Source organism: Lytechinus variegatus, chromosome 12 (genome assembly GCF_018143015.1).
Source record: "Lytechinus variegatus isolate NC3 chromosome 12, Lvar_3.0, whole genome shotgun sequence".
NCBI lineage: Eukaryota > Metazoa > Echinodermata > Echinoidea > Temnopleuroida > Toxopneustidae > Lytechinus > Lytechinus variegatus.
The window spans coordinates 3,808,380-3,880,468 of record NC_054751.1 but is presented as its reverse complement, the minus strand read 5'-3'; the positions used below and the strand labels follow the sequence as shown (position 1 = coordinate 3,880,468).

Here is a 72,089-nt window from a genome sequence, read left to right as displayed (position 1 = left end):
ACTAAATGGAATACACAAAAATAATAGGTACTGAATAAATCGAATTTTGCGACCGCTCAGTGCTGGTAGAAAATGTCAATATTCATACCATAAAGCTGTAACTTTTACAGATCACTTTTTTAAAAATCAGTTTGTAAATCATACAAAATAATGAAAGTTCGATTTCTGAGGTGAAATGTATAATGTATATTAACCTCTAAACATGATATTTAAGCTCCATATTAAAAAAAAATCACCTAACAGGCAATACGAGCGCGAAGCAAGAGCGAAAATTTTATTTAGTGACATGAAAGATTATTTTTATTTCCAATTTTTCCCTCATCTTATTTTATTTACTCTGGAAAATTTGACAAGCAAAAAAACGAAGGTTTTCACCCAAAATGTAATGTCATTTAGTCCAAAATACATGTATTATCTCGAATGTGAATGATGTATTTTTCTCCATCATAAAAGACCAAAAATAGTAGGGGGGATATTTGATATTGTGTCCCTCGAACCTACTATTTTTGGTAGGGGGGACACGCCCCCTGTCCCCCCTGGGATTTCCGCCCATGATGTGAACAGATGCTTTGTGCGATAATTGCGGATACCATAATGTCAGCCCGATTTGGTCAGTAATTTTAGACAACTTGCGCATTTATGCGCAACGAAGAGTATATTGTTGAAATGATGTCGATCTTTGGCTTCTACTTGTTCTATATGATAAATAGTAAGAAAAAAATTGTCATAAAAAGATCAGAAATAATAAGATGCAGAATCCAGGATATCGTTATTCCGTATCATTCCGAGATGCCGTGGTCGAGTGGTCTAAGGCGACTGCTAATAGATAATGAAAGTCCGGGGTTCGATCACCGGCCACGACACTCAATGCCCGAGAGCAACGCACTAAAAGGCCAAGTCCACCCCAAGAAAAACTTGATTTGAATAAAAAGAGAAAAATTCAACAAGCACAAAACTGAAAATTTCATCAAAATCGGATGTAAAATAAGAAAGTTATGGCATTTTAAAGTTTCGCTTAGTTTCAACAAAATAGTTATATGAACGAGCCAGTTACATCCAAATGAGAAAGTCGATGATGTCACTCACTCACTATTTCTTTTGTTTTTTATTGTTTGAATTATACAATATTACAATTTCTACGAATTTGACAATTAGGACCTCCTTGCCTGAAGCACAAAATGTTAAAATAATGGAATTCCACGTGTTTAGGGAGGAATGAAACTTAATTTTACATGACAATGACGAGAAAATCAAAATATTTCATATTTCATATAATAAAATACAAAAGAAATAGTGAGTGAGTGATGTCATCAACTCTCTCATTTGGATGTAACTGGCTCGTTCATATAACTATTTTGTTGAAAATAAGCGAAACTTTGAAATGTCATAACTTTCTTATTTTACATCCGATTTTGATGAAATTTTCAGCATTCTGCTTGTCTGATTTTTCTCTATTGATTCAAATCAACATTTTTCTGAGGTGGACTTGACAGTGCTGTTTTATCGTGTTTTCAAATAAATGGAAATGCTACATGCTTTCTTGATAACGAGCTGTGCACTTGTAAAATCGAAAAAGAAAATCTATTGTATGTTTGCTGTGCGAATGCGAGCTGCGTCTTTATCCACGTGAGACTCGATATCAACTCGCTCTAGAATTACGGTATCAGTGCGTTCAGCGTATAAAGCAGATTCGTCCACGTAAATTTGTTACAAAATGAAAATCTCAGTAAAATTTCACCTTGACCAATAGCGGGGACATAGGGTCGTTTCTGTTGCTGTAAATGTTGTTTAGTTACTGGCTATTTAACATTCTTCTATAGAATCCACTCTTTTAAAAGTGTGTTGACGAGAGAGAGGAGTCAAATGAGATAATCTAGTCAAAGATTGCTACATTGCAGTGATTCGTGTTCTAGGGAGAACAGTGACAGTGTATTTTTTCTTTTCTTTTCAGCGGTGAAACCAATCAGTTTCAACCCATATCCCAATATTTACAAGCCAGGGTGTATTTTTCTATACATGTACAGGGCCGTCACCAGCTTTTTTCTAGGGGGGGTGCTTTTTATGAAAAAAACCCCACAAAAACACAAAAAACAACGTATTAACTCAATTTCATGCAGTTATATAGCCCGCCGGCCAGATCTTTTTCAAAAGAGCCCTCAAGTATCCCTACCCCCCCTCCGGTTTTTTTTTTTGTTCTGAAGGGGGTGCGTTCGCACCCTCCGCACCCCCCCTGGCGACGACCCTGCATGTACATGAATACAGTTTTGCTAGTAGTATTTCTTTTTAAGTATCACAATCGTTTCGTTGGGTGTGAGTACAGGGTTATTGATTTGAAGGTGACTTGATTCTATTTTATGTATGGGGATCCCCGTGATTTAATTCTCTGATGAAATTCAAGATACCTTCGCAAAGGGCAAAGGCGCTGTATGGCGCGTTGCAATCAGTGTCTTGCAAGCCATGTGTATTAGGAAGATAGTAGAGACAGTCTTCGGTGCCACCTCCTCCAACGGAGCTTTTTGGGTATCCGAGGGCGCTTAGCCACAAATCTGAAACAAAAAGAATATCAACAATGAATTAAGTCGCAAACAGGAATAAGAATGTGGCTCTGTATATTCAATATGCAAGAACGAGACATATTATACAATTTGTATATACAATGTGTATGCTCAAGGACTCACTAAAGAGCCTAATGATACAAAAAGGTGGTACGAAGAATTGCTTTCTTTTGGCGTAAAGAAACAAAGTAAACGTAGACCTATACCTACATTACATTACTCGATGCTCAAACGAAGTTTTTGAAACTTATCTATGCTAACAAACTTTCTATTTTATTTTCAACAGGTTCCCCCCCCTGAGTCTTGGCTTCAGTTCTCAGTAATTTGATTCAATATGTTAAAGAAAAGGAAAATGCACGAAATTTTCTTACAGTCATACTTTAAGCAACTTACCGCTACTGAGGGAAAGTTGTGTACCATCTTCACACTCAAAGGTTCCCTCTACGTCCGCGTCCGTACAACCGACCCAGAAGTTAAAGTGACTTCCAAGTACAGCTCCCATCTTGCCGGACGCATAACCGTTACCAACGTTCTCCATCTCATCATAGCTGTTGAAAACCACAAGCTTAGCACCCATGTCTGCACAAATCACCTTTGCTTCGACGTATGTTGGCGAATTACTCCAGTCCGGGGCTATTAGTGTTAGATCTTGAAACTTGTAACATCCTGATACTATGCTGTCCCAACCATCAGGGCATGCCCCATCTGTTAAAAAAAGAACCATTATCATAAAGAATTACATAACATTGTATTGTATAACATTGTATACTGTATAGCCCCTATGGATAATTAACATTTTTTTTATTTAATAAGATATATTTCACAAATATCCGTAAAACCCATAATAGAGGAATAAAAGCGATATAGCTCTATAAAGCTGCTTGCTATTGTTGACCTAGTGTCATCTATAATATCCAAGAACCCCAAGACGATAAAACCTACTTTTTGGCTAAAAAAAAGGGCTATAAAAATTGGGTATAATTACCTTTTAACTCTACAAATAATGGTTTAAAAGTACTTATTATAGGAAAACAAATTGCCTGCCCCCTAATACATATGAATAGACACCAATACCAAAGAAAAAGACCACCAAATAAAGAAGTTGTGGCCAAAATTGTGATTTTGGGTAGTTTTGGCGGCCATTTTGGATTTTGACCGGGCACACTGATTTCTCGGACCCGAGACAAAAAATATTGTCATTTCATGTTGAGATACAGGAATAACAAGAAACTGTTTCCATATTGAAATTACGAAAAAAAAAGATTTTGACCCATTTATAGCCCACTCCTAATGTAATCCGAAGTATTGTCGTAGAGAACCTGCCACATGAAGTGACCTTTTTCATTTTATTTCATGCTACATGTGACACCAAAATAAAGAATATATGTTGTATAAAGTTAGATTTTATATAAACCTTTGTAAACAAATCAAAAGAGAACGACAGAACAAATTTCAAGAGATTTTCTATTAAATCTGAATTTAACCGCAGGCCTATATGCATCATCATGTCCTTTTGAGCGCATAGAGACGTTTTGCTCTACAAATGAAATGTGATTCTTCGTCAAACACACAAAGGTTCTAGAATAAGAAAATATTTCTCGCTTTTCTCAATATAATATCAAAAATATAACTCATTTTTTTAACATAGATTCACTTGCTCGTTTCGCTTAGTTAACAAAATGTTCCATGTTTTGCTCCTTCCCTTCAAAGTTATAGCACGATTATTTAATACGACATTGAATATAAAAAAATGTACATGTACATAGTTGGAAGCAGCATGCAAAAATTATTTTTTTCAAAAGTACAAATCAGCACGGAACCTTCGTTTCATCATCTTTTGATAAAAAAAGATTTTTGCGTATCTATGCAAGCCTTTTGTATAATAAATATCAAGGAACTTCTATTGGTCATGGTAATAATGATACCTCAAAGTGTAATAAGGTATATGTGTTCAATATAGGTATCGAGAGGAACACCCATTTGTAACATTCATAATGTTATATATAAGAAGAATTGTAAGAGCAATTACATTAATTTATTTTGTTATTTTCTTTTTTAGGATATTCATAGTATACAATGATTAGGAATATTCCAGAATGCCCACACCTATTTAGTGGCTGAGGAATTTTGTTATTTCTAAATAGAGTAAGGCAGACAATAGATTCCTCAGGCAGTGGAAAAGAACAATAGGATTGGAGGTAGTGAAAAGAACAATAGGATTAGTTATTTTGTTTGCTTGTTAATTTCACTGAGGTCACTCAAGAGTCTTCTAGAATTTGATTGCTCCAGAACAGTGTTGTAGTCAAGGCTCAAACCTCCAAGGCCAAGGCTTTAATACCCAAGGCCAAGGCTTCAATAACCAAGGCTGAGGCCAAGGCATGGAAACCCAAGGCCAAGGCCAAGGCATTTCAATTGTACAATATATGGAAAAAAATTAGACAACAATGCTTAGGCGGCATACATGACACACAGGACCAAATGTATAAAAGGTGTGAGCGAGCAAAATTTTTGACCCTTGTACATTTAAAACGAGAATAATTTCATGATAGATCATGTAGATTTAGACATAAAATTAAAATAAATATATAGTTACATTTGCACATTTAATTATTGTTCTAGGCGATTCACATTGCAATAATTATTATTACCAAGGTGATCTGATCGTGGCATGCCCATTCTGTCTTTCTCCTCTACCTGGGACAGGGGAGGCAGAATGTATTTTTTTTTGGGGGGGGGGGTCAAAGCCAAAAATGCACTTACAGTAGAAGTCAAAATGAAAATTTTGGTGCAGTTCAGCAAAAGCTTTTTTAAGTGATTTCTAATTGATAAGACAGATATTTTGATTTAGGCTTTAATTTCCCGCTATAGAAAGCATAGCGAGCAAGTGGTTTTGAAAAAAAAAATCAATTTTGAAGTTGTCAATTATGGTGCTAATCACTGTTAAAAGGGCATCCTTGCGAGATGTTGTAATAAGATGTAATAAGAAATGAAATTTGAATATTTCGAGCTGTTTTTGTCATAATGAAAAAGGTGTGCATCTTCCTAAACAAATTAACGCGAGCACAAAACACAAGTGGACGCATTTAGTGACTCATAAATAGGATACATAACTCACCAATCAAATAATGCGAGCGCAAAGCGCGAGCTCAAAAATTTGTAATATTCCGACCTAAAAACTAGACATTCTAAGCATTTTTTGGTGTAAATTGAATGCGAACCTTACATAACAATAATTTATGCAAGCACAATCCAAAATTTGTTGATTTTGAAACCTAAAATTTTGCTGTGTATGCCATGCTTGGCCCCTTAAAATGTTTGGCTCATCATGCCATTGATGCCATAGCCCATTTGGAAATGACGAAATTGAAGTTTGTGTTCAAGTTTACCGAATCTTTTCAGAATATCATTAAGACTTAAAACATTCTTGTTGGTCAAAGAAAATAATACAAGGAAAACCTAATGGAATAGAAATCAACCTTGTTATCATTCTTTAGAGTAAGCTATTTTTAAAGTATGAAAATTGTTGCCAAAATTGCAGTCAGATTTGTCAGAATTATTCCTGTCATAAAATCACTATAATCAGTGGCGTACCGTGGGTCACGGCATTGGGGGACACCAGCAAAAACTTGGAATTGCCTAGTGAGCGCGCAAAGTGCGCCCAGTTGCCAGGTATACTGACCTAATAGAGATATTTTTATAAGGACAGTGCCAATAAACGGACATGTATCTCATTAGTCAAATAATGCGAGCGCGAAGCGTGAGCTTAAAATTTTTGATATTCAAACCTAAAAAGGGACATTACAATCAATCTTTTGTAATCATGATACGTACCTGTCTCGCTAAATAATGCGAGCGCGAAGCGCGAACTGAATTTTTTTTAAATATTGACCCCAAACAGGAAGATTTTAAGGACTATATTTTAGGAATATTTTATCTATTAAGTTTATACACATTTCACCATAGTCATCTAATGGGAGTGCCAATAAGCGTTTGCTGATTTTGTTAGAATTGCATCTAAACATGCACATATAGCACTTGTAATCATGATTAACATACCCATCTCAGTAATCAAATCTTGCGAGCGCGAAGCGCGAGCTGAAAATTTAGGAAATTCAGACCTGAAGAGGGGCATTTTAAGGCTTGTTTGTAGGAATTCAACAAGACCTTATGTAGTTCACTAACCAAATGATGCGAGCGCGAAGCGCGAGCTGAAAATTTTTGATATTCAGATCAGAAAACAGAAAAAGGGGCATTTTAAGGACTCATTCTAGGAATTGATGGAGAGCAGACATCTTTCACCAATCCACTACTGCGAACGTAAGCACGGACAGGAAATGTTTTATATTAAGACCTTAAAATGAGACAATCACTTAAAGTATTCATGAAAAAGAAGCATACTTTTGTACATGTAAAAGAATAACTCGAAGTGCGAGGAAATATATTTGGTAGTTTGGTGTATATTGACTTGAAAACGGGAGGTTTTAGTATAACAGGATTATATATCTCGGTAAACAGACAATGGGAGCACCAGGAACAATGAAGACATATGCCCTGAGCAAATTATGTTTCATTTGTATGAAAAAAAATGTTTCTTATGTAATGCAACATAACATAATTATAACATTATAACGAACATTAATGTCTTCTTTCCCACTACGTTTCTCTTCCTTTCTCCCTCTTTTCCTCTTTTTTTTTTAGTCAGCCGATTCGGGGGGGGGGGCACGTGCCCCCATGCCCCCTGTAGTTACGCCACTGACTACAATCCTTATCATAATTATTATTATTATCATTATTGATATTGTCATCCTTATTTGTCATGATTACATCATATTACCAATAAATAATATTAATTTTCATCACTTCTCTTTGTTACATAATTATGTGATGATAATTGATGGCACTACTAAGTACACTTACTGCTTCTGCTGCTGCTGACTGGTAGTATTTAGTGTCATTAGATGTACAGAACAATTGAAATATTTATAATTACTTGTATAAAACAAATGAAAGTACAAAATACAAAATGCCTTGAAAAAGCCTTGAAAATGCCTTGAAATTTCAGGGCTCAAAATCCTCAAGGCCAAGGCCAAGGCCCTCTCAAGGCCAAGGCTTGAATGTTCTAGGCCAAGGCTTTGAAAAAATAGGCCTTAAGGCGCCTTAAGGCCAATGCCGAGCATCAAGGCACTACAACACTGCTCCAGAAAGAAGGAGAATGTTCTTGTAAAAAACAATACTAGAAACTTCCAGAATAGTGAATAATTTGTATATAAGCTGGTAGTTTCTTCAAGGAGATGGTCACATCATATCAGATCAGAACTCAGAGTTTCACGTCAGACTTTAATGTCAGAGCATAGATTATTTTCAACTGGAATACCATATTTATCTTCTGTGGAATTATTTGCACGCCATCAACGAATTGTTTGCAATTACTTTGAGAGAGGAATTCTCAGTTCTCATCGAGATCAACAACCTGTTTTAATGACCGCTTTTCAACCCAAGGATTGCTGAAATTGAATGTTAATCATCATCAACATCGTCTTCACGGACATTTCAACTCGTTACAGTGACTCTTTATTCATCGTGCTTCAACATCAACTTCATCATCGCCATCATTGTTAACTGTAATTCAAGGAATCTTCGGCAACCGACTTGGATTTTTATTTGGATTACAACCTTGGATTGTACATCTGACACTTCAAGAGATTGATGTAAGACCAATATATATTTATTTTCTGTTAGTTTATTATTGTTATATTTCCTGTAATAAATACAAAAAGGAAATCAAATTTAAAACCAAATTTTTATTTTTATTTGTTGGAGTATCATATAAAAATAATTGATATCTGTATATTTTATTTTCGTTTTACTTCATCTGATTGTTGTGTTTTTTATATATAATAATAATAATAAACAGTTCTTGCATAGCGCATATCACAATTATGAATAATGTCTCTATGCGCTTCCAAAGGACTTGGATATTATTACCCCAGCTGTAGCTTGGCTGCCGTAATAACTAAGATTACAGCGCACACGCATTTCAAGGAATAAACTCCTGCCAGGTACCCATTCACCTCACCTGGGTTGAGTGCAGCACAATGTTGATAAATTTCTTGCTGAAGGAAATTACGCCATGGCTGGGATTCGAACCCACGACCCTCTGTTTTAAAGTCCGGAGACTAATCCACTGGGCCACAACGCTCCACTTCTTACTCATCTTACACGAGCCCCTCCCCCTATCGATCTGGGGGCTCATGCCCCTCCGTGATCACCCCTCAAGTACGACACTGTATATTTGAATTGCATATCTTTATTATAGGGTTCCATGTATGGAAAATCAAAGTTAACAGCATAGGCCTGCGACCGGACATGTAAAGAAATGCAATTTTCTTATTACCCATCTTTGAAATAAAGGAAAATTCCTTTTTTAATAAAAACAACCATAACCCTAACCCTATGGGTACATAGGGTATGAACAGGTCAGCTGCGTCTGCAAGTATTATAGTTAACACTCTCCCGAAATTCGGGGGTCGCAGATCACTGGGGAAGTGCAGAGTGGAGGGAAACGTACAGTGGAAGGTGCGCAGAGAGTGGAGGGGAAAAATCTCGAAGGGCCAGCATAATGACTACGGAAGGTACAGAATAATGAATGAGGCGATGGTGGTATGGATAACACAAACAGCATACCTCCTCAACTTAGCATCGTGTTTATACGTGTATTGCCAGATTTGAGTTGGACAAACTAACCCCTAGGCATCTGAGAAATTTCCAAATTGGACAAATATCAGCAAAGACTAAAAAAATAATATTTTCACATTTAATTGCCATTAAAACGAACATTTGAAAGGTATAACGTCCTTGTTCTTTGCTTCAAAGAAACAATAAGCTATGTTTTCAGCCGGGGTGTACAAACATGACAAAGGGGCACACACGGTGTATTCTGAAAAAAAACCAAAAAGGGATAAGTTGTTCTATAGGTCAAGACATTTTATGATATTATTGTAATATCATATCACTAATGAAAAGCTTTCATACTTATATTTTGAACAAATAAAATCAAAACCAAATCAGCAAATTCCCCTCTGTCGCAAAAATAATTATTCGTCACCGAGTCTATCCAAAAATAACACAATTTTCCAGATTACGGGGTCGCCATATGACAACGCTGTCACAAAGGATCTTTACAACAATCCACTGCAAACAGGCTACTTAAAATACTGAGAACATCGTGATTACAATACATACCAGTCAAACAGAGTTGCCATAAAATTCCTGTCAATATGATATACTGGCCAATCATGTCTCTAACTAATATTGAAAGTGCAATATGCTTCGAACAGTAGAATACATCCTGTAAGTCTTAAATGATGACTGACTTCTATCAATATCCGAGGCCAAAACAGCAAATCCAAAAATCAAGTAAAAGAAACATCATCTCCCATAACATGCATACGAGATGTGCGATTATTGTTTTACCACTCCTTGTTTTTTTTTTAAAGGAAGCCCGAAATAGTGCTTTTTCCTCGATAGAAGAAAATATAATGCTGCATCTATTATTCGATATAATGGAGTTCCAAACGTAAAACGCGTCCTTATTGATACACAAAAATATGCATCTTGGATGAAGCATTTTATTCCAAACCAATTTAAACAGAATCCAATGAGATAAAAGAGCTCAACAAATTAATGCACTTTTTCAAATTTTGATGAAATGAAAGTGTCCTTTAGTGAGCGTAAATCATATATCTCATATATATACGCCCAATATTGCATTAGCACGTAAAATCAGTTATCTTTCATTGAATAACTCCTTAATCCCCTAGCTTATCCTAAATGAATTGGCCCTTCATTCATCAATCAGAGCTTGCCGTTTTCCAGCGGAGAAAATTGCCGAGAGAGAGGTTACGTAGCTGAGAGTATTTGTTCGTTTGTTTATTCGTCTGTTTTTAGACATCTCTCTATCATGTCTATCCATTTATGAATTATGCTATCACGTAACAGATATGCTACATCCTTACTATGACAGCTTACATTTTCATCACCTTGATAAAGTGAAGAACAATAAATTAATGATATAGTAATTAAAAGTAAGGAAAAGCTGGCACTTTGCATCTTATTCTATATCCTCAGAAAATAACAAGACTTGCGATTTTATGACAGATTTTTCATCAATCCTTTCAAGACATTCTTTCAAAGTGAAGAGAAATTGAACCGCTGGAACTCGACGATTCTACGCCCTTATTTGCATTAATCTGTATGGTTATCATGTTATTAAATTGAGATGAGTTGAAATGAAATAAACCAAACTTGAAACTTGAAATAAGTCTTACACTTTGCATCTTATTCTATATCCTCAGAAAATAACAAGACTTGCGATTTATGACAGATTTTTTCATCAATCCTTTCAAAACATTCTTTCAAAGTGAAGAAAAATTGAACCGCTGGAACTCGTAGATTCTACGCCCTTATTTGCATTAATCTGTATGGTTATCCTGTTATTAAATTGAGATGAGTTGAAATGAAATAAACCAAACTTGAAACTTGGAAATTGAAATAAGTCTTACAATTTGATGACAAGTTTTTCATCAGTCTTTCCATCTTCTTACTCATCCATTTGTAAAAGATATATATATAATATATATATATTCGCTCATTCCTTTATTTTTTATTCTTCTTCATTTTTTTTCTTCAGTCATTTATGCAATTGTTCATTATTCACGATGAGCAAGGTAATTTGGCCTTTTTGTATTTCGCCTATTAAATCCATAATAAACATGATAAAGGAACGATAACAGAATCACTATGAAACCTAATAAAACAAAAAGTAGATTAAAAATCAGTATACTTTACCTGTATATCTTGACAAACAAGTAATCAGCAAGAATGCGACAATACAGCCGTTGATTGGGAGGCACTGAATATGAATCATATTTATGGTTGTCTCCCTCACTTCTTTAGAAAATAACAAGTCAGTAATTTGAGCTTCTTTACTAAAGTACTTAACTCATGGACTCCACTGGGAACAAAGTGAATAAGTCACATAAGTTGTAAAGAAGCTTTGATTCGAAATTTGCTCCACCGTAGAGATGAAATGGTCCTTGCCAGTATTGGGACACTTTTTATATTCGGTTGGAGGTAGACACCTTTGTCGAATCGGATGGCAATTTTTTTTTTATTTAGAATGAAAATCCCCCTCTTTCTTATCCAATACCATCGGTAGAACCCGGGAAGGGAATCCGAAAGCAATTTAATTTGGCATTAATTTTGAATTGTTTTGTACTCCAGACAAGAGAATGAATACGGAGCAACGTACGCAGCAACCTTGGGCATTGTTATTTATTGTCTCTCAGAATGAAATGACACAAAAGGACTTTCATAACACCAACAATAAAAATATTGAATCAACAGATGCTGGATAAAAACGCAAATAATCTCCAATCAAATTGGATTTAGTACACCAGGAACATATCAAACAATTCAGGTTAATGTCTATGTATGAATGATATATGAGGGATTGATGACTTATCAACACATACTCTTGACAATACTTCAGACGGAATTGTTCGTTGGAGATCTTTGTTGCGGAGGTAATCGGGATTTTTTTTTTCAATCTATTTCGTTTTGATTGATGGCAGGTAATACCGTTACTTATATGCTACAGTCCATGTAGTTGATTAGAAAATGTCAGCTTGTAATGTATCATGAACCTATCCACGGAGGATTATTCATTGTTACTGTTGGTGCTGTGACAGTGGATAGGTCCATGTAATGTATTTGCCAGGAAGATTCACTTACCCATATTCAACAATATGACCCAGATTTCACTCTTTTTTTCTGATTGACGTATATATGCATATTTTCACCTTGGCCCATTTGAAATAGCGTCAATTTTACTTTCACGGTACCGAAATCTTAATTTCGTTTACATTTTATCTTTCTTTGCAAAATTTGATTTTTGTTGCTACCTTGGGAAGTATTTCCTGTTCTGTGGTTAGACTGTCCATCCATTAAAAAAAACCGGAGGGGAGGGGGATATAAACTATACTTTAGTAAAACCTTAATGCTACTTTCTTTGGTATTTATTTGATTTACATAATTGGAGATTTTCAATACACAAAATATATATAGTTATATTTATATAATTAATATTTTTGCTCATTGATTTCTATTCCTGATTAGTATGTTAAAATTGAAAAGAAATTAATAGAGCTAATAGGCCTTGCTATCAACAAAAAATGGCCTCAAATATCAAACTTAACATTAAAAGGTTAGGCCGTGAGGCAAAATCCCCGGGGGGGGGGGGGTTCTGCTCTAATTATGACATGATACCTATGTGCCACACCAAAGTCTTAAATAGGGGGCTATGGAACTAAAACTTGGTCTTAAAAATGGGGTCTCCGGAACGGCCCTTGAATCAATAATTGCTAAAAATGCATTGCTCTGGAACTGACCACATCAATGGATCAAGTGTTTAGGGTCTATAAAGTGACAATGATATGCATAAACAGTGCATCGAACTTCTATTTTCTATTGATCGATTTGTGAAACTTTTTTTTTCATTTGGGCAACATGATCCATTAAGTGTAAAAAGTGGTTTTATCGACATTATATTTGTGAAATGTACCACAAAATTAATTGAGTGCCCCAGATTGCCATACCTCACCTATTTAATTACGATAGAGGAAGGATATCTGTTGCTATTGTTGTAATATCATTCTCTGGAAAATTCTGTCGGGAGAAATGTCATGAACCTGAATAATGTTTGAAAATGAGAGACAGGATATTGTTTGGGAGTCAGGCGAGCTCAAAAGTGATTTAAATGGTTACATTTACTGCATTCAATTTGTGACACACAAGTCGTCATTCTGGTTTTGGCGTTCTAGAAACAAGAACACCAATTAATTTCAAAGAATGTTGGCACGAGATAGGAAGGTAGATGCAATCTGCTATGCAATCCTTGACTTTAATCAAGGGTCTGAATGTGCAGTCTACCGTGTGTCTCAAAAAAAAGTAACACTTGAAATGGTTGCCAAATTAAGCATATATTATTTCATGAAAAAATGTCAGTATGTATGGAAAGCTAAAGGACCAACCTTTCATATGACATGAAAAAAATCGTGCTTCGATGAACAGGGTTTACTTAAGTTAGAGGTATGAAAATGGGCCTGCGCAGAATTTTTCCTTCCAATTTTGGACAGGTATAGCATACAAAATAAATTTGATATGAGATATTCATGATCGATGGATTAAGAGTTAAAAGGATGTTTTGAATACCAGTCCTTTCTCTCTGTCATTTATCAATCCCCAAACACCACCCATGCCACACACACACACACACAAACACACACCAACTTCCACTCCCATCTTAATGTATCATTGATCTGGTAGATGTGAAAGACTTTTATCTTTACCGGTACCCTTACTCAATCGGTACTTTGAAAGCCGTGATATTCAGTCAAGAAGAAAAGATAGCCATGTGGACTATGAACTGATTACTTTTGTCAGATCTTTCATTTTAAGATGAACAAAGCAGTTGTAAATAAGAAAAAAATAAAAGAAACGTGAACATCTTAAAAAAAAATTAACTTATTTTTGTCATGTCTGCCCTAATGTGTGTGTGTGTGTGTGCACGCGCGCGCGCGTGGGTGTGTGGGTGTACGTGCGTGTGTGTGGCTTGTGTGCGTGTGATAATTGGTTTGAGCAATTGCTTGATGGAATTAATGTTTCAGTGATTTATCGATTGATTTCATTGATCAAAATGAGTGACTGGTTAATAATTTGATTATTAATGGAAAAAAATCATACACCAAACTTTCAGAAGAAAAGTGATAAAAAAAGGAAGGAGTAGGTGAGAGGATAGGAAGAATGTTGTATATGTGTGTGGGAGGGGGAGGACAGTTTTCATTGTTTCTCCTTTAAGTTATATATGATTTATGCTGGTATTAAGTTAGTGAAAAATGTCCAAATATGAAATGTAAAATATTATGTGTTTTGAAATGTTAATTTGAAATGTTATGTATTTTTGTTCATGGAATCAGAATAAAACAATATGAAAAAAAAAAAGTAATGTTAATTATGATTTGGAATATTTCAATTTAGCCAATTCCCATTCATCCTTAATCCCGTTCACATCTAAAAGATCAGTGATACAATAAGATGGGAGTGGAAATGTGTGTGCTTGTGTGTGTGTGTGGGGGGGGGGGTGGGCGGTGGTGTTTCGGGATTGATAAATAACAGAGAAAAAGGAATGGTATTCAAGGTATTCAAAATATCCTGTTGATCCATCGATCATGAATATCTCATATCGACCTTACTTTTTAAGCTACAAGTAACTTACCTGTCCAAAATTGGAAGAAAAAATCCTGCGCAGGCACATTTTCATAAGTGAACACTGTTCTTCGAAGCATGATTTTTTTCAAATTTTTCATATCATATGAAAGGCTGGTTCTTCAGCTTTCTATACATATCGACATTTCTTCATAAAATTACATATGCTCAATTTGGCAACCATTTCAAAAGTGTTACGTTTTTTTTAGACACACGGTATGGTGCCTTGTGTAGAATTGAAACAGCAAGTTTTAAATGTGCTCTAGTCTTTGTTTGCATGGAGACCCGCTTGTTGATCAAAGTTTCAATATATTATGTATGCAGACTACGATAAAGGGGTACATTATTTTGATATTCAAAGGATCGGGATTTGTGTTTCCTTTTCGGAATGCCAATCATGGTTTCAAAGAGGGTAGATTGTCCAACTGAGCACCAAAATTACATACAAGAAGAGAGAAAGTAGGAAAGGGAGAGAATGGAAGAATGAGAAAATAAATCTTGATTACCGTCTCTTCCTCATAAAGACCACCGTAACATTTCCAGGTACGCCATTAAAATAATCACGCTCGTTGAATCAGGCGAATCATCTCATGACGTAGATGGTTGTTGGATTTTTGTAGTAACATCTAGATGGCAGCATTCAACACACTCACCCTATGTTTATCGCAAGACTATAACTATATCTAGATCCAATTTTTAAACACTTATCAAGTACACGCCCATGCCTACTCTTATTCCGAAGACACAAGTCATGAATATTCATATTGGGGTCCGGAACTCTTGTGGAGAAAATAATTTCACGTCCCGCCACAAGCTTTAATTTTTTTTATTTTGGGGAATTACATTTACGCCTTCTTTTGTTCACAAATCTTTTATCATTTACAGTTTTTTTTATAAATGATTTCGCATGGATAATATTTAATATTGATATTTTGTGAAATTGGAAAAGAAAATAATTTTTTATCTAAATTGAATTGACACATGGAATTAAAATGATATGAGAAATTGGACTGGACTGGAGATGCGCCAGTTGTAGGACGTCTTCGGTTGATGGGTAAAATGCAAGAATATAATCATGATAATTATTCCACGAAGTCGGTCATTGCAAACTCTTTCTCTCTATATATATGTATTTTTTTCTCTCTCTCACCTACGCACCTTCATACACATTTACACACACCCATCCACCCTCTCACACAAATATATCACGTAATATCAATTTACAGAGCTCAATCAAAGCCATGAGCTAAAACGAGCGACGCCCTCTCTCGTTAGCGATATACATCCCGTCAAGAATAAAGGGAAGAATTATCTTGGCTCATAAATATTCGCTCATTCCTCTACAATAATGAAATTCCATAAAGAAAGAGAAAGAGAGAGAGAGAGAGCTGACGCTCATAACCTCAACGACTTTTCGATATAGGTAACTTTTACCAAGCATGTGTTTACATTTTTTATCAAATAATCAATTCAAGTGTGGTTTTTGGCGCATTTCGTTAATATTAGTATATTCCGTTTTGTTTCGTTTGATAATTACTTTCTGTTCATCTTTGCGTTTGCTCTACTGTATGTAGAGACAATATTCCAAGAATGTCTTTACTCAGCTCTACTTTCGATTTTTGCGGTATATTTTTTTCATGTCAAATGAGACAGACCGAAACAATTATCTGATCGAGAAAGAAAAACGTGTAACCATCTATAGATACACAATGGCATACCTGGGTCTCGTAACACAAAGGTTAGTGATTGATCGTACGCTTGATTTTCACGATTGAGTGTACACTGTAGTCAATGGAATCAATCATAGAAAAATGCTCTACGATCATTCCTAAGTTTTGTGTTACGGGCCCCTGACATTCTTCCTCAGAAGAAACACTCTGCCCACCCCCCATACCCCCTCCCCTCCCATCAGGTGCGCTCATATGAATGTATGAATATGGTTTTTCGTTTCAACAGCCAGTTTGTGAATCCATCACATTTATCCTCAGCCCATATTAAAGCCAGTTTGTCAGAGCATGCAGAAGAAGGAGAGACCCACTATTATAGGAAGGCGATATTAGAAGAGGAATGTAATCACGATGAGCGGGACGATGATGAACACGATGATGACAACCGCTATTAAAGATGCTCCGATGAAACACTCATTACAACCATTCTTCCCCGCATGGCGTAATAGAATCGAAATCGCAAAACCATCTTCAGGGGCCCGTTGCAGAAAGAGTTGCAATCAATCGCAACTCTAAAAATCATGCGCAACTTGATTTTCAACCAATCAACAGCGCGCATTTGGGACTTGCGATTGATTTTTTGACTTGCGTTTAAACACAACTCTAAAAATCATGCGCAACTTGATTTTCAACCAATCAACAGCGCGCATTTTTGACTTGCGATTGATTTTTTGACTTGCGTTTAAACGCAACTCTTTCTGCAACGGGCCCTAGATCTGATAAGCCTTTACGCGACACGGGGCGCATTATTAATTTTTAATGCGTTAACGCGTTCATCAATTATTCTATTAACATGAGGTTTATTTAGACACTGCTTTGATTATGCGACGAGTTTCTGGATTACATGATACACCGCAGAAGTGCGGTTGGCGGCAAAGCCCCAGTCAAGCTCATGTTATTGGCTGCAAAAGCTGCATTCGAGTGAAAATGCCAATTTCTTGTCAAGGAAAGTCAAGATTAATCAATGATAAATAATATGCGTAACAAATTGATTTTTGTGTTTTTGCAGTAGGAAATTTCTTTTGATCAAACCGCCTCCTTATTTTCAAATAAAGCATATATCTTCACATCTGAAGGATGATTATTGAAATACATGTAACACTTATTGAACGAGAATGCATATTTTTTCCTCTTATCCATGGATGCTTTTTAAACAAATAAGTTTGATATCATATAAGGCAGGTTTGAAAAGAAAAAAGTGTATTGAACTTAATTTTTATCGAATGAGCTAACAGTGCTTTCGAAAAAAAAGAATATGATAATAATGAACAACTTTGGAAGATGTTGCTGTCAAGCGAAGCAAGCGAGTTCAGACTGTGAGATATTTGTCATGTACAGTGTCACTTCGGTTGATATAGGATTAGTTAAAAATTATGCTAAAATATGATGCAATGATTTAAGTTTAATTTCACTTTTCATTATTTGAGATGGGGACGACGCCCATAAAAATATATAATTATACTAGTGAATAAGTCAAAACGTGATCATTTTCACTCTAGAAATGAGGTAGAAATTTGGAAAATTCGAGGATATCTGTTTAAGCAACCTTTTCTCCTAGACTACATGGACTAGGAGCTTCTTGATGTAGAAAAGAAAAATAGTAGGCCAGTTGCATGCTCTTGTTTAAACTATATACATTCCGTATTATATTACATTATTTTGTATTTCTTACGAAGTATTGAACACATTCTCTCCAGCCTACATGTACAGCACTATCCGAATCATTGTAAATTGGGTTACCTTCATTTCGTGTATAATAGATGAGTGGGGAACCGATTAGCTTTGGCATGTTAAGTGCGCAATATTGCTCGAAATTTTTTCCTCCTCCCCGGCTAGCATATCGCTAACATGCACGCCACAATTCAAAACTGTCACATTCAATTGTGATTCGTAGATGGATTCGACTGGAATGAGATAACCTTCAGATGTAATTTGATTAAATGACGATTGTTAAGCAGATGTAATTTGTTTTAGACACTTGATAGGCGTGTAATAGGTGGAATGAATATTCCTAATTGCATAGACTATTTTCCGCTCTTGTCTTTTATCTCTGATACTCGTTTTTAATCAGAAACAGTATAATGGAAAGCTTGAAGCTATGCCAGGCAAGGCGGTAATACCCATGTTTATTTTTTGTGATTCTCTTTTAAAAGAAAGCGTCATTTTCTTCTCCTCGAGTAGTGTGCTCATTCTTCACAATTTTACGTAGAGCGGGGCATGCACGTTTCTTGCAGTTTTTAAATATTAGAGCGTTTGGGAAACAAATTAGGAGAGAAAAACAAACGAACGGTAGACTCAACATTCCAAACGCTCAGTCCTTTAGCAGTTGAGTACCGAGCATGCGCAGATCGATAATTATCAGCGATAGCGGGGAATTTTAGCGAGTTAATATATGTTTTTTACTCAATGATCAATGAAGACTCCTACAAATAAAACAAATATTAATCATATGAAACATAATTATGATAAGGGAAATCTGGAGAAACGATTGAGAAACCGAATGGGCAAGTCAAAATAAATACGAGGGAAATAAGTAAAAATTGAACAAAACACGGCTAGGGGCGACAACAGAAAAAGGAGTGATAGAATATAGTAATGTATGGCAAATACATTTCGTTTTTTTTATCTTTGACAAAGCCACTTCTATCTAGCTATATATATATATATATATATATATATATATATATATATATATATATATATATATATATATATATATATATATATTATGGGGTTTTCAATGACCATCACACACAGGTACCATGTCAGTTTTCTTATATATTTTTCTTCTCCCTCTATTGGATTTATTTTATATATTATAATATATATAATGCATTTCTTTTTTTTAGTCTTTGTTAGTGTTATAGAGCATGACGGGTATGGAGATATGATCGGATGTTTTCATATATATTCATCAACAGGGGACCGTTTCATAAAGGACTTGCAACTGTTGTAACTTTGCCATAATGGCAACTACCATGGTAACAGGGCTCAGCAGCCAATCAAAATCAAGATTACCATGGTAGTTGCCATAATGGCAAAGTTACAACAGATGCAAGTCCTTTATGAAATGGACCCCAGAAGTCTAATGAGCCACAAATTAAATGGGGCCAGATATGACGCAATTTGCCATTCTCATTATCGGGCACATACGAATGTGCTTTTTAACTCATGGAATTCTTAAGATACATGTATGATCTTTACCATTATAATCTTGGATCTTTTATGTTCAACCTTAGTAAAGATGAACTACCAGACGTATTTCATTCTATGTTCACACGAAATATAAATGTACATCACTATACCCTACAAGATCTGCTGGACTTTTCCATTTACCTAGAACAAGGACATTATTAACAAACAAACTGTTCATATCTTCTGGTATCAAACTTTGGAATTCACTTCCGCAAACTTTACGAAATAAGCCAACTATTCATAGCTTCAATAGAGCACTTAAAAAAATCTAACCAATAACTATAACACTCACATCATTCATCATACTTAGGATATCTTATGGATCTTCTGTTCCCCCCCCCCCCACCTCCTGCCTTTATTTCGTTTCTTTTCCTGTATCCTTTCATTCGCTCTACCTGTGCAGATTTGTTTTTTTTTGTTTTTCTTTTACTCGTTTTTGTCCTTTGTTGTTGTTGTCTTTTTTTTATTTTTTGTCTGTTCTTGTGATATTTCGTCTGTCTTGTTTTGGTATAACTTTTTGTCATGTCTTGTTCTTGTACCGTTCTGTCACGTCCTGTTTTCGCAACGTTTTTGTCTTGTGTGTCCTTTTCACTTTTCTTCATATCTTGTAATATAATCCAGCCTTGTTTATCTTCTACTTGAAAGAATATGTAAAAAATATACATATTTAACAAGGATTTACATATAATTTTTACAAGAAAGATATGATAACTTGTATATTATATATATTTTGAACTTCAACAAGAACGATATGATTTGTATATTATATATAGATATATATTGTTTTTTGCATTAATATGTCTTATTTATTGAAGGAAACCTTCGATAAAAAGCTTTGCTTTCCAGAAGGTTCCTATTTCATTTCAAAATGTTATATTATATTTTGCTTTACTTTGTAACTTTGTTAAAATTTTGGAATGAATAAATTCGTTATCAATAAAAAAAAAATAAAAAAAAAATCAATTAAAAGACAACATTTCTAAGAAGCTGTCAGCGAGCGAAGCAAACGAGCAAAAATTCAACTTTCTTAGTACGAAAATCTAATTTTGTGATAGATTTTTGCATTATATTTAGAAAAAAGTATTTCTTTTCTTTACTATCCTTTCTGCTTTTTCTCCCACTTTCCTGGTCGATAAAAGGTAGGGGTTTTGGGGGATCCATGGTCCAAGGCTCGATCCCATCTATACGCCAGTGTCCCCAACGACTGCAACCCCAAAATGAATAATAAACATTCTAAATGTATAATGTGCCACGTCATTGATTCATTATGTATCGGCCTCAACAGGCGTCATCATTGCGTGCTATGTCATTTTTCTCATATAATAATGATTTCGAATCTGTAACTTAATGTTGAAAATAAAAACGAATAAGACAGTGTTGAAAACAGAAATAAAAAAATGTTTAAAAATGGAAACGAATAAACAAAAAAAGATGAAATAATGGTTGAATATAAATTTATTGTACGATAGATGATAAACACATTAGAATGTAATGTACTTGAAATATTTATCTCTGGAACCGGTTCTATATATATATATATATATATATATATATATATATATATATATATATAAAGCTGGGGGCCCGGGTTCGATTCCCGGCAGAGACATTTTTTCGGCATAACCAATTTTTCCAAAGGGTAGATAGCTCTGGGGAACTTGATTTAAGCTACGTCTACCATTGTTCTCTTCATCCATTTCTTTACAATATTTAAATAAAAGAGTTGCCAAAGCTGTTGTACATGTATAGCTTCACACACACACACACACACACATATATATATATATATATCAAACATTCTTAGTAACTTTTCTTTCATGGTGGGGGACTGCCATCGGTCACCAAAATGAGATAGGAGGTTATGTACTTTATAGACCTATAAAAAAAATTTTTAAATATAATTTGGATTTCATTTTTCCCATCCTAAATTCATCATATGTCACAAGAGTTGGATTAAATTCTTCATTAACCCTAGAGCAGTTTACTGAATTCTCCGTCGACCCAGAAATTTACGACTATCATCATTTTGACCATCTAAAACATAATGTATCTTCTCCAACCATAGTGACCAAAATGTTTCTAAATTAATATATTACTCAATACATTATTATCATTTTTCAGACCGTGTTTTCTACATAGAACTGAATTTCATATTTTCTTTCATAATTAGGTTGAGGAAATCTTAAGTTCTAGCAGTCCTGTCAGTCAGATAATTGGAAATCCGACGAAATTACGATATGCATTAGGCCCCCTAAGCCTACATAATTTTTTTTTATGATAGGCGTCCCAGCTCTACTACCATTGTGTATGGCCTATAAATGACATGGTGGGCCTAGGCTTCATGTAGCTTATCATCCAATAATTCAAATACAAGTAATTGTAACAAAATACTGTACCCAATAAATAATGCTCAACAGGCAATCGAAACGAAGTGATTTCAGGTCATGATTTCGATGAAATCATATGGGGCAAAGTTGATTGGATGGGGGCGTGGCTATAATGTTGTGGTCATATGACTCGAAGAGCGGTCACCTGATCGGCAATTTTAACACATGATCCATGCAGAGGCAGAGCGGCAGTTGTGCACTGATGCAGAAGCCAGAAGCCAGAAGTTTTGTGATAATTTAACCTTCATAATCATATCATAACGATCAATCGGTTTTCATCGTGTCCTGTTTTGATCGAATTCTTTTATTTGTATTCTCCGATCACCCGTCAAAATGAATCGACTTTTACCTAGCATGGTCGGCATCATAGTTCTTTTGCTGATTCAATTCGTGAATGGTAAGTCAAAATTTGTGTGAGTATGATGTCTTTGATGATTACTCGTTAGTAGGATGAGTGGTAGGCCCTACGCATTACTGCTTAAAGCCTTAACGCAGAGATGCCAAGTTAAAACAAAATTATGAGTGAGATTTTCATTACTCGGTGTCTCGGCCACTCATTCAATGAACAAGGTTATGAATATGATTAGACAGCTGGCAGCCGTCTGTTTCGAGGAGTTTTTTATCATTTTTTTTTATTTCTCGTACACAGACGGCTCGCTATCGTGCAGCCACCATTAGGGGACTTGCAATGCAAAATCCCCCCTGTGGGGGCTTTTCAATTTTTGTCTTTAATGAATAAAAATTTCGAAAATTATAGTGACCAGAGTGCAAATTTATATTCCCTCTTGAGATCTTGGCATCAATTCCCCAAAAACGGAGAAAAATGAAGTTAAAAGGAACAAAAACAGTGACTTACCTCGGCTGTCGCGCAAATTCACTTCCCCGTTTTATCCGATCTTAAGTACATAAACATATGGCCATTGAGTCCCCTGTACAGATCGCGCTAGAACTTCGGTCTCTGTATTTGGTGAGTGAAGCCAACGAAGTTCAGCTGAACAACCAGCATAACAGAGAGTGAAGCTTTTGGTCTAGGTTATGATATAACTTTGTTATCAGTTACATCTCCATGTGTGGCAATGTCAGGGTGGCAATGTTTGGCTTATTTTTCTCTTTTTATATGTGGGACAAATGCTTGATTTTCTTACACTGTCAGTTTTCATGACAGCTATTCATCACTCATTCAATGAACAACAGAGATGCCAAGTTCAAAGACCAGCTATGCGTGAGATTTTCTGTGAATCTGAGTGAGATCACAGACATTGTGTACAATGTATATGGGGATAGGCTGTGATAGTTGCGTGAGACCCCGAGGGGGGCACTCGACCAAAAAAGTGGTGGGGGTGTGCCGCGGGCGAGACAAAAACGGAGGCCTTGGGCGGGCTTATTGTAAAAAGGAGGGTCCTCGGAACGGGCTTCGGAACGACAAAAGTTTGTGAAAACGGGGGTCCTTGGAACGGATTGCCAGCGTGTGAGTGCGTATGCATCCCTATGGAACGGTCATGCGTGCATGATGCAGCTAGCGCGGCCTCCGCCGGGGAGCTCTGCGGCCGCTTTTCACCAAAATTGCAGCTCATTCAATGCGATCGGAGCGGCGTAACGAAAAATATGCGATGCTTTGGAGCGGATTTCTCTCTTCTCTTTTCTCGATAAGAAGAAAATGCTATGCCTTGGAGCGGCTTTCTTTGTTCTTTTCCTCAACAAGGCAAAAATGCTATGCCTTGGAACGGAAATTTGAGTGTGAAAATGGGGGTTCCCTCCGCGGCACATACCCACTATGCATTATATACTGAGTGCCCCCCCCCCCCGGGCGTGAGACAAAGATTTGAGGGGATGAACAAGAGTCCAAAATGCTTGAGTCTCACGCATAATGCGTGAGACTTGGTAGCTCTGGAACAAGGTTATAATATAACCTTGTTCTCAGTTATATCCCCATGTGTGGCGAAATAAGGGTGGCAATGTTTGGCTTATTTTCTCTTTTTCTTTGGGGCAAATGCTTGATTTTTTTTACACTGACAGTTTCCATTACACCTATTATTCATACAACTTGGCTCTTATTTAAATTTGATTGACTGGTGAATACAAAAAATATTCCCAAGTTACTAATAAAAATAAAATTGCAACTGTATGGTAGTAATTAGTAATTTTGGTCACAAAAGTGATATTTCAATGATTTTTCGAAGTGGGTGCTATGTACAGCATTGGCAAACCATAGTCCTACCTGTAGATTCCCCACAGGCAGGATGGTTGCAGTGACCGAGCGGGGGGAAGGTGTGGGAAGGGGGGAAACCCCCTTTCACGTAGCCAGGCCAGGAGGTTTCTAGAGAGTAAAAATCATTTACTAACGTAACCATAAGGTTACTCTCAACAAAACTAAGCCAGGTCTTCCTTTTTATTCATTTGTGTGTACCACCAAAAAACCTGAAACTTTTGCCCCAGAGATCTACTTTCTTTCTAAAGATCTAGCCCTAAATCATGTACATGGGATACAACTTCATTTCCGACATTTCTACGCTATGGATTTTATTTTCAAACAAGAATTCATAAAAAAATGAGAAAATATGAAAAGACGGAAGAGACTTGCTCGATGTTTACGCCGCCATCTTTGTTTTCTATTGTTCTTCACCCACGATAGCATCCATATCTTGTTGACAAAATACGAAGCGAGCTTGCAATTTCCCAAATTTTTCATCAGAGGGCGCGAGATTTATCTTCATATCAAAGACACTACAAGGGAAAAACTAGGCACAAAAACTATTATACAAGTAAATCGATGCAAAGCATTATGCAAAGTCAGCCTCGCCTTGGCACTCACACTAGTGCTTGGTTAGTATTAGTTTACTATGCCTTGCCTTGGCTATATATATTTTTTATATTTCCTTTAGATTTTAATGTTATTTTCCTTTTGAAATTATGCATTAAAATAAAGGCATAGGCATAATTGGAACCTAATCAGCTCAACACACATCGCTACTCAAGACAAATCTGGATCTAAACTCTTCCCTAAAACCAGTGTTTTTTTTTTTGGGGGGGGGGAGGGAGTTCTCACTTCTTCTTCATGGTACTGTAATCAAACTCCTCAATCGTGATTTAATTGCTGCAGGCGTGTGATGAATTTGAATTAATGATGTGCCCGCTGGATGAAAGTAGACATTGAAATTTGTTTAGCCTTGTCTTAAAACCATTGACCGATTTAGCTTCACGTAAGTCTACTGGTAGTAGATTCCATTCTGCCATAGTCCTTGGAAGGAAAGAGTAGGCCTACTTGAAGCACTCCTTTTTTTGTTGGTGGTCGGGAGAAAGACATTGCTGATGATTTCCGTGTCCTGACAGAATTTTTATGGGGAGTTGTTAAGTGTTGATCTACCTTGATTGAAGCACTGTGATTTACAGACTTGTATAAAAGTGTAAATCTTGAGAAGGCTTTTCTTTCTTCAAGAGATTTTTATTCAAGTGACTTCAGCATCTGGGAAACACTACTGGTTTTATTGTCGTCTTCACAGCTAAATCTAGCAGATCTTTATTGAACTGATTCTGATGTGCATTCCACAATAATGTTTTAGTATTGTGGTATAGGCATATAATGTATGAACAAGTTATTTTGATGATTTTTTAGATAAGACTAATGGGGTGTTGCAAGAAACTTGCGATCAATTGCTAGTCAATTTTCGGTCCCTAAATCAATCATGTCTTGCAATTGCAAATTAGTGATTGATTGCTAATCTGCTCCTTGAAAATAGAAGTTTAGTCTGATTTGCTACAGCTAATGTTGATCTATCAGTTGTAAAATTGCAACAGAATATTTGCAATTGATCGCAAATATTTTCTTGCAACACCCCCTAAGCCTTAGAAATTTTACTATCACTTTTTTGTAGCTGCCCCATCTAATAATTGCATCGGTGAATGCAAGCATGGTTACAAGGAACCTAAGCAGGACTGGGGGTACGTTGGTGTCCGACCCAATGCAAACATGTTCTGGTGGCTCTACTATTCTACCCAACAACCTTTCAACTCTGACATACCATTGGTTCTCTGGCTACAGGTGAGATGCTTTGGAAAGGCATTTATCGAAAGATCATCTTCCTCCTTATATAAACATAAACATTTCTTTTTTCAAGATTGCACAATAACATAATTTTGTACAAAGTATGATAATGAAAATAAGCTCCTAGTTCTATTATTATAGTTGTTATTATTGTTATTTTTATAGTCATTCTTTCATTTATTCATCCATCCATCCATTGATCCATCCACCCACCCACCCATCAATTAATCCACCCACCCATCCATCCACCCACCCACCCATCCATCCACCCACCCACCCACCCATCCATTGATCCATCCATCCATCCACCCACCCACCCAACCATCCATCCATCCGCCCACACACCCACCCATCCATCCATCCAGTCATCCATCCCCCATCCATCCATCCTCCCATCCATCAATAATTTTGATGATGACCTGTCTTTCTATCATCCTCTTAGGGAGGCCCTGGAGGATCGTCTACAGGATTTGGTAATTTCCAGGAGATAGGACCCCTTGATGTCAACCAGAACCCTCGAAACACTACATGGGTAAGCCTGGGCCCCATCTTACAAAGAGTTATGATTGATCCAATCTATTGTAACTCTATGGAAATTCATCAGTGTCATAATTTTTTCTACTGGAAATTTGCAAAACATTTTTTTATAAACAAAGGAGATCACACCAAATTGTCAAGAAATTAATGAATTCATGGATATACATTCAAATCCAGAAAATCTTTTTAACGAACATGCACTTTATATCTTGATGTTGCTGGCTTTCCATACTTGCAGTTGATCGGATCAATCGCAACTCTTTGTAAGACAGGGCCCTGGACATTCTTCCTGGAGCCTATTGAATAAAAGTTACTATTGTGGGTTACACAGGCCTTATTATAACTGACAGGCCAAAAATATTCATTTGAGACAACCCATTCTCAATTTTTACATTTTTATATTGCTGATTGACAAAAATGAATGAATATGATTGACAATCTAACACTGATTCTTGGGAGTGTAACTTCTGAATTTCCTTTTTCCAAATTTGGAATATATATCACCACTGGAACTTTTTTTTACTTGCGGAAGATGTAGGGCCATTTTACTGTCTCAAGTGATGAATTTGATCCTGTCAGGTGTAGTCTTCATAAATGATTTTTTTTTAAATGAGCAAGGTACCCTTTTCTGGTCAGATATGGAATGTCCTACCCACTAGTAGTAAACATTCAACCCTTGAATTTCATCCTTATTTTTTATGATTTTTTTTCCCACTTTAACACACAAGTCTATGAGAAAGGTTTTAGGCTTGTGATACCTGTGGTATCTAATTCTGAATAAGTGGAGCGTTGTGGCCCAGTGGATTAGTCTTCGGACTTTGAAACAGAGGGTCGTGGGTTCAAATCCCAGCCATAGCGTAATTTCCTTCAGCAAGAAACTGATCCACAATGTGCTGCACTCAACCCAGGTGAGGTAAATGGGTACCGGTAGGAAGTAATTCCTTAAAAAGCTGTGTGCGCTATGAACGCCTAGCTTAGCCGGGTAATACAGGAGCGCCTTGAGCACCTAACAAGGTGGATATGTGCGCAATATAAATACCCTATATTATTATTATTATTTTTGGCATCCAACTCTGATGACCTATCTACAAGCATTGGTACTACACTTGCCTTTCCTTAGTCCATGCATAAGTTACCAAGGCATGCATGACAGAAAAAAAAACCAGCACAATATAACTGTTCTGACCTGATAAGATTGCATCATGAAAGGGTATGGAAAGCGCAACTAGTTTTAGAACTGGGCTGAAGATAGTGGTTTGATAGTTTATGAGATCTTAATGTCAATTTAGCAAAAAGTAAAATTATTATTCTTTTTCTTACATTGATTGGATGAAAAAATCCCCGAAAATTATGTTTGTAATTATGATGTGAGGAGGAGTATGACAATAGTCAAATATGAATGATTGCCAATGAAATCAACAAAAAAGATTGAATAATTCCATCAACTTTTTTGTAAGCCCAACCTCCAATTTCTCCATTTTACCTCATTCTATGAACAACTCAAGCATGATTATTGTAGAGTATTGTACCTTTTCGCATGAAGTGCAACATTGCAGAGATAAACCATTTCAATTCAGGAAGAGTCCTGCATATTGGGGGTTGGAAGGACATACTTTATGTAATTGCACATCATTGAAAACTTTTTTGAACACCACAGCTACTACTACAATACTATTTTGGAAGAATGATTGAATGAGAAAAAAAATTATGAAACTTTTGTTTTTCTCTGCTATTGTCCTTCCCTTCAAGTTTCTGTCGCTAGTGTACTTTTTATTGACAATCCAGTTGGAACTGGTTACTGTTATATCATAGCCTCATATCTGTAAACTATAGATATTTCTACTATAGTATTCCAGAAAATAGATCAATAATTAATGAAAATTTTCATTTTTTTTCTGTGTTATCATCCTCAGGTTTCTGTCGCTAATGTACTTTTCATTGACAATCCGGTTGGAACCGGTTATAGTTATGTCACAGACTCCTCGGCTTATACAACAAACGTCAGCCAGATTGCTGATGATCTCGTCACCTGCATCACAGCTTTCTTCAACAAACTCCCTCAATTTCAGGTACCATAAGAATAAATATTTTAATGCAGCATAAATTCTATTTTCTACCTGTCCTATATAAATTCAAGGAATCCTAGTTTTGAATGCACCTGGGAAATTATGAAGGCCTGATATTTTCATAACAAAATTGTAGAGGCAAGGTAGTGGAAATTATTTTCTTAAGTATTATGTAAAAAAGAAGGGTTTCTAAAAATGCTGTTTTAAATTTGAATTATCTGGTTTTGAAATACGAAGATTCACAGGTTTGAATAAGTGGTCAATTCATGATTTTTTTTATGAAAGACCAAATATATGGAACTGTGCACAGAATTTTTCATACAATTATATCTGTTAGCTCCATGATTATATTAACAGTGAATGCATTTCACTGTTATTTCTTGGGAAGTTAATCCACTCAAAAGTCTAATGGTGTTCTTTCTCCCTATAGACAACCCCTTTCTATATATTTTCTGAGTCCTATGGTGGGAAGATGACAGCCGCCTTCAGTCAAAAGCTTCTTCAGGTAAGTAATTGCCTTTTATTCACATCTATTGAGTTCCTTGATTCTAATAGACTATGTACAGGGAACAGCTGGTTCCAGTATGTTTATAGGTTAACCTGCTGACTACTAAATTCTGTAATCCCACAGGCTTCGTCCAGGGATCTCTGGACTTAGGTAGGCAATGAGTTAATCGGCTCAATGACACTACACTGAACTTTCAGTTGTGCAATTAAAAAAAAATCCCTATTTTCATTGTTCGGAATACAAATATTCTGAAAATTGATTTGCCCCGATTGATCGTGGGCCCGACAGACACTGTGCAGCACCAGATCGACAAGGCTCTGTCCCGTAATGGTGAATACTCATGCAGGAGAAAGACTAGTCAAGGATCGGGGTGCCCAGGGACCTACGTCATTGTCATTTCATGCTACTAGTATTTTTTAATTTTCATATAAAGGAAAACAGGGTTGAAATATAAGTAACACTCGTTTATGAAGTTGAGAGGTTTGCATAGTGATATATCACAAAAATGTAAAAACTGGGTAATGACCGCCTGTCTCTTACAAAGTATTGTCAGAAGCTCACAGAATATGATTCATATCCTGTCAGGGAACAGAAAACAATGAACCAGATGTATGTGGAAGGTCTCACAGTTTCCTGTTTAATCATTCTTACAGACTTTGGTTTCTTATGTGGTTGTACTGTTACCTCTCATTGCCATTGATCTTATGTTGAAGTCACACCAACGAATCAGACTCCAAAAAGACATGGTGGTATGTCATTGGAATTGGGGGCTGCAGGATCGGGGGGGGAGGGCACTTAGAAAACCGCCCCAGGGAAATAATGTTACAGATTTAATCAGTCTGGCATTGGTATTGATGGTGTGACTTATTTTTATGTCCCCGCAGACAAAATCTGGAGGGGGCATCAAGCGTTGCCCCTGTCCGTCTGTCCCCCACTTGGTTTCTTTGCAATAACTCAATATGGACACCTGTTGCTGTGGTTATCCATGCTATTTTATTCATGAGTCCATTGTTTTATTTATGAGTCCACCCTTCAAACAGTGGACTCACTAATAAAATAGCGTATCTTACCATGGTAACAGGCATCAGTTTGGCGCAATGTGACAAAAGCGTGCATCAGCATTGCACATTTTTTATACAAGCACCCGATACGCGCTAAATTAAGCGTAATTATACAGAAAATCTGCATAAACCATGGACTAAACCATGGGTTTTCAAAACCACCTTTGTGAATTCGGGCCATTAAGTTCAATCATATTGAATGAATTTCTAATCACGTGAAGCGGGGGCCTTTGTCCTTTGGACATGTCAATTTTCTAGTTTAAATAGTACTTTAACTAAATTTATTGTGGAAAACTTGTTTGCTCACTTTTTATTCAAATCTTTCTGTAAATGGAGTAAGTTTGGAATTGGCTGGACGTACTTGTTACCTATGCTGACTTTACTTATACACATTTAAAAATCCGAAACTGGGATAATATGCTTAAAATCTCTATACAGAAACGACTCAAGCAAATAATAAATGCAATATCATTGCCTACCATGGGCACTTGTATAAAAAAAGTATATTAGTCCTATTTTCTAATTAGAATTTGTGTTAGAAGATTATAAACAAAACATGACAGGATCTGGAACTGGGGGCCGTTTCATAAAGCTGTTCGTAAGTTAAGAGCAACTTTAAGAACGACTGGTGATCCTTTCTTACCCGCTAAGCCATCGCCTATGGTGTATACCATTTACCAAAAAAAAAAGGATCACCAGTCCTTCTTAAAGTCGTTCTTAAAGTCGTTCTTATCTTACGAACAGCTTTATGAAACACCCACCTGGGGGGTGTTTCACAAAGATTTAAGTATGACTTAGAGTCGCACTTAAATGTCTTGTTGCACACAGTATAAAAGGCATGACTGCATTGGCCAGATCATGCCAAGAGGAAGCGCACTACTGCGTATTGATCAATAAGATCGCGCGTTGCTTATCATGTAAGCATCTACATTTAAGTGCGACCTAAGTCATACTTAAATCTTTGTGAAACACCCCCTGGATGTATACACTACTAGACCAATGGGTATAAATGCAGCAGGTGGGGTTTCATAAAGCTGTTCGTAAGATAAGAACGACTTTAAGAACGACTGGTGATCCTTTCTTTTGGTAAATGGTATACACCATAGGGCATAGGGAATGGTTTAGTGCGTAAGAAAGAATCACCAGTCGTTCTTAAAGTCACTCTTAACTTACAAACAGCTTTATGAAACGGCCCCCCGGTGAGAGAGTGTATAGTCTATTTGATCACGTACTGGGTAGTTGATAATAAGTTAGAATAAGACACAATTAACATTTGCTCCTGCGACAATTGCTCCGGGCTTAATTTCGTCTAAGATGTAGGGTTAGGGTTGCATTAAGTTTTTATGTAAGGTTTAGGGTAGGGTATAGTGTTAAATTCAGAGATAAAGTTAATCATTCAATCAGTTAGTGGAATTTATAGCAGAGAATTTTCGCCGGAGCAGATGTCTTGGAACAGTAGTAAGCATATAGGACCTAATTTATGTTGCAAATAATAAACAAAATAACATCTACATGCACAACACAAGGTTTGCTGCAAAATGATCAGGGAATAGATTTGCAACTTAAGTATTTTGGGGGTAAAATATTTGGATGATTGGCAATTAACTTCAACCTGAATTTTATATCACTCTGTAAAAAAAATATATTACCACTACAGTATACGGAGAAGATATTGTCTGCAATTTGATTGACATACACATCTTATTATGTTATATTTAGGCCATTGATGCAGGCAAAGTGAAAAGTGATTTCAAAGGTTTCGCAATGGGAGATTCCTGGATCTCGCCTGTAGGTAAGTGCTCATTATAGGAATGTAAAATTTGATGGTTGATCATGATAACAGTGATGATGAGAGTATCGTAGGTGGAGAAGTGGTGATACTACTACTACTAGTACTACTATTACCACCACTACTACTACTACTAATACTACTACTACTAATACTAGTACTACTACTACCACTACTACTACTACTACTACTACTACTACTACTACTACTACTACTACTACTATTACTACTACTACTACTACTACTATTACTACTACTACTACTACTACTGCTACTACTACTACTACTACTACTACTACTACTACTACTACTACTACTACTACTACTACTACTACTACTACTACTACTACTACTACTACTACTACTACTACTACTAGTAGTACTACTATTACCACTACTACTACTATTACAACTACTACTATTACTACTACTACTACTACTACTACTACTACTACTACTACTACTACTACTACTACTACTACTACTACTACTACTACTACTACTACTACTACTTCTACTACTAGTACTACTAGTACTACTACTACCACTACTACTACTACTACTATTACTACTACTACTACTACTACTACTACTACTACTACTACTACTACTACTACTATTACCACTACTACTACTACTACTACTACTACTACTACTACTACTACTACTACTACTACTACTGCCACTACTACTACTACTACTTCTACTACTTCTACTACTACTACTACTACTACTACTACTACTACTACTACTACTACTACTACTACTACTACTACTACTACTACTATTACTACTACTATTACTACTACTACTATTACTATTACTTCTACTACTACTTCTACTACTACTGCTGCTACTACTACTACTACTACTACTACTACTACTATTACTACTACTACTACTGCTACTTCTACTACTACTACTACTACTTCTGCTACTACTACTGCTACTACTACTGCTACTACTACTACTGCTACTACTTCTTTTTTGCGGCAAATTCAACACATTTCAATCTAAGTACCATCCTTAAATCATGGCAGATAAATGGTTGGTTTTGCATTTCGATTTATTTTCCTAATACTTACCGGTATATTTGCATATGCTGTTGTATACAATCACTGTTTCTATATTAATCTCTTGTACCCTATAACTCTATTTTTTTCTCATCTTGTCCAGACTATGTGATGACTTGGGGACCGTACCTGAGGGCTACTGTAAGTATATGAACTTTTTTTTTAAAGTGGTGGAAATGACCCCCCCCCCTCAACAATTTAATTGTGTGTCAATCACTGTCTAATCCTGGGGGAAGGGGAGGGGGGCTCACCTCATAATGCAATGTGGTGTGGAACTATCAGATTTTATGGTGTTAAACAAGAATTCGTAAAGAAACTCCTGATTGGCCAGACTTGCCAGGTAGCTGGGGGGGGGGGGGGGAGGGGGTTCTTCACCTATGGGGTAGTATTTTGTATTTGTTTATTGTTTTTTATTAGAGAAAATCATAGAAAGGTACATTAAAGGGGGGGGGGGGGTTCACTCCAAGTAAAATATTTTTGGAATATTCTATTCAATGGGTTGTTTTTACGCAATAAATTCTGAATATGCAATAAATTAATTTTGAAAAACACCTTAAACATGGCCCCACTTTAAAAAAAAAGTTTAGGACCGTAACCCATTTTATTGTCCTCAAGCATTCTTCCTTTCTTTTTTATTCCCCCCCCCCATTTTTCAAATACTGTTAGTCTTTGTTAGATACTGTTGGCTTTGGAGCTGTTCAGAATGTAGCTGAGAAGACAAAAGAAGCATTTGACCAAGGCAACTACAGTCAAGCTACTGACCTCTGGGGTGAAGCAGAATCAGTCATCGAAGAGGTTAGCCATCAAAGGACGAGTCCACCTCAACAAAAAGTTGGTTTGAAAGAGAAAAATCCAACAAGCACAACACTGAAAATTGTATAAAAATCGGATGTAAAATAAGAAAGTTATGACTTTTATTTTAAAGTTTTGCTTAATGTCATAAAACAGTTATACTCCCTGGTCAGTATGCAAATGAGGAGACTATTTTTTTGTATTTTATTATATTGAATATGATGTATTCTGATTTTCTGATTCATTTTCAAGAGAAATGATTAATTTTTCCCTGAACAAGTGGAATCAGCATTGCTTAATACTATATGGTTCAGTCAAGTTTGTCCTCATTGTCATTGTCAAATATGCAAAAAAAAAATGAAATAGCGTGTAATTCAAACAATAAAAAACAAAATAAATAGTGAGTGAAGGACATCAATGACATCCTCATCACAGAATTGTGCATATCACTGTTGTGTGAAAAATAAGCGAAACTTTAAAATGTCATAACTTTCTTATTTTACAACCGATTTTGATGAAATTTTCAGCATTATGGTAGCTTAATTTTTCTTCATCGATTCAAATCAGAATTTTTCTTGGATGGACTTGACCTTTAAGAAAATTATTCATTTACACAATGTGCACTTTATACACCGACAGTGTTGAATCCAGCTGGTGTTTCTAGCTATTATTGTGTTTCATTTTTTTTTTCTCTCTCTCTCTCTCTCAATAATTGTCAATATATGATACTTGGATAATTATTGTTTTTTATTCTAAGATTTTTAAAGATTTTTTATTGCCCTGCATTTTCTCATTAAAGGGAGGTGTCCTGGGCCTATTGTATTCCTTTAATGTGCAGATTTGCAAATAAAGTGACAAGTACTACAATACTCAAATGATATAGGCTACATATCACTGGTGTACTGTTAAATCTATTATCTCATTATGAACAATATTTGAGGACAGTGTAGATGAAGCTTTAATTTTTAGTGTGATTACAAGAGTAGCAAACATCCTTTGCCAAGAAAGAATTCTCTGCAGGAATTAGAAGACTGTTTCCAGACAATGTGACGTTGCAACCATTGTCATAATTCTAAAATACAGCTTTATGTGGACTGTTCTCAAAATTTGCTTGAGATAGGAGGTTTTAACAGCTCACTATGTTTGGTAAAATGACTATGTGGTAAGAGCAAATTCTGCTAGTGAGTTTTGGACTTCCTGTACCATATCTCTTCCTAGTCTATTAGCAATACCTTAATTTTATTCATCTATTAAGCCTAGCTCATGCCTTTGTGTTTTAAGCTGCATATTGTTGCATAAAACAACAACATGCAGTCTAACACAGCATACTATTTTATTGGCCACAATCACACTTTTCCATATAAGTTTGTTAGAGCTCGTACAGAGTTGCGCAAAGTAAAGCAAGGTGATGCGAGGTAAGTCCCTGTGAAACGAGTACTAACGCCTCGTTAGTGTGTGCCTTAGCAATTGGCTGTTACTCATTTTGGCTTTTTCTCGCTCTTACCTGCTCAGATCTGCTTGTTGGTACTCGTCTTTGCTTGTGTAGATTTGGTTACCTACCGAGCTAGAATACAAGGCCTTTGCAGTAGTCTGCGTGTTAACCTCGTATTAGCTTGTTTAATTGCGTTGTGTTGCCTTTGGCTGTGATTGTCTGCGTTCAGGCAATCTGCAACTAAACGCATAGTCCGGAATGCAAAGGTGTGAACCAGGCTTTAAAAAGTTATTGGGGTTCACCGTACACTATTCCTGAGAACTTCAAGTGGGTAGACTGCATTCGGTGCTAGTTGAAGCAGTCTATTCAACTCTGCTCCACATCTTGAATTTGCACGCTCAAGTAATATTTGAAAAGATCGCACATGTAAACATGGAATATTTGTATACTATGCAAGGAACACTCTGCTCTTGATTTGAATAACATCCATTTTTCATGTTTTACTTTCAATTGTTAATAGTACTCCGATGATGTGAATTTCTATAACATCTTGGAACACAATGTTCCTGACCAAGCTGTAAAGAGTGGCTCTCCTCTTGGTAGGTTCCTTTCTTGGTACATGTATATATTATTAACATTTTTTTGTTGATAATCTGTTAACTTAAGGTAAGGGTCGGTTTAGTATAAATGATTTCAAAATGGGTTCTTACAGAATCTGATCAAATGACCTCCCTGCGCCCCGTTGCATAAAACTTTTGCCAGACTTATTTTTGCCATAGTTTTTCTATGGCGAAAACCTTATTTTTTTTCCAAAGTTTCAAATTTGGTCAAAATTTCATGGCAAAAAAACTCCGGCAAAGTTTTATGCAATGGAAAACTCTGGCAATTTTTTTTTGCCGTAGTTTCCTGATTTTTTTTCCGTAAAAACTCCGGCAAAAGTTTTATGCAACGGGGCCCAGGTGTCTGTTTTTATAAATAGAAAATATATACCGGTAAGCATAAGGATTCTGGAGAAAAATGTGTAATTTCTGAAAAAATTAGCAAACTTAGCATGGCATTCCCAACAAATTCTGATTCAATTTAAAGTAATCATGGGGGGGGGAAGTGTCTTTGCTCATGCAGGGCCAACCCTGTGGAATTCTCTTCGACAATGTTTGAAAACCCAGATATTAGCGACCACCTTCAGTGACACCTTGAAGACGTACCTATATAATGGTGGTTTTTGACAGACAACCATCTATGTATGGAAGGCTATTCTTGCAATGAATTTATTGTCTCTTTCTTTAATTTGCTCTGATGCATGTTAAGAAACTAAACTCTCACATTTACTGTTATACGCAACAGAGCAAGTGCATTATTTGTTTTATAATTTTTTGGTTAGACTGTATGTAAAGCAATGATTGTCCATCTCTGTACGTGTTCTTATATGGCACACTTTATCATTAATACCCTGGCTCCAGCCTGCCTACCAATATTAAATATATATATTTGACAAATATCGCCTTTCTCAATGTTTTCTCTTCCCTAATATGTTTCTTTCTTTCTCCTCTCAGAGCGATTGAGACATCGTCACTTGGATGTGTATGCAAATGATGCCTTGAGCGAGCTCATGAATGGGTCAATCAAGAAGAAGCTTGGTATTCCTGATAGCGTCGTTTGGGGAGGTAAGACAACGCTATGGTTTTTAATTCTGTGTTTTGGTCATGCTGATATTGTGGAAGGAAGAGGTAAAACTAGAGATATAGGGAATTATTCATATTTGAAACTTTAGAACAATGTAATAATAGAACAAGTGTGATTACATATCTCCGGGCAGCATTGGCATAATGAGCCAAGCATTTTGAGGGGCTAGATATGAGGTACCAAGTAAATTTCATAAAAAAGATGTGACCGAGCGAAATTGTGACATTTTCAATACAAAAATACAAATTTGTGATAGATTTTGACATAATATTCAGAAAATAATATATATTTCACCCTTCTCTCCTTCCTGTTTTTTCTTGGTTATGATTTTTTTTTTCGAGGGGGGGGCAAGAGTCCTCCAAGCCCCCCCCCTCTGTATGCCAATGCTGGGCAGGCTTTAAAGATGTGGTATTCAGCAAAACGTATCTGCATCATCTTAGTTCCTTGGTATTTTTTAGATTAGTGGGATAAATAGTCCGTCAGAATTAATCGGATATTCTCATTTTTGTTTTGCATGACTAACGATTATGTCTGAGGCTAAGGCAGGGACAACAAAACGCTTTCAAAAGTGGGGTGGGGGCTGACCAGTACAAAAACACAATCAGGGGACTGTTACACAAAGATTTGCAATGATAGTAGAAAATTTGTCTATGATTGATTCCAATGACTACAATGTCCAATCAATCGTGAAAATAAGTGGGGGGTGATTTAAAAATTATATCACATGTAAGTTGTCTTTCTCCCCCAATAAAGAATGCCTTGGCATTTACCACCTTCTAATATCTACATCTTATGATGTAAGGGTAAGGAAATTGCAGGAACTGTGATTAATGCTTTATTTGTAAGTTCATGTTCAGGTTATGTATATAATTCAAGATTAATTCACTTTCTCCATTTTTTCCATTCAATAGGCCAGTCAGGGGAGGTTTTCACTCAACAGAGTGAGGATTTCATGAAACCTGTCATCAGTATTGGTGAGTTCCAACCCTAAATAGAACATTTCTAAAAATTGAGGTGTGTAAATATTTTTTTAAAACCAGTAGTGTCCTGTAGCATTAAGGTGGATGTGAATCCAGATGGGTGTTTCATAATATAAAAAGGATAAATGATAATCCATAATTTATTGTTCAAAATAGGCATGAAATGAAATACTCCGCAAAATTTGCTTAGCCCAATTGATCGTGGGCCCGGCAGCCGCTGTGCAGTGCCAGATTGACGAGGTTCTATCCCTTTAATCGTTGAACGCCAAACAGGGTAGCAGCAACTCCCATCTTTTAATGTCTTTTGGTCCGAAACGGCCGGGGTTTGAACCCCGACCTCCCGGTTGTGAAACGGACGCTCTACCAACTGAGCCAACACACCTGTCTTATTAGTTAGAGCGACTTAATGAATGACTGGTGTTCCTTTCTTGTGGTAAATGATTTACTGTTAATTCTTATTGGTACTAATTAAGTTCACCAGTCATTCATAAAGTCACTCGTAACGTACAGACAGCATTCTGAAACGCCCACCAGTTCAGAAGCCATGGTTTATGCACATTAATTATGCTATGTAGTATGTTTGCCATGAATGAGTCCAATAATGATAGTGTGATTTTGTCACAGGTTGTTACATTCGTGCTCGTTCCTAAGGCAACAGTATTAATGAACTCGCCGTTAATGGAAATTATTCAAGATAAATAATGGGATCATCGATTGAAAACTGTTTGCTCATTAATTCTAAAACTTTTTAAGTAATAAGTGTAAATATGCATGTTACCCTGAGGCAAGAAGCCCCTACTTAATAGGACTTATGGACTCATAGGCCAGTATTTGGAAGTCAGGTTGAACTTAGATTACATGGTCTAACTGTGTGTTCAAATAATGAGAAGCCAAATATGTAAAAAAAAAAAACGTTTTATATTTCCAATGTTTACAGAGGTCTTTCATTAGGATATAATGGCAGAATAAATTTACTCAGTTATTCCTATAAGGTTATGAATGATTTGAGTGAGAGATGAGCTGATAGATTGTACCTATAGTGTTAGAGATTTTAAACTGGCTATCCATATATAGTTGAACAGCAACTTATGACCAGTGGCCCATTTCATAACGGGTTACAACTGTTGTAACTTTGCCAATATGACAACTACCATGGTAACAGCTAGGCTCAGCAGCCAATCACAATCTATGTCACCATGGTAGTTGCCATAATGACAAAGTTGCAACATTTGTAACTCTTTATGAAACGCGCCCCTGAGTTTATATTAAACCTGAATTCAGAATCCGGGCCAAAGTCAGTTTATTTCCTTGACAAGTCTTCTTTCAGCCAATCAGAGGATTTTAGTAGATAAGAATCCTGGGGAGCGTTTCATGAAAGGACCTGTCGGACATTTTATCCGACAAGTACCATTTTACCATAGTAGCACTGCTTCTTAGCCAATGAACATCAAGTATAGTTGTCAGATCTGACAACTTGTCAGACAAAAACATTGATGAAACGCTTTTCTGAAGAAACATTCTCCTTTCTCAATCCCTCACCCAGTTGATGATCTCATCACAAACTCTAATCTACGGGTGATCGTCTACAACGGGCAGTTAGACCTCATCTGTGACACACCAGGAACCGAGTTGTGGGTTCAGAAATTAACCTGGCCAGGACTCGCCGCTTTCAACACGACGAGATGGACACCGGAGTATGTCCCGTCTAAAGAAGGAGACACAGCGTATTTCTTCAAGAGTCATGAAAATTTTGCTTTCTTCTGGATAATGAAGGCTGGACACATGGTATGTTCTCAACCAAGGCCATATGCAGCATGGGGACAGTTGCCCCCCCCCAGAAATTGTGAAAGCTTTTTTTTTAATGAAAATTTTCAGGAAATTCATCAAAAGTGTGCATAATATCCTTAAATTTCACTTTAGAAAATGCAACAGTGCCCCTTTTACAAGCTTGGTCGCTTTGGACTCTTTCAAGTTTCTTCAAAATTTCCGTGCCTCATGCCCATCCCCCTCCCACCAGGAAAAATTATCTTTTCACATCTTTCGTCAGATTCTTGGTTATGTCTGCATTGTGGCTCATCATTGATGATAAGAATTTAGCCGTTAAGGACGTTTCTCAGTTAAAATGAAGTCCATGTCATTTCACAAAATTTTTCACAGTTTAGCGCCTAAATATTCCAAAATATAACAGGTTCATTTGCTATATTTCTTGCTATCGAGCTTTAAAGTTCACTGAATTGAAAGTTCTTCTGATATATGCAATCAAAACAATTAGGCATTAAGGCTTTAATCATGTTGGAGCAAATGTTCTTTTAAAGGCACCAAAAACAAACCGAAATTGTGTATCTTTGTGAGGAAAATTTCTTAACCACTTCCCCATTTGTTCAAACTTGAGATCATATATGCCATACTTCGCAGCATCTGCAGTTGTAGATCACAGTAAAAATCATCTGATACCTATAGTTGATTAATCACATATTCATCTATTGTGACGTCAATGTGCCGTAAAATATACACAGATCATGGTGTGGACAACCATAACAGTTGAACGTTATTGAATAGAGAGAATGCCATTGACTAGAGATTAACATAATTGATGTTTTGTTAAATTTTATTTTACAGGTTCCAGCTGATGCAGGTGAAGCAGCCCTCATGATGTTAAAGGCTGTCATCACGGAGTAAGGTCTTGAAATCAGCTCCTAAGAAATTCTGTTACAACTATTGGAAAGTAAGATTTGGGTTTGTTTGCTGATTATTACAGTAACTTTACCATCCAATGGTAATCTCCATGGAATCCTTGATTTTGATTGGCTATTTTTATAAGCAAAGTTACGATAATTACTGTAGTAACTTAACCTATAAGAAAAGCCAATCAAAATCAAGGATACCATATAATAATAACTGTTATGCAATATGCCCAGGGGCCTGTTGCAGAAAGAGTTGCAATCAATCGCAACTCTAGAAATAATGAGCAACTTGATTTTCAACCAATCAACATTTGAGACTTGCGATTGATTTTTTGACTTGTGTTTAAACGCAACTCTTTCTGCAACGGACCCCAGGTATCGATTAATTACAAGGATTTCTTTGGGGAGAAGGTGTAAAATATGATAAACATAATCGCTAGAGGGTACATTGCATTGCCAAAGAGAGACATTGGTATAAACGCAGGATTAAGGAGGCTATTAGTATACATCTTTGTCCTAACAACTTCAACAGAGACAGCGGGATCGACATCCCCGATTTCTGGATGCGAACCATCCGACAGCACAATACCCCCTTACCTGGCAGTGCACGCCGACCCGATCGTTCCCAGCCCCGAACGAGGGACCGCTCAGCTAGTCAACCCCCGCCCACGGGAAACTAGTGAGTTTGGTCTCATTTGCATATTGCCGACCCAAGGCGTATTTGCATGTACCCCCACCTTATTTCCATATATGGATTACTGGCCGCACCGCACACCGACGCACCGATTGGTGAAACGCCTGACCGATCACACAACGGATCAGTGCCCACCTATTGTTCTCGTGTTCGTGCGTACGGTCCTGGAGATTAGTATAAATAGAGTACGTTATCAGATAATTTTCGTCACTTGATAAAGAGTTGCAGCGGCACTCGAAAGCTCGTGAACTTTTAAGCTAGTGAACACTTTTTACGAGAGTGATCACGAATTTCCTAGAAAGCCAGTGAACACTTTTTGCGAGAGTGATCACAAATTTCCTTGTTGACCATAGTAGATTGCGAGACAAATGAATACCCTCTAGCGATTATTTCAATCCGCAATAATGATCCTATTAAGTATTATGATAAACATGTTTATAAGTCCTGTATGTGTATACACTTTAATTGACTTGATGAAAATCTGTGTAGGATTTTGTGTCTTCTGTCTGTAGTGATGAGTGACAACTAAGTAAGTCATCTATTATGCAATGTGTATATATATATACCGGTATATATTCCGACAAAGGAAAATATAATTGGTATAGTGTCGAAATCTGTCTATCTGACGGTCAATCGGATTTGGCTCGCCCTAACCATTAACCCGTCTCTGTGGTCTAGTGGTTAAGGCACCGGCTTTCAAAGCTGGGGGCCCGGGTTCGCTTCCCGGCAGAGACATTTTTTCGGCATCACCAATTTTTCCAAAGGGTAGATAGCTCTGGGGAACCTTGATTTAAGCTACGCCTACCATTGTTCTCTTCATCCATTTCTTAACAATATTTAAATAAAAAAGAGTTGCCAAAAGCTGTTGTACATGTAAAGCTTTACACATACACATATATATATATCAGGAATGTGAAACAAATTCACGAGTAATGCAGTTTTTGTAATGCCAACAATTAAGTTCTTTTATAAAAGAACTTAATTGTTGGCATTACAAAAACTGCATTACTCGTGAATTTGTTTCACATTCCTGATGTCTTTTTATTGCCAATACGTGGAAAACCAAGATGCTTATATATGTATATATATATATATATATATATATTTCATGAATTCATCATTGCAAGATGGTGACTGCATATGTGTTATGTATCACCTGCTTTAACCGTGCAAGCCAAAATCATTTTTTAGTATTTGGAGTTGGGGAGGGAAAAGAGATAACAAGAAATGTTAGAAAGCAGTAGGTGGTAGGTTTGAATCCCACTGGTTCCAATTGTTTCTGACTTATGATTTTCACTACAGATTGAGCATAGCAATTTTAAATAAATAGGAGTAATGCCAAAAATCTGTTTACTAATTATAATTTCCTCTTATTAAAGCCTCTTTATTTACTGTCTATTGTCCATTGCGGATGGCATTTGTATATGAATGAGTCAGAAAGAAAAGGATCAAGGATATTTGAATTCCACTTCATCGTGATTTAGCCGTGAACCAGAATAGCCTGGTGGTTAAGTCGCTGCCTGGAAAGCAGTAGATGACAGGTTTGAATCCCACTGGTTCCAATATTTCTGACTTATGATTTTCAATACACATTGAGTGTAGCGATCTTAAACAAATAGGAGTAATGCCAAAAATCTGTTAACAAATTAAAAAATGGATGGGTTTTGAGTGATTTCCTTGTCTCAAAATGATGTATTTATCCATGTTACCTCATGTGAAGTGACAGAGTTCTCTCGCTTGAAAGATGATATTATGGAAACTTGATTTTGATTGATTGCCTAGACAATGTTACCATGGTAAATATGGGAGTGGGTGCAAAAGCTTCTGCGATAGTTGGTTTTGGTGATTATTGGTAAATGATACAGCACAAACTTTTAAAAAATATACTTCAGCTGAAATACAATGGCCTTGTTGGTTATCTCAGAAGTAATAAGTCTTTGTGAATCTTTATATTTTTGTTTTTATACTCTTTCAATTATTGCTTTTGTTGGCTTCTGCTTAGCATTCAGCCTACATTGCTTTTCTGAAATACGCCCTCTATTGTTTAAATCATGTCAGCCAAGAAGTAGATACTGAGATGTGATGATCTTTGCCCCATTTTACTATTGTCATACAGATAATGTAATTTTTTTAAACTTAATGAATGAAACTATTATTTATCAATCAAGCAATAAACGAGCTAAAAAAAAATTGGTAATTTGTTTCTGACCTCAAGGTTTGCCATCATGATTACAGTATAAGTTGTAAATGTAAAAAAAATGGATCCTGAATGCAGTTTGACAACCCTTTTTAAGCCTAAATGGATGCTTAATCCATTGACTACTGAATTCATTCGTTTCTCAGACATTTTGTAGAGGGACCAAATAGTTCCAGTAGTCAAGGGGCATGGTTAATACTAGCTTTGGAGGAAAAATACTTTTTTATTTTAATATTGGGAAGCATGCAATGCTTATGAAATAATATTTTGCAGGATCCTCTTGAAGTATTCTTACATACAGTACGCTGACAGTATCAAGGGCCCAATGGCTCAGATTTTTACAAACCTCCACAAAGTTACTCAAGTAAACTTAAGAAAAAATGTCCCCTGTGTATAGTGTATTCTGTAAATGATGCCACCAAAACTATTTCACATCATGACTTTGTTCATCGTTTTTATTGTGTTTTTTAGTATGCCAACATAAAGCAAAATTGTTAACTTTCTTATTCAGAACATCTTGCTTCAAGTATTTGATCTTTTTCAGTTTATATTGCTTCTGTAGTGTCTGCTAAAGAGAGGTGTTTGCATTAACTGTACTGTACATTAATGTACTTAACCCTTTTGAAGATCAGTACTGAGTACTTAGATGTTAAATGTTTCAAGGAAGAATTATTTCCTTGTATTGTTAATGTGATATGTACATGTATGGAGATTGATTCATGCTATACTTATTTTTATATTCAAATGAAATTTAAATTGAAACAGCTGTGTGAATTTGTCAATAAACAATGTTGGAAACATATTTTTAATGCTTAAAAAAGTCACATAGGCTATACATGTATGTCTTATAATTATGAATCAAGAACAGTTACATGATTTTTACAATGAATGTAGATAAAGGATTTGGAATACATGTATATGTATATTGTAACTTGAATATGTTTAATCAAGATATTTTTATTTTTGTAACACTTATTATGTGGAAAATTTTTATCTAATGTTGTATGCCATTCAATTATTTTTCAAGAATAAAAATCTTGTCAAAACTGAGAATCATATGTTTCAATGAAAGTTTTATGTCAGTTATCACATCATTGCATCAAATTGCATGTATTTTTGAGAAAGGTTTGATTTTATCACATCCCTTAATTCTTGTTCTTTATTTATTGTTATCAGAATTATTATTTTCATTGTTATCTTGGAAGAGCTACCCAACTATGGGCGTCAGGGGGAAATATTTCTTTTGGCATCCACATCATTTTCCTGTTGTGAAACTCAAGGACCTGTTATATCGATCTTCTATATACTGACCCTTATTCTTAAACCCATTTAAGTCTTTTTGTAGTCTGGGCTGAAAATAATTATATATAAATAAATAGAGAATATTTCCCAAACACAATGCTGCAATCTTCCTCAAAATAATTTTGATTTTAATGTTTAATTTAATTAAAAATCGGATGTAAATTAAGAAAATTATGACATTTCAAAGTTTTGCTTATTTTTCACAAAACAGTTATATGTACGTACTCGGTGACATGCAATAAGACAGTCGATGATGTCCCTCACTATTTGTTTTTTAATTGTACAATATTCCATTTTTTACAGATTTGACATTAAGGACAAACCTGTTTGAACCACGAAATGTTAAAACAATGCTAATTCTACATGTTCAGGAAGGAATTAATATTTGTTTCACTTGACAATGAGGAGAAAATTACAATATTTTATATTTCACATCGAAATAATTATGGGCTTTCATTCATACAATAAAGCAATCCTACCTAGATAGGGCCTTAAAATGCACTTTTCTTTTACAATACAGGTTACAAAATATAATTTGAGCCCCTATACGCCCTGGAAAAAAAGAAGAAAAGGGTAACATCTAGTTATCTACCGAGAAAACATTATCCTTTGCTCGTTTATATTCTCCCCATCCGAGTTCTCTGATTTTCCGGGCAGATTTTGCTTCATATCTAGGAAAAGATAGTCTGGAATATAATGATACTTCCGAGAGGCAGTTGTAACTCATATAACATGTTTATTTTCGGTGTTCCAGATTCAGTGATGGCAGCAACAATACCATCTCCTCAAGTTTCTTGGTATCATCTGCGCGTGCTCAACATTTCTCTCAAGTTGAAGGTCGAGGGAAAGGACATTTGAACTCTTGTCTGAATACCATAATTTAACCTCTCGCCCTCGATCGTATAGTCTTCATTCCGGGAAAAATAACTTGACAGTAGAAATCACCTATTTCAAGAGAGTCTGTGAATATGAGGCAAAATCATGACAAACGGACGACCCATTGTCATTGATGGGGGCAAGCGGGGAGGGGGGGGGGGGATGGGGGATGTCCCGTACTTGTCATGGCAGGGACGTGTTACGGTCAGTTCAGCACTTCACAGAATCTGTATTTTTTGTAGAAAAAAAGATTCTGTCGAATTAATGATCTATTTCAATGAATAATATATCATTTTGACAATTTAAAAAAAGTATATTTTGATAAAAAAAATATATTAAGCACTCCTCTGATTAATTGTCTTATAAAGTTGAGCGTCATGGAGTAGCGGCTCGGACTCTCGTCTTGTAATCAGAGGGTCGTGTGTTCGAATCACACCGCGGTCTGGTGTCCTTTGGCAAGGCGTCACTCTCCTCTCCACCCAGGTATATAATGGGTACCCGGTAGGATGCTAAAGCCTATGTAGTACACTTAGCAATTGAGTCTTGGAGATCTGGATGGAATGCTCCCCAGGGAGTGGAGGAGGTTCATTACATTGTGTGTGGGTATCCGAATACCGGGGTTATTAAGCGTTATATACATGTTTATTGTTATTATTTCTACTTGTATTATTGGGTGTCACCGTGTGTGGGAAAGGGTTGTAATTTGACATCGTATGAGGAAGGAGAGGGGCGGTTAACCTGTTCATCCTGCAGTTCATTCATCCCACAATACCTCTTTCTTTTGAAACTGAGACTGAAAATTCGAAAAGAAAACAAAAATATATTCTTGTGTAAGACATGTCCCTTTACGTATTTACAAAGACGACATGGAACAAAAACCAATAAAATGTTCACATACTGTTTATTTTCCCCAGATGAGGCTTCAATTTATTTTCATTCCCTGAGTTCATCATCTCACCATTATGTAAAATTATGACGTCGTACCCCCCATCCCTTCATTTTGCTCTCTCTCTTTCTACCCAAATCATAACACACCTGCCCAATGTGCGTGTCAGGTATGCCGCAGTCCCACTGGCAAACAGACTCCAGACCGGCTAAAAGCTATAACGTTATTCCCAATGGCATACCATTAGTCGCTTTGGGATGGATCCGTTGGTGTGTGACTGTGCATCAGACTAGCTAAACCTCTATCAGCCAGAGGAAGCGTGGGACGTCGGCATGGCAACGTACAAAGGAAGCCCGGATGAGCGGTCTACCAATGCGTGTAGACTGTACGTGAGGGGAGAGAATCCTCCACCGGCACTCCTGTCGGTGCACTATCCATGACCAACTCCCATGGATCTATTGATTATAGTCAAAAGAATCGGGGTCGCAAGGGGTCCAAATCACCGATTTGTTATAATAGATGCATCCACGACGGAATTCTTTGCGTGAATGGGTCGACAACACAGCGCGAAATAATAGCACCATTCGGATCAATGTGATTAGATGTGAGGTTGACACAAAGACCTGCTGCTGATTCAACAATTGTGGCTCAAAAGCAACGATCACCCGTTAGTGAGCAATCAAGTGGTGGGCCACAAAAGGAGCTTGTTGATGACCCAAATGAGCAGTGGCTAGTGGATCCTCTTTGATGAAGGAGTAAAAGAGTTCAGTTTTTCGCCAAAAATCTCGGCAGTCAACAACTAAAATAATATTTCACCCCAAGATTCAAAGGTTTATCTCTTGCGATCGATTTACTCAAATAGAGGATAACGTTTTTCTTGTCAGAGTAGAATCTTCATTGAGCTTGGTGTACAGACCTAACAGGACACTTCCATCTGATCTGGAAAAGAAAAACTTTTACAAGTTTTCATCGATTTCTTTTTCTGGGTCGTCCCAATGGGTGAAGGTCTCTGTGGCATTGCATGGCCAGCGTCACAGGGAAGCTTTGTTTCTGCTTTCTTCGATCGATATAGATTTTCGACAAACTCGCTTCGCCTGGATGATCTGAAAGGTCGTTATCAGATCAAGGGGTAACTTTCCAAGAGACGGACATTCATCTAGTTAGCTATTCAGTATATACCCAGTAAACATATCGATAACAAAATGTGTCTTAACTTCTAAAGTTTTTTTTGGAGGGGTAAAAACCAAACTTGATGTGCGCAGAAGAAAATGAATTCTATGAACGTTGCTGGATTTATATTCAAAATAAATGTATGAGTGATGATATATTTTGCCATTTTATTCGAGCATCTCTTTATGAAGAGTTTTCAACGGCGGTATAAAACATATTTTCTACACGATGTCGTCAATGGACGCATCAACTTCTGGAACAGCTCGAAGTCAAAACTCAAGGAACCATGGAATACTATATTTGTGACTACAACATAAGGGAAGCATGGACTATGACTGGAAGTAAACTACTGGTATGCAAGTGATATGTTGACGACAATAATCTGATAATGTCTGAATCAGTTTTCAAAATGTCACCGAGGAACAGACCGGGAAGTGGTTCAACTTCGGATGGTGAACTAGGCCGCTTTAGAAAGGACTCGTCCACAGCGAGCCAACATTCGAATGATGACTTACACGATCTACCACCAATCATCGGGGCTCCAAACAGCACGGTAGCAAACCGATATGCCATGGAAAACCAGGCAAATTGCACGCAAGCCCAGGGACAGAAGGAAAACCATCATCCTGGCGGAATTTTGCCTCTGAATATTCGTTCGAACAGTTTATACGAATCTCACCAGAGCAGTCCTTCGCTGAGAAGGCGATTAAAAGTCCTAGTCAGACAAAAATCGGAACCGGATATGCTTGTCGGGAGGGATCTTGGGTTAAACAGCCCCAGGATGAGGAAGATAATCGCCCCAAGTCCTCCACCCGGAGAATCGCCGCGGTCCCAAAGCGGATCCGACTGTAACTCACCACGAATTATCCGCAAACCCAGATCCTTTCACGGATATAGCAATTCTCCGCGAACTGCCAAATCGGCGGAAAACTCGCCGATGCTCGTCCGGCGTGCCATCTCGACGGGTCCCCAATCTCCCATCTCCAGTCAACTACCAGGGGGTGAGGCCGTTGATGGAGTCCGACAAGTTCGGTCCTACTCCACTGGGTCCAGATCGGAAGTACCACTCACTGTTAAGACCTCTGGTCCTGGATCACCCTTCACCAAGAGACGGGAGGTGAACCTGAGGAAGTCAGCATCGGGCAGCCGACTTGATGCCGATTTTTTACCAGCTGTCAACGGTTCTACGGATGGGTGTGTCGCACAGGCAGTGTCTTCACAAGGTTAGTATGAAGTAACATTTAATTTAAGACCAGAGACTCGTCTCGTTAGGAACTTACGATTATGGTAACTTGTTAATATAAAGACTTGACTAACAAAATATTTATCGGAGAAATAGTAATATGATATTCGAAATCTTCCAGATATAAGGTATGGATATTAAATCCTATCCTGGAATCCCAGCTGCAATTCACTTGAATTTTATCACTATTTCACCATTAAAATCTCTCTGGAGGCGTCGCGAATGCAAATGATTGGTCTAACAGTGTGGACCTATAACAAGTATAAATGGTGAAATTTATTTACAAAAAGAAAAAGTCATCAACATGACTGATGCAACTGAATGAATTTTTAGTCAAATTTGTTTATCAAAAAACTATGACAGATGAGAACGCATCAATGATGTTACTGGTACAATTAGAGTTATCGGGAGGAGAGGGAAGGAGCACGATTTCATCTTGTTAAGAAAGTATGGCTAACATAATGAGGCGATCTGAGATCTGCGACTGAGGTCATCCATTAATTCAACTATCAATTCAATCAACGTCCTTGTCATCGTCATCAACATCATCATCGCCAACCTAATCGTCATTATCATCATCATCATTATCGTCATCGTCGTCATCATCATCATCACCACCACCACCACCATCATCATCACCATCACCACCATCATCACCACCATCATCATCATCACCACCACCACCATCATCATCACCATCACCACCATCATCACCATCGTCATCATCATCGTCATCATCATCATATTCATCATCATCATCGTCATCATCATCATCACCATCATATTTATCATTATGATCATCATCATCGTCATCACCATCATCATCATCATCACCATCATCATCATCATCATCATCACCATCATCATCATCATCTCAGCTTGACTTTCCCGACTCTCGCTCCGACTTTTGGGTTAAGGGGCAGAGCAGTCTTATGGGGGGGGGGTAGAACCTGTACTGATAACTTTCAGACATTCTTCGTTTTATTTGCTTGGAGGCATACTTTTACTTTTTTTCTTATGCGTTCTTACATCTTGTTGATTTTATTCTAAAATCTTCATAATAGTTTTATAATGGTTTTGTGTTTATTACAGTAAAAAAAATACATGTTTTTATGTGGGCTACATGTATTATAAAACATGCCCAATACAGCCCTTTTGGCTGCCATGCACTATTTTTTTTAACAAAGTAAATATAATTGAATCATCACCATCCTTTTCGATAACATTGAAAACACCATAGCAAAGAACAGGAGTTAGTTTTCACCTTGGCAAAACGTCCTGCACCGAATACAAAAAAAATGAACACGTCATAAATATACACGAATTAAACCCCAAAAGACAACAAAACCAAAGACAGTTTTCATTCAGATTTCATACGTTATAAAATAAATGTTCAACTGGTGCAAAAAGCTCTGACCTATATGTACACCACAGAATGCTTAATTATTGCCACTCATAGTTGTCCTGATACAGGTAATGGGCAATTTTACCAATCAAAACTCCTTTGCACTTCAAACTAACAATCAAACTCCCTCTTAGCGACCGAAGAGATATGTTTTCCTTCTATTATTCAAATGAAAATATTTCTCAGTGTAGATATTCGGCCATCATGGTAACGATTGATTGACCTCGAAAAGCCGAGATCGTAATGTTCCTCTGGTATTCATCGAGCTCAGAATAGCACCTGCATTTTCAGTTTACCTTAAATGGAAACAATCCCACTCTTCCGTTTTCATGCAGTTAAACAACACCTCAAAAAGTCAAGGGTTGTGGCTCCAAGGCCTAGTTGAGGAAAGGTCTAAATTCATTTTATGTGTAAATTAACCTTTCGAATTATACGATGAAATAGCAGGTGATTTTCTAAACACATAAATACTGAAATGAAAACTTATAGTGTCACCTTAATTTGATAAGTAGGGCCTGTATGATAAATTTCATTTGTATATCATGACAGTAAGATGTGAATAATAATGGTTCACTAAGAAAATTATTGTATTTGACATCGGATATAGACAGATTATATATTCAAATTTATTTACGAGATAAATCAAATTTAAGTTCGGATGGAATATTAATCTTTGGTGATGATGTCCAAATTGAAAAAAAATATAGGGTGTTGGATAAGGAAAAACCATGCGATGTGAAAACAAAAAATAATCTAGTGCATTCAAAACAAGTTCAAGAAAACTCATACTCAAACTTAAAATTATGCTAGTTATACCTTAGGCTTCAATGACGAGATTAAAAAAAAGACTTTAGTAAAAAAAAAAGAAGAAATATACAGTGCGTCCCAGAATAAACGAAACCGAGATTTAGCGATCATTTATCATAACTTAATCATAAATAGAATATACAAATGACCTACCAATTTAAAGCTTAGAATCTCCTCTTTCATCTAATATTACTTAGGTTATTTCTTATTCACGCATGAGTGAGCAAAAACAATTTGAAGAAAGGATACCAAAAACTCATTTTGCGGGGGTATCTGGGTTTCAAAAAGAAAACCACATTTCTGAAAAGTTCAATATCTGCTCTTTAATTTGGTACCTCAATTACAGAATTTGGTCAAGAAATAACAAAGTTCTGGTCATTTGAAATAAGGCTTGTATTTCCATAATTTCATGAGATAAACGTGTTTTCACCGGTTTCCCACAGAAGCTTTCGCATGGTGAACAAAAGATTTAATGCATGGCTGATCGTCAACAAAACGGAGTGTCGAGTGAGTTAGAAAGCCAGCCTGGAGAACCTCTTCATTTTATGAAATTATTGAAATTAAAGCCTTATTTCAAATGACCAGAACTTTGTTATTTCTTGACCATTTTCTGTTATTTAGGTACCAAATTAAAGAGCAGATATTGAACTTTTCAGAAATGTGGTTTTCTTTTTGAAACCCAGATACCCCCCGCCAAATGAGTTTTTGGTATCCTTTCTTCAAATTGTTTTTGCTCACTCATGCGTGAATAAGAAATAATCTAAGTAATATCAGATGAAAGAGGGGATTCTAAGCTTTAAATTGGTAGGTCATTTGTCTATTTTATTTATGATTAAGTTATGATAAATGATCGCTAAATCTCGGTTTCGTTTTTTCTGGGACGCACTGTATATTAGAACTCGATTGGTCAACCCCATTCGATGATTTATGGCCTGGCCTAACGAAGGAGAGGGGGGTTTGACACGAAGAAGCTCATAATTGTATTTGAAGTGAAATAGAACAATAAAATTAGCAAATATTGGCAACATACAGTGATTGTTACAGATATAAAAGGAAAGATTTTAGCGTTTCCGAGATTAAATTAACCTCCTGGCGTTAGTTTTCAACAGGAGGAAATCGATGTATTGTTTTGCCTCGTTTTGTAACATTTTGGAGTAAGAAACAACGCGAGAATGACGTCAATACGAGAGTTAAAAAATGGCTTTTCAGAGAGCAAAGATCTGTATCACGCACCAATTCATTAGAAATGCCCAAGGGATGAGGGATTATCTAATGCTACGGTTATCACCAACGAAGCAGAATCCAGACAGATAAAAACCATCTTGTTGTACTCAATAACAGATTGGAATAGGCTTTCTTGGTGTGACTCGTGACTTTGCCAAAAGATTCAACGAGAATATAATGATGGGACCTATATAATTCCCCAGACACTTATTTGTTAACCCCCCAGGAAAAGTACCCTTTTTCGAAGAAAACTGGGACAATAATGTATTTGCTACACCAATCTGCCCCGCAGCACTGGTCAACAAGTGAGAGTGGATCGGGAAGAAGTCAGTATTGTACATCCAATTAAGAGTAATGAATGGCAATTATATAACGTGGTAATGCAAAAATTTAACAAATGGACGATAACGAAAAAGAGGAAGGACGGATGGACGACATGAAAACATAATGCCCGCTGTGACATATTCAATGTTAAATTCAGTTCAATTAATCTATTTCAGATATTGTCTTATCAAAATATATAAAACCAAATATGAAAAATAAAAATACATGTAGGTGATACCTCAAGAAGGTGAGGCTTGTCGAGATGGGCTTAGGAATAGTACAAGATAGTAATAATTTTTCGGTCCATGATAGATTTATTTCACGATTAATGACCAGTAACTGTATTTGAATCCCGAAGAGTTGTTTTCTATAACGAGTCGGAGTCAAATTCTTCAGCTTTATAAGGTATACGTGTTAAAATGGGTTAAGCCAGATAAAAAAAAACGCTATAAGACCCTTGTAAATAAACAATGAACTCTGCATGGTTAAAGAAAGCCACTAGTGTCATTCAATGTAAAGCTAAATCAAAATTACACCAAAACCTAGACATATCTCAGTATGAATATGAATTCAAATGGTAGGTATATGACGTGTATCAGAAAGCAAAACGTCGAGATAAATAGAGCAATATTTAAGTTTGTATAAGACGAATTACTGGTTATTCAGCACTCTAAATGACCCAAGCCTTGGAAAAATAACGAGTAAACAAACCGCTTTGGAAAAATGATAATGGGTCCATTTGGTTCAGTTGGTAAATAAAAGAAAAATATTTCGATTGTTATGTTAGTTTCTCCGTTTCGCCATTAATTAGATAAGAGTCGCAATATTAGTAAGGCAATCAAAGAAAATCTCCAGGAGAATGACCAGTAACTATTCAACTTGTTTTCTTTAATGAGATTTTATGTCTCGCCTAGCTGCTCAGATCGTTTCGCTTGAAGAATATACAGGGGTGGTGCACAATAAATAGAGGACCCGAAAAGTTTAGATCATGCCAGAAGAATTTTGAAACTTAGTTAAATGAGCGTATATTGACTGTAATTCATACAACGAATAACCTAAAAAAAAAATTCCAGAAAGAGTGATGATTTATCAAGACCTGGCTGAAATGGATGAAAGCGAATTTATTTCATAATATTCGTTTCATAAAGTTGATATTAACAGATCCACCTGTGAATGAGGCCCAAGAGCAGCTGTTAATTATCCACATATGAAAAACAGGAAGTGTTACCGATTTCTTTATGATTACTGTCTCCATTTGTATTTTCTTACACAATTCTTTTATTCTTCAAGCAATATAAAGTCGTTGGTTCTGTTGTTGTAGTTTGTCGAAACAGAACGACAGAAAGTCTTTGGGAAGATAGCTTTGCAGTTTTTGCATCCCTTAAAAGTCGGGTTTAGTAAGATAATTCATTATGCTCCAAAAGCCACAAAAATATATATTGATTTTTCTTAAAATCATGTTGAAAATGAATTTGTTTCATGTAGAAGTAGAAGAGAGTCTAACTGAAAATTAAATGTTTTTTTTTTAATTTTTACTGAATAGACTAATTAGGTTGCATCATCAGCCAATCATGATCAATTACGGTGCTTCTAAAGAAAAATGCATGAGGTTCGAAGAACGCTGTTGAGTCGCTTCTTATATCGATTTATGATAAGACCTTTTTGGGTAATTGTAATCAAACTGTGTAGTGCAATGACCTTAAATTACCCGAAATGATCGTTATTTTTTTTCTTTTTTCTCTAAGCAGATAAAATACTAAAGGTATACAGTAGTTGTTTAAAATCACAGTTTCTTACATCAGGAAGAAATGTACATATGTGTTTGTATTACTTGAGTATTTAGTACTTTGATTATGTATTTTGTTAGGGTCAATAACTCGAAAGGTATTTCATGTTAATCTGCCGGTGTATATACTCTTTACTTGCCCAAGTTGTTTTTACATGTTTAGTCTGGTTAGATAATGATGCGGATAGTACCAATAATAATATTACCACCACCACTACTACTACTACTACTACTATTACTACTACTATTACTATACTATAAATCACGAGTCTCGCGTTTCTATCTTTAAATTTGTTGGAAATATACGGTGATATTAAACACGTTAAACACAATTCTCTACTCTTAATAGATGGTATTTTTCGTCCCTTTGCAGTCTTTGAATTCTCTTTTGTATAGATTCTGTATAGTTCGATCTTAAACATGTTAAAGGTATGAATGAATGTAACTCAGCGAATCATCAACTTTGAAGACGGCCGAAGAAAGCCACAAGAAGGCCGCCATTGTAGGTCTACCAAATAATTCAATATTCAAAATGATAAAAAGTATTACTCCATCAATGTCTTGCTTTAGTTTCAAGATCCGAAGAAAGGCCAGTAATTGCAGTATCATAATGCCCTGCTTTGATCTTTTGTCAAGTCCAACCTTAAGACCAAATGCTGTGGATATAAATAGTTTTCTTAAAACCCTTTTCAATCGGCACGATCAATACCTAAAAAGTGAATCGTTGGAGATAAGAATAAGGATAGGCTTGAGAGCAGTGAGGATTATCATTGAGTCATTTGCAAAGAAACTTATCTCGAGTTCAATACGATCATAGACTTGACAATGAGGTTTAATGCTGTTCACTTAGGGAACTCTTCTTTTCAGCGACAACAATGGTCTTTATTCTGCGTCACCCTTCTTAAAGCGATGTCTTCTGGACCTTGCAGTTCAGATCTATAGGTCTTAGTACGATTACAGCTACGACCATTCATCGATGCTAAGAAGTGATCAACAGTTCTCTAAATCTTCAATGACTGTTTTCACGTAATAGCTGAAGCATTCTTTAGTCCTTTGTCTCGATCAACAACATACTCCCGACTCTATTTCGCCTGCAAACTGTGCTGTACATGTCTTTACAAACAATAGAAACATTGGAGATTGAAGGTGTATCACACAAATTCATCGAATTATTTCATCAAGGTGTCAGGAATATATTAAACTGGGAAATTCATTAGACCACTTCCAACTATTAAAACTAGAATGTGTAGGTCAAAAGAAGCATCTGTCATACAATTGGTTAGGTTACTATATGAACATGGGACAAAGTTTCAAACAAGTCGGATGTTAAGAAAATCGGCAACTTCTATGTCTCTCTGAACATTGTACACCTACTTCGAGCTATAAATAATTTATTTTATCTACCCATTATTACAACAATGAACCATATCCTTTCCGACATAATTTCACAATGCATTTGGTCTGATTATTGAAAAAAGATGGTTCTTTAAAAATTATACAAACTATTTAATGCTTTGTTATGTCAAATACCTGAAGAGTAGTAAGTAGTAGGCCTATATCACAGAAAGAAATGATAATGACACTCGTCCTAAAAACAAAGACAAATCTGTATGACGCTCGTCTTCTGAAGATGTGAATATATTATAGACGATTTACAAATACACTCCAACCTGAGTATAACCCCTCACATATACATGCACCAACCCATACCACACACTCTCAGATTACTTTTTAACAAACTGAAATTTGTTTGCTTAAAAAAATTTTTAACAACAGTTGGTAGATTCATATTTTAACCAACTTATAGGTCGGTCTTAAAATCTGTCTAAGAATTCATTTATCCTTACACAAACAAAATGATTGCTTTTTGTATATCCATGTCTTTGAATCGTTTGTTTAAACTAATTCTTTTAACAAGAACAACAACAACAAACTTAAAACAGAAAATGACACTCGACTTGTTCTGGTTTCTCGTCATTGAGTAATGATCATCTAAATACGAAAAGAAAAAAAAATCCTCCCATTTTCTGGTTTGTTTAATGACACAATGTTTTATTGTGCCAGTTTTAATCATTATTTATTAACATATGCCTTGGCGTAAACCATGCATTATGTTCAATTTAGAAACACTGTCATTAATTTTTGGCTAATAAAAGTTTGAACATTTTTTTTCTTTAAATTAACTCCCCCCATGAACACTATTTCGAGTTTAATTGAGCTTATAATAATGATTGATTACATACTTATGTGAAACACACTACATGATTGTGAATACTATTTCCAAACTAATTCAGAAAAAATGAGAGCTATTCTCATTAAAATGATATTGACTTCATTATGATGGGGATGAAAAAGACAATAGAGAAGAGCTTGTCCAAAATCTCAAGAAATCGATATATAAATGCTTTCACCACTTTGTTAATTATTCTGTGACGTAAAATGATGTTGACCTCTTGTGATATAGATTACAGATCTAGATCAGTAATCCCTTTCCAAGTACATATACATGTTTTAAGTTTCTCTTTCTCTAAAAGCGACAAAATAAATGGCAGGAACTCATACAGCGCTGTTAACATGATTTAGACTGAGACGATGTTACAGAAATAGTGATTATTTAGTATAAAAAGACAAATACATATATACGTCGTTTAGATTAAGAAAGAAATTGTGATTTTGATAAAATGCCTAGTATAAGCTTGTCAATGTAAGTAAATATATATCTGATTTCTATTAACATTTTCAAATGAAAAAGAAGTAATATAAACTTATTAGACCTGATGAGGGGATTTATTTGGACGAAAATAGACGGTTTCATTTTTGGACGGATGCCACGTTTTTACCATGTCAGTTGCAATTATTGTTCATTAACTCCTTACACTTTTCTTGCTAATTATCGATTGAAGTCGAACATACAAGAAACAGCGAGACAACAGATTCGAGAATGAAGCTCGGATGTAAATTGAATATACAACATCACGAAATCAATAACAAAATAGGAATAGATGACACCATAATAATGAGCTAGAATCTTCTTAATTCTCTTCAGTGGTATTAGTTTTCGCAGTAATGCTAAACAGAACTTTTATCACATCCTGGGCTCCGTAACATAAATATTAGCGATCAATCGCTAAATGAACTGACCAATCAATATCAATGTTACACGCGCATTAGGTTTAAAATACTAAGCAGGGACCAATCAGCGCGGTTCTTTAAAATTTGCAATTCATCGCAAACCTTTGTAATTGAATTTTTACTCAGTGATTGGAAATCTCTGCTACAATAAATATCACTTTGAATATGCAACCAACGTGACCAAATAGTATTTTAAACGATTATTTTAAATACATTACATAAATGAATCATTTACGTCAAAATATTAAAACCAAGAACATGACGAACGAATAAAGATTAATCTCCAACACAACCAGAAAAACCTCTTTTCAACTTCACTTTTGGCGATGAAACAACAATATAACAATTGTCAGGTCTTTATTATTAGTAATATATGTTATACGTGTTATATATCTTAACAAACGAAGTCATCACATTTAAAATATTCACAAAATAATTCATCATGATTCATAATGACAACAAAACCATAAAGCATAAAATAAATTTATACACAAAGATTACAAAATTAATGAAATAACTTATATACTACATTAATAATAAAAAACAAAAAAAACAAGAGAGTGATATCGCTACCATGTGATGCAAATGAATAGAGTACATGTAAGTTATACCTGCTAATTATAATCATTAGTAGACCGTGCATTTCTACTTTTTCAAATATAGCGAATTCATTTTTTTTAAGTATTTGAAGTATATAGCGAATTGAAAATGGCGGGAGAGGCGTGTTTTCCCACCACCACTCAAAACGAGTTCAACATAGTAAATGTATTGAAAATGCCGGTCAAATCACAATGAACAGCTGGGAGGTCTTCGTCGAAAATTGATAAACCGAGACAGCAGATCGTGCCAAGTTTCGGAGATGGTGAAAAAGATGGCAAATATGCCGTTTGTCTATAGAGTCCAGGAGTGGACGAAACTGCTGTTTTGATTGATTCATCAATTTTTTGATAGAGATGTCTTGGTTGTCAAGGGCAGTTCACAATACATTTTCTATGTTCTTGAACGCGTTTTGCGTCGCCGTCACGAAAACTCCCTCATACGAGAATATTCATACCGCTTTTCAGAGAAACTTGCCCCATTATGTTACACATTCGATCAGAAGCAGGCATGTTTCTATTGTAACATGGTGCCAACGATTGACAAGGAATAAAAAGCATTCGTGACATCGATCCACTCTTAAACAATCCAAACTCTGCACGCGTCGTGAACTCAAACAAAAGAATTGGTTTTATTTTGAAACATCTCCCCCCACACAGCGTCTAGACTCAGATATCATTGGACAGAATCGATTAGTTATAAAACACGAGGTTGTACGTGATGTTTATGTTATGGGTGGGGGATTCTGTACGTGTCACATGCATGAGCAATGGTAATAACAGTCGAAATGAATATAAAATACGGTGTTATACTAAATTTGTTATACTAAATCATCATATTTGTTATACTAAATCACACCAGTGGACATATCATCTGATATTTCGAAATCAATGTTACGGTCACGAATACCTCTTCGAACACTGCAGGCCTACCAACGTTTTATACCAGTTATTGCTTTTGTACGGTGTTCGTAAAGCATGTGTTACACCGTAACCGAATGAAATGCGAATCCTCCCGAATACATGTATTCGGATGGTTCCGGAAGTATTCTCTTCTCCCTCCGCGAATGCGAGAAAATTCGGGAGGGAGTCGGGAACATTCGAAATCCACCGAAACCATCCGAATCAGGCCGTATTCGGGCAGAATCGGTCCAAATTTATTTGGGAAAATTCGGTTTTGGTGTAACCCGGCTCGGCCGAAACATAACTTTACTTTCGCGCTCTTCTTTTCGTCCTTATAGTTTCTTCTCACTGGAGCCTGTTGCATGAAAGTAACTTTTATGGTAACCTAATACACTGTTAGAAAATTTATCCTTAAAATAAGTTCCTGCAGCAGAGTCTCGAGAACACCTGCAATCTTACCAGATTGCGTAAACTTACAGGAAATTGGTATTTGGTGTATGGAATTTTACAAATTTCCTTGAATAAAACACCATTTTCCCCTTTTTAAACAGACCTGTTCTGTTAAATTGCAGACAAATTCCTGTTTTATGAATTTACAGAATGATTCTGTTATTGCTTTCTGCAAAATCTTTTCTTTTTTGGGGGGTAAAATCACGTGTTTTAACAGTGTACCATTCAATGATAAATTCCATGAAATCCTTGATTCTGAATGGCTATAAAATTGAGCATTTTTACCATGGTAGTTTCCATTGGATAGCAAAGTTACAATATTAGTAACATTTATGCTACGGAGCCAGGGGCCGTTTCATAAAGCTGTTCGTAAGCTAAGGGTGATTTTAAGAACTACTGGTGATCATTTCTTAATATTTACCTTTAAATTTAAATTCTTAAAGTTGCTCTTAAAGGTATTGTTTAACTTTGTGAGCAGCCGATTTAAAAAATTCTCAAACCAAACATGTGTACAAGTGCATGTATTAGAACTAATAAACCCTGAAAACAACCATTATTGAGAATGAAAAGCTAAAAGTACAAGGCAAACCCCGATTTTGTAAATAGGCGTCTTATAGACGCCTAAATAGTACACATAAGTGTATAAGATGAAATTCAGATGGTGTTTCCGGTCACTTTATATTCCAATTTTTTTAAGCACTAAATAATTATTTTCGAACGCAATTTTTTCTGGGCTTCATTTTTGTAACATATCACAGACACAGGTGACAAGTGTGATCTTCTAGCTCAGATTTTTTAAAAGCAAAACCAATGTTAACCAATCACTTTAACCTACGAACAGCCTTATGAAACACCCGTCTGATTTATCACCCTTTCTTTATCTCTCTCCCGGCTCTCCAAGACCTCCTTTCTAACTCATCATAGAGCATTTATTTGTTCTTCTCTCATTCTTTCTCTTTGTCTATATATGACTTTGAATTAAATGGAACGTTTTTTTTAAATAAAATAATTAAATGCAACAGCCGCCTGATGAAGACTGAGCTTTTTTATGACCATCGAAACACATATTAAAATAACACATTGATAGAAGAAGGAATTTATTCAAATGATAATAATACTAACCTTATATCATGTATATTATCAGTTATCTCTTTGGAAGTGGCTTGTTATAGAGCCTGCTTCGACATGGCCTCAGAAAGACTCACATTAGACATGTCGTGATTTAGCCTACATTTGTTAGGATTGGCTAATTACTGCATTTAATGTTGCTTTCGATTTTGGAATGCTGAATAAACAAAACCTGGTTGTAATGCCATGAATCTAATATATCGTTCTCCTTTTTTATATAAATATATCCTACAGAGTCTCGAAGATCATTTCCCAGTGATGATGACACTCCCGGATACATCTCAATGGAAACCGTCCAAGATATCCTCTACGAACATGTATCAACAGAGGACAGATACAGTCACACCAGAGGTCCGCACTCTTCCCGCAAACACCAACAAACCCTTCAACCGCAACACGATACACAACAACACCTGAAACAAGAAGGTTACCATCAACACCATCATCACCACCACCACCATCATCCGCAGCAACCACCTCAGCCTCATCCTCCTCATCAAATGCCGAATGGCTGGGTCGAAAAGAGTGCCTTTGCAGACTGCAGCCCGCCCCCTACGAATTCCCCTACAAGAGAGTTGGACAATCAAGAGCACCCGGAAGCCATGCGCGAAGCCTTCAATAACAGTTACAGCAGCGGGAGCACAGAAAGGTCAAAGTACGAGGAACTGTCGAGCGAAGACAAACGTCATGGTAATAGTCTCTACGATATCGAAGAAGCACGCGAGCAGGTTGATGATGTCCCCGACAACGTCGAAGAGGCTGATAACAATAAAAGCGACTTGCAAACACCACCCGTAGCTGAAGGAAACGCGGAGGAAAGCAAGATCGGTGATGCCAAAGAAAAAGAACCGTCTGTGAATGGACAAAATGGCTATGCCGACGTCGATGGTGCCGGGGAAGAAGAGGAAGATCCGGGAGAGAGCGGCAATGAGGAGGAGGAGGATGAAGACGACTTCAGCGATGATAGTTACGAGGAAAGTGTGCCGGAATATCAGAAAGCACCGCTCTCGACTAAACTAAGGATTAAAAACTGGCTGGCCGGTTTAGAAAATTCCAGTAATGAGAGTTCTTCGCGTATTGATAGATTCTTGCCAGAAATCATGTGACCTGTGTGTCCTCATGTTTTATATTTTACTTAAAGGACAAGTCCACCCCAACGAAATGTTGATTTGAATAAAATGAGAAAAATCCAATAAGTATGAAAATGAAAATTTCATCAAAATCTGATGTAAAATAAGAAAGTTATGACATTTTCAAGTTTCGCTTAATTTTACGAAACAGTTATGTTCACATCCTCGTTGGTATGCAAATGAGGGGACTGATGACATCACTCACTCACTATTTCTTTTGTATTTTATTAAGATTATGAAAAATGAAATATTCCGATTTTCTTCCCGTTGTCCTGTGAAATGAAGTTTTATTCCTCCCTGAGCATTTGGTATTACCATTATTTTAACAATTTGTAAAAATTGAAATACTGTTTAATTCAAACAATAAAAAACAAAAGAAATAGTGAGCGAGGAACATCATCGACTCTAACATTTGTATTTCACCAAGTTGTGCATATCTCTGTTATGTGAAAAATATGCGCGATTCTTTAATTTTGTCGTAATTTTCTTATTTCATAACCGATTTTGATGAAATATTAAGCGTTATGCTTTTTTCTCAATTGATTAAAATAACATTTTTCTGGGAGTTGACTTGACCTTTAACAATTTTGATGTTGAATTTTCTCATTTTGAGGCTTTTAGTTCCATCGTCTTCCGTTAGTTATCACGAATGTTTAAAATGTAAAGAATTGCTACTCTAATTTCTATTAGCATCATTTTCGGCTTCATCTTTTAATTTGCTATCATAATTGTGATTGTCATTATAACATTGAAACTATTATTATAATGATAGTCATAATTGTAATAATATTTTTTTGATGATAATGACAGTATTATTGTTATTTTTTTATTAATTTGATGATGGGATTAATCTTGTCTTTTGTGTTTTGGGACTGTAACTCCAGTCTGACTCATGTTAGAGGTTAATTTTTCTGTGTTTAATACTACATAATCTTGCTAAAGTGATCTAACAGCGCATACTATTTTCAATCTTGTTAAAAATACGATACCTATAAGATTATTTCTTGGGGAAGTGATTTTGGAAATCTCCTGTCCTCATTCCACATAGTAGTCAAGAATAAATATTGGAGGATTATTGAATATGATCAGTTATTGGTGCACCGAAAATCTGGTGAATACCCCCCCCCCCAAAAAAGGGAGTATCTTACAGCATTACACCTTTTCAACTGCATTCGAGTTATCTAGGAAATTGACCAATAGGGCAACGTAAAAAATACAAATTCTTTTGGTGACATATATTCCACGAAAGTCTGACATTTTTATATATTAATGCATTTTTAATCATATTGCTTAGTGTGTGTGGTTTTTAAAAGATTTTCTATCCATTTTCTTTGACCAGTAAAGTTGCACATATTTGTGAACCAGACTTTTTTCCTTTTTAATTGGCTATTTCTGAGGTAATTGCTTTCAATTTAGAGCATCCCTTTCTTATTGAACCAATTCACTTCTATACGAAGTGTACCGGTCACATCGTTCACAAAATAAATACTTTTAAACAACTTTATATATACTTATACGTTGTATCTAATAATTGTTACAGGGGCCGCGGAACGGTTTTCAAGGTGGAGGGGGGGGGGGGGGGCTGACCATGCAAAAAATCACAATCCTAAGATACTTTTTACGTTTTGTACACGGCTTTGGAAAAAAAAGTGGGGACTGAAGCCCTCCCACCCCCCCCCCCCCCCCCCCGCTTCCACGGCCCTTGTGTTATACAGAATTAATATCTTTTCATACAGAAAATATACGTACTTTTACAAGTCTTAATCGAGAGCCACATTATAGTTTATGTTATAAAGAAAGTCATAGTCATTATATAAATGGATTTATCCTATATCGGGTACCTGTTTATTTCTTTTTTTCTCTCTTATTCAAACTTGCCTCGCTGCTACATTTTATGAAACTTTTACCTTTATATTATATGTTTTCCTTAGAGAGTTTACGACATGTGAGTCCGAATTGGCGGATTTGAATTTTGTTTTTCAGATATTACTTTTCTGTCAGAAACAATGCTGATTTTAAAGCTTTGTTGATTTGTAAATTGTAAAACTTGATATTGATTATCATAAAATGGTTTATTCTAATAGTATTCAGAGTGAAAGTGGATTCAAATATATGATATATATATTATGAGCGATAACTGCGAGTTTTAATGTAATTTGATTCTTGTTGTCATATATTATTATTGTTATGTGAGCGATGTTATTGTTGTATAAATGAGGGTGTTTGCGCGGGTGTGTGTGTGTGTGTGTGTGTGTGTGGGTGGGTTGGTGGATGTATGGGTGTGGGCTGTTGTCATGTGGAATTGAATCTGATCATATAGGCGTCAGAAGCGGGGGCAGTGGGGGCACTTGCCCCTCCACAAAAATATTATATTTGCCCCCCTATAAAAGTGAGAAAATAATTATTTAAATACAAAAGAAACAACGAAGGCACTTTTCTAATATTGTCTTTTTTTAGCTGAAAAGTACTGTGAAAAAGTTACAATTTTATACATTACAATTAATTAAATGGTAGCCCCAAGTTCAGGTGAAAACATACCTGTGGAAAGCCCATTAATTTTCCTTTTCTTCAAAGTTTATTTGCAATATAATAACATATTTACTCATTCGCAGTTAATTTTAGCTATGTTTTTATTCCCAGGAAATTTGCTCTATAAATGCGAGTTTATATTTCATTTTACACAAAGTCATAGACGAATCAAGGGGGAGGGGGGACGAAGCGGCCACCCCTATATTGGTGGCTCAAAAAGGGAAGGAGAGTAGAAAAGGAGAAAGAAGAGGGGGGAAGAAAAATTGAATTAAATAAGGGGAGAGGAATAAGTGGAAAATGGAAAACTCTCAGATCATTATAGAAATTACACTCGCGCTTCGTGCTCGCAATTTTGCATGGTGAGAAAGTAAATGGTATATTCAAAAGGGTAACATGGGGCTTAAAATATCCTGTTCTCAACTCGAAATGCACATTTTTTTCTGCTCATAATTCGAGTGTTCTTATTTTTTTTAGCGAGATACGCACCCTGTTCATGATTACAAAAAAATCTTATTAAAGGTGAAGTCTTTGAAATGTCATCATAACTAAGAAGCATATGAAGCTAGTTCATGAAACTTAAACATAAGGGTGATGAAGTATCACTGATTATTATGCACAAGTTTCAAGTCACAGGGCCAAGGTCAAAATTCATTAAGTGTCAAATGAATGAACTTTGACCATGTTTTGATTACCAGCATTGAAATATTTACCAATGTTAATTTAGTAGATGTCATGATAACTTTGAAAGTATATAGAACAAGTTCATGAAACTTGGACATTCAGATCAACAAAGTATCACTGATCGTCTTGCATGGGTTTAAGGTCACATGATTTTGAACTTTGACCATGTTGGGGGTATTTTTTGAAATTTCATCTTAGCTTGGAAAGTTTATGGATCTGGTTCATGAAACGAGGGCATAAGCGTAACCAAGTATCACTCATCTTCTTTCACGAGTTTTTGATTACATGACCAAGGTCAAAGTTCATGTAGAGTTACATAAATTTGACCACGTTTGGGGTATTTTGTTTTAATGTATTCATAACTTTGGAAGTAAATGCATCTATTACATGAAACTTGGACATAAGGGTAATCAGGTATCACTGATCACTTTTCATCAGTCTCATGTCACATGAACAAGGTCAAAGGTAATATCGGATCAATGAAATTAATATTTTATTATCACATGAATGTTTTTTTTAACAATTATTCATCTTCGTTGTTTTCACAAAGTCAGCTTTCATGCTATATTGAATCGCATAATTCACACGAGACTGTAATAAGCGCTCCACTTGTTTAAAAGATTTTTTTTTTTTTAATATTGATAGATCAATCACCATTATCACTGTCATCATCATGATCATCGTCATAACAATCATGATCATGATCATTTTCATCATCATCATCATCACCATCATCATCATCATCATCATCATAATCAACATCATCATCACCATCATCATCATCATCATCATCATCACAATCATCATCATCGTCATCACCATCCTCATCATCATCGATCATCACCGTCATCATCATTTTCATCATCATTATCATTATCATCATCATAATCATCTCCATTATCACCACTACCATCATATCATCATCATCATCCACATCCCATTCATTTATCTCATTTTCATCACATATAATTCATAATTTACCTATTTGTACATGTAATGTTTCCAAAGGACATGACAACAGAAAAAAAATAGAAAAATCTCCAAGTAATTTTTTATTAAAAAAAAGAAATACTATTTTATTTACATTTGCATTAAATTATGATTTATACAAAAAAATCTTTTTTGTTCAATTGCTAAATTATTTCCAACTTCTCATTTTTAATTTCTGTCATGATTTCCATGTTAGTCACCCATATTGGCATTTCACCTGAAGAAAAGTAAGCTATTATGAAAGGGCCCGGAGCCCATTGCAAAAAAAAACAAGATATATATTGCCATCCAGTGGTAACTTTCATGAAATCATTGATTTTGATTGGTTGTTAAGCATCGTTATCATGGTAGTTACCATTGGATGGTAAAATTACCATATTAAACAGTGCACTGGTACCGTGCCTTTTGGAAAATAATGGTTTTTATGTATAGATTAATATAAAGAGCTTTTTTTAAAACTCCCATTACAGGTTCGATCGATATCGGTGATGTTTTCGAAGTTTGTTAAACGCACAAAGATTGTGACCCATCTTTTGCTGAGGGTATATTTCATTTTTGACATGAAGTATCATTACTATTACTATTATTTGCATAATATTCAATTGTAATTTGACAAATCTTCCCTTCCGCGGGCATATTTTTATTCATATTGTTGTTATATCACTGACGGTTTTGTTTTAAATGAAGACTATATACATTATATACAAGACGAATATTCAAAATAAGAAAAGAAATCTAGCTTCTTCTTCCGAACCACTTCCTCATCTTCTTTGCTATTTTTTGAGGTAGAAGTCTAGAAAGAGCAAAAGTGGCAAGAGAGCTAGCTTCATTGTCTTTGACCGAGTTGGCCATGACGTCAGTAGTCTCGATGGCAATTCCATCATTGCCTTCGTCGAGGGCCTCTTCGTCTGCATAAGATGCTGCGACAGAAAAGTCATTGATGACTTGTTCAATTTCTGCAGCATGATCAGACGATGGTCCCAGGTTAAGACGCTGACGTCTTGTGGCCATTCTCTGTGCCCGTCTCTGCCTCTGAGCCGATATTTCTAAGATTGTTTCAGCTGGAATAGAAGCACTGCTCGACGGGGAGAGTTGGGTCATGTCGAGAGCCGTACCGATTTCAGCTCCATGGTCGACTACCGACCCGAGAGCAAGTCGTTGACGGCGACCGTTCATACGCCTTTCCCGGCGGAGTCTCTGACCCGACAGATCGATGTCTGTGGGAGTAGTGATGATCATCATGATCTAAAGTAAACAATTTTTTTAAATAAAAAACAAAACAAAACATGTTGATTGGAATTGATCTATCTTAATCCCATACTTCGGTACTATAATATCTCTATAATATAGCTAGCCCCAAATGATAATTATTAAGGTTGTCTGAATTTTAAACGATATTCAATTTATCATCCCCAACCAATGAAGGTTTTCTGTATAATGTCTCTTTTTCTAAATACAGAAGTCAATGACCTCCAGCTTGTGGGTGTCTATTTTCCGTTGTAAAAGAAAAAAAAACGAATTAAATACGAGAGTAGGTGCTGTGTTTACTCTAAATTCTGCAAAAAGATGATCCCTATTTGACTATTTTTACCCCTCGGCATTTTCCTATTCATTTTAATTTCAACAAGTAAAGATTATCTTTTCTTTGAATTTTCAAAATTAAAAAAAAAATATTGACTGGGTAGAATTTTTCGATAACTAGTCTGTGTATTATCATACTTGGTGGGTAAGTCTTAAAAATGATTTTATTCATTTCATTTATTGAAAATCCTCTCTTTCCTGTGTTTTTATTGTGAACTCACCTCAAAAGATTGTTTCTACAATCTAACTAAGAATGACAGTTAATAGTATCAGCAAAGATTGCTGCAAAATTGCTTTCGGAAACTCGAAAGAAGAGACACTACGTGTTCTCGACTGCACGATAAATCAGAAAGTGAACTGTTTGTTGTGGTTGCGATCTTGGCAACGAGCGTGGTTTCTAAGGGCAGCAGCGTGACGTGGTAAACTTTCAGCCAACCAGCAGTGGTAATTCGATCACATGACTATGACGAAACAATGCCTTCGCGTATTTGATTTCGTGTATTGTTACGTAATATTTTGCGCGTATTATGCAAGCTTTGAGATCAATGGAGATATGGTTGCTGTCGAAAGCGGGGTGGGGCGGTCAGAGGAGGCACTTCCCCCCTCAAAAAATGTGCAATATACGTTAATGAAATAAACAATAAACATGATAAAGGTACTTTATTTTCTATCATTGCCAATTTCTTAACTAAAAAAAGAAAACTTTCTATTACTAGTATCTGTTTGGCGTCACCCGAGCCTGGGAGGCGAAAAGCGAACTGAATCACTGTGACCCGCAGGTCTCTCCTCCCGATATAACTGATTGGGGGAATGCAGGTGGACCACTACATCCGGGTTTCCCCTACTCTTATACGAATAGTGATGGGGCAGTAATACCATTTAATACAAGTAAATTCAGTGTATAGATATTGCCTCGCGTCCGTCGACGAGTATGCCCCGTGTCCAGGTGTAAACATAACGTTTCTGATTGATAACCATTAACCAAGTTTAAGATCAACGGATACTGCAAAGGAGTCCCAGATCTCGTGTGCATGAAAAGTTTATGTCACCGAATGAACCATGTGGTGGCGCTATTTCCATTTTAATTCAAAACGACATCGAGGATTGATTACAATCTCTAGTCAGTCATTATCATCAATGTCATAATGGTATGAAAGTATTGTGTGTGATTTTTCATTGGGTCACCAAAGTGCCATTGTGTGTGTTCTTATCCTTATTTTTCCGATATAGACATGCTAACGATATATCCATATACTAGTAATTCCTTTTCGGCCAGTTCGCCCTAGATTGCTTTGTAGCCTCGCAAATATCTTGACCATACATTGTAAACTGGATGTACAACATAATTATACTCGACTGCCGGTTTGGAAAGAAACCGACTGTTGGAAAGAAACTGACCATTGTCGACTCAGTGTCCGATTGACTGCCAAAAATCAACCGATTCGTTGAATTGATGTAGGGTCAGTGTCTGAAGAGTAGATTAAGTCAGTCACGTTCCAGTCCGACTAGGTTAACGATGCCGGCTGGACACCCGTAGTAATTGTACGATGACCGAGGCTCTCAGGTAGCACCGGGGGAGGGGTGGGAGGGTGATCGGACAAAGATAACTGGGAATTACAATTTTCAGATGTCCCCACCGATCTTTTTAATCGCCCCCCCCCCCCATCCTCGACACATCGTGTAAGTATTGTCTAATGTCCGACCATGAATCGAGAATCGAGAATCCTTAGCATCGGAGGTTAAGTCTTTGAGAGCAGACATCGGGCGATTGTCGACCGATATCTGTCCGGAAATTGGTCACTACCCGACCGATGTTCGACCGGTATGCATCGATGTATGATCGATGTATGGCCAATGTGGTTAACATCGGCAAGACATCGGTCGGTGATCGCAGATGCATCGGGGTCCTTTACAAACCGCGTCATTTCGCATGTATACAACGTTCAGCGCGTTTGTACACTACAAAACACAGTCAAGACAAGACAAGAAGACCTTCGACATTTTTTTCCCACTCCAATCATTGTCTGATTAATAATATATATTTTATTTATATTGGACTCGTCGGAAAATGGTAGGTTCACGACATAGGGGTCGTATTGGCTTCAGATGGAACTCCGGTGGTCATTGGAACACGAGGGAATCAGGAAACTTAAATGAGAAAGTAGAAAAACGTGTACTTTGAAGGAAAAAAAAATAGACGGTCGACAGACGATAGACAGAAGACGAGGAACCGAAGACACAACGCCGCAGCCTTTAAACATGTTAAAGGGTGATTTCAAAATCACCAGCTTAAGGCCTGGTCACACCGCCCGAGCGTTGTTGGAGCGGTCACAAAATTGGGGGAAATAATCGCAAATAGAAAAAACAAACAAAAAACAATCTAAATTGAAAATGGTGAATGGTAGCGAGCGGTGATGATTTTTTCTCTCCGCTCCACGACCGCTCCAACAATGCTCGGACGGTGTGACCATGCCTTTAGAAATAGAAGGCGTTTCTCGACGGTTCGCAGAGCCATTATTAGAGTTTGGTCAATTTTCTTTCAGTTGGTTGTAATGTTTCGCAATGTTCTTTGAACTGTGCTTGCCTCGGTAGCAAAAGAACACAGGCCGCCATGTTGTAATGCATTGAAAACTAAAAAGTAAAACTCAACAACAAAGGCTCTAATTTCATCAATCTTCGGGGGCGAACCGCCGTGAACCGCCATCTTAATTACGGGTAATAGCTGGATGAATTAAGAATTCAGGTGTTCAGTATTGCTTGGTTTTCATTTGCATTAACATGCAGGAATTCACAATGAGAAATGAAATCTAGCAATGTTTAACAATAATGAGTACAGTTAAATCATTATGATGATGTATCAAAATTCAAATTAATTTCTCGTTTATTTAGATTATATCTATATAAAAACATTTATAAAAAAATACATGGATGCAATTCTATAAACATCATTATGATGTATTAAAGCCATACAGATCCATAGCTGAACTAAATGGGAATAGTTATAAAAAGATATTTCAAATAACATTAGGATTTTTTTAAGACAGTTTCCCGTATAAAATATGACTATGTAACATGATTGGCAAGATACGAATACGTAACAAAATTAGTTGTAAAAAATAAGAACAAAACAAAAAAATTGGTCAAGACATTTCCCGTATAAAATGTGACTAAGTAGCATGATTGGCAAGATACGAATGAACAACAAAATCAGTTGTAAAAATAAAAACAAAAACACAAGGATTGGTCAAGACATTTTCCCGTATAAAATATGACTAAGTAACATGATTGGCTAGATACGGATGCATAACACCATGAACAGAATTTAGTTACTGCATTTTGAACCACACAAGTCAAATGTAATACAACATAATTACAACAAAGCAAAATCAGAAGAGAAAAACAGAGACCAAAAAGAAAGGTAAATGAAGAGGAAGAGAATGAGTGGGTGTAATAGAATACTATAATTCCATGAGCAATAATAAATATTATAAATGGAAAGTTATTTCAGGGCCCTTTTTACGAAGTCTTTCAATTGATCCGATCAACCACGACTATGGAAAGCCAGCAACGTCAGCATATTTCAATCTGTTTATAGACAATTATGTATGTACGTACATTCGTCGTTTTCTTCACCATTGTACGTATGCTCCTCTGTAATAATAATAATAATAATCCGCTTTTATATAGCGCTTAATCCATCGGAACGACGTTTCTAAGCGCTTTACAGATATATTATTACCCCGGTCATCGGATTCAATCAGTCATTCCCGCACACAATGTGTGCACATCCTCCACTCCCTGGGGAGTATTCCAGTCAGTCGCCTGTGAGGTGCACACAATACTGGACAAGCTACAATGACTTTCACATCCTACCGGGTACCCATTTAGCACCTGGGTCGAGAGTGGCAAAGTGTGGATTAACGCCTTGCCAAAGGACGCCAGACCGCGGTGGGATTCGAACACACGACCCTCTGTTTACAAGGCGAGAGTCAGAACCACTACACCACGGCTCCTCCACGGCTCCTCCTTTTCCTATAAAAAGGAAAAAATCACTTTCTTTGTCTAATCGTTATTCTTAGCATTAAATGGAACGTTCCATCTCGGCTATGAAAGATCAATCATAATCCATGTCTTCTTGGACTCATCCCATTCGAAGAACAGTTTTGAATAAGACGAAGCGCGCCCTTCCTATCTAAATCAAGGAAGAGTTTATATTCCTT

The 72,089-nt window shown here is 36.3% G+C and overlaps 3 protein-coding genes across 3 annotated transcripts in view; 2 read left to right on the top strand and 1 right to left on the bottom strand.

Annotated features, from left to right (window-relative positions):
* The first annotated feature begins 22,448 nt into the window (after window positions 1-22,448).
* On the top strand, window positions 22,449-41,142 carry LOC121425526 (retinoid-inducible serine carboxypeptidase-like). The gene is made up of 13 exons (XM_041621601.1): window positions 22,449-22,585; window positions 26,061-26,227; window positions 26,673-26,762; window positions 28,681-28,836; window positions 29,264-29,338; window positions 32,122-32,194; window positions 33,368-33,405; window positions 33,931-34,059; window positions 36,009-36,087; window positions 37,042-37,152; window positions 38,083-38,145; window positions 39,695-39,936; window positions 40,771-41,142. Exons 1-13 carry the CDS (start codon window positions 22,522-22,524, stop codon window positions 40,828-40,830), a joined length of 1,347 nt encoding a protein of 448 aa, XP_041477535.1. The 5' UTR covers window positions 22,449-22,521; the 3' UTR covers window positions 40,831-41,142.
* A 6,114-nt stretch (window positions 41,143-47,256) lies between these two features.
* Window positions 47,257-62,153, top strand: LOC121424845. Its single transcript, XM_041620652.1, has 2 exons — window positions 47,257-49,183; window positions 61,193-62,153. The coding sequence occupies exons 1-2, from the start codon at window positions 48,349-48,351 to the stop codon at window positions 62,062-62,064; spliced, it is 1,707 nt and encodes a 568-aa protein (XP_041476586.1). The 5' UTR covers window positions 47,257-48,348; the 3' UTR covers window positions 62,065-62,153.
* Window positions 62,154-71,862: 9,709 nt separating this feature from the next.
* Window positions 71,863-72,089, bottom strand: part of LOC121425172 (CMP-N-acetylneuraminate-poly-alpha-2,8-sialyltransferase-like) — a 5,071-nt gene continuing 4,844 nt past the window's right edge. The window contains exon 4 of the mRNA XM_041621174.1: window positions 71,863-72,089. This exon is cut by the window's right edge and continues 181 nt beyond it. Within this exon, the coding sequence (XP_041477108.1) occupies window positions 71,988-72,089 (102 nt within the window). The 3' untranslated portion in view covers window positions 71,863-71,987.

Excerpts from the sequence above, each read along its gene's own strand:
- LOC121425526 (XM_041621601.1), top strand. The coding sequence starts at position 22,522 with ATGAATCGACTTTTACCTAGCATGGTCGGCATCATAGTTCTTTTGCTG. Across the intron at positions 26,228-26,672 it reads CATTGGTTCTCTGGCTACAG|GGAGGCCCTGGAGGATCGTC; the intron begins GTGAGATGCTTT and ends TCATCCTCTTAG. Across the intron at positions 37,153-38,082 it reads TGATAGCGTCGTTTGGGGAG|GCCAGTCAGGGGAGGTTTTC; the intron begins GTAAGACAACGC and ends TCCATTCAATAG.
- LOC121424845 (XM_041620652.1), top strand. The coding sequence starts at position 48,349 with ATGTCTGAATCAGTTTTCAAAATGTCACCGAGGAACAGACCGGGAAGT. Across the intron at positions 49,184-61,192 it reads ACAGGCAGTGTCTTCACAAG|AGTCTCGAAGATCATTTCCC; the intron begins GTTAGTATGAAG and ends TATATCCTACAG.